The sequence below is a fragment of the Enhydra lutris genome, unplaced genomic scaffold, assembly GCF_002288905.1.
Source record: "Enhydra lutris kenyoni isolate GAN:26980312 unplaced genomic scaffold, ASM228890v2 scaffoldscaffold6, whole genome shotgun sequence".
NCBI lineage: Eukaryota > Metazoa > Chordata > Mammalia > Carnivora > Mustelidae > Enhydra > Enhydra lutris.
The window spans coordinates 18,823,922-18,894,571 of NW_019154090.1; the positions used below are offsets into that span (position 1 = coordinate 18,823,922).

A 70,650-nucleotide genomic window follows, 5' to 3' on the forward strand; every position below is an offset into this window, starting at 1 on the left:
TCTGCATATTTTTCAAGTCCTAGAGTCATGGTTTGAGGACAGCCTTTGGGAAACACTGTCTTGTGAGACAGGCTCGCAGGCCAGCTCTCGGCTCGAGCCACGTGCTCAGGCTCAGCGCCTGACCATCCCTGGCTTCCAGGCACCTGGAGATGGGCCCGTGGGTCCCTACGGGTTTCTCAGCAGAGGATGAGTAACTATTCTCATCTGATGGGTGATGGCAGGGATGAGAAGGGCCTTGAGCCTGGCTGGGAGTGTTTAATGGCACTGTGAGCAGCAGAGAGATAAGGAAGGTGTTCTCATTTTATAAAAGGCGCTTTGAAATCTAATTAGAATATGAAAGTTGAGAAGTTGGTCTATTTTTAAACAAAGCATGGGTTCAGCAGAAACATCAATATGGGAGCTGTGAGCTGCCTGTTGGCCTTCACCGGGGCGAGCCAGGAGCTCCCTTCAGGATGAGTTCTTGATGAGGAGACAAGTGGAAGGAGAAGGAGGGGATCTGTTAGGGACAGATGGGGCTCTATGGATGTGGGGAACAGTTAGGGGAAGACATAGGGAAGGTCATGGACTCTCCAGACCCTCACAATGTCCTGACGGGTACCTAAAGGCAAAGAGCGGGGCAGGGCGGTGGGGCGGGGGGGGGGTTGCTGCCATGCGGGCTGCATGTGGCGTCCTTGGCTAGAGGCCAGTACACCCTATTTTGACAGTCGAGGAGAGCTGTGGGGGTGATTTAGTGAAAAAGAGCCCGAGTTTTTGGAGCCAGATCCGAAACTGAAGCTCAGTCCTGTTCACTTTCTCCCTGTGTGATTTGCCAAGTCTTGCAAACTTTCTAAGCCTCAGTTTCCCCATCTGAAAATGGTGATAATAATACTTTGAGAATGATGAAAGGGAATTAGAATAGCCATTGCCACTAACCTGCGCTGAACATGTATTATTCTGGTTGGTCTTTGCAACCATCTTAGGAAATTCTGGGCAGGAGAACATGCCTCATTCACCATAGTGTCTGGTACAGAGTAGGTGCTCAATGAATATTTTGTTTCCTTGCCCATCCTGGGGGGCGGGGGGCGGGCACTAAGGAGGCTGAGACTCCTCTCGGCCGGTACCTGCCCAGCAGACAGTGACGGCCTATCGCTGACATCTCCTGAGCCAGACAGAGCCTTCCAGAACCCTGGCAGGGTGTTTCTGACCCTGGGGTTGTCCACGGCAGAGCCGGCAGCTCCAGTCCTGCCTGCCTGCCTGAGCCACAGCACGCACAGAACCCTGAGACGCTCACGTGACAGCTCTGGTGCCACTTCCCAGGAACATCCCACGCAGATCTGCCTTCCTTGAAGAAAAGTAACGCAAAAGGCCATTTTTCACTTTTAAATAGCCTTCATTCTATGTCTTAATAAATGCACGTTTGTTGATTTGTGTAAGCATGATGTGGGAAGTCTGCAAATGGATGTAATCTGCACCGAGGGCACATGTAAGCACCAGTGAACACTTTTGAATAATGAATCCCTCCCGTAAGAGACGGACGCTATTCATAATAATTCCTTGCTTTTCTCATTTTGCCGCGTACAGTAGCGATTAATCAATTTGCAATGTTATGTCACCCGCAACAAATTGCTAGCACCAAGACAAATTTATTGCTTTATGATAAAAGAACTTGTTTAGGTAGAAATAAATTAAATTTGGGGGGCTGTTGTTTGGGGTGTGATGTTCACCTAGGTGACCCATGGAGAGTGGGCTGGTAAGATGAGGGTCCAGGTGATCCCGGCGATGACCTGGCACCCCAGAGAGGACCACAGGAGCCGCTCATGGACTGTGAGACAGCGCAGCTCAGATGGGAGACGGCACCATCCGGAGCTTGAGACGGTTCTCTGGAACGTGTGCCCCGGGTCTCCGCAGAAGGAAGTGTAATGTAGAGCTTTGCACGGAAAGTTTTGGATAGTTAGCAAGGCTCCAGGGAAACACACCCTCTTCTCCTTCTATGCTTCATCTGAATGATAAGATTTCAATTTACCTCGCATCGTGAGGGAAGGGAACCTACATTACAGGAGCTGGGGATGGGGTTCAGAGATCAGAGGGTGACACAGGTCCCTGTGCTTGTTTACCGAGGTGCACGGGGACACGAAAATACCAGAGGAAAAGCGGCCAAAACTGTTACCAAAATTGTGCTGTCATAAAAGTTGCATTCAGCAAATGATGTTTTTAACACACGTAACATTTAATTCTGTGTAATGGCTCTATTCACACAGGCACTGTCAAAAGCTTTAATTTAATACCCTTCATGGAATAAAGGCCGGGCTGAATGGGCTCCCGCCACGGCACGGGTGACTTGGAGAGATGCAATCTGTGTTCCCTGTATCATGTTCACAGAAAAGCAGCTCAGGGAAGGGAAGCATTTTGCTTGAGGACAGAGCGAGGGGGTGTGGAGAAGCATCTGACTTCCAGGATATCACACACGTTTGTCATTAATTTATACTCCATTAATTTGGAATCTGGAGTGGAATTAGGGACTGATGCGTTAATTCTGCTCTCCCCCAACTTTCTCTCTCTCTCTCTCTCTCTCTCTCGGGAGAGACTTTTTTCCTTAAGCAATTGGATAGTCTAACATGATTTGTGAAAAACAGGTTTCAATTAGGAAGGATGTCAGTTGCATTGCCCACGGAAGTGGATTGCTCTGCCCCAGCTCATCAAAATCCATTCCTTTCTGCTCTCAAAGTAGGCACTGGGACCACCCTTCCAGAATACCTTGACACACCCCTTCCACCTGTCAGGGAAAGCACCCCCGTGACTTTCTTGGGCCACAGTCTCTGTCATCTCATCTCCTTTCAACCTTGAGGGAGGGAGCACGGAGGCCTCCTGCTCTCAGAAGCTCCTGCAGCCTCCTGCAGTATCTGAGCAGCCACTTGGCTGGCCCCCAACCCCAGTGCTGACATCCAGAGCCCTATGAACAACAGGGGACAGAGAACTCAAGTCCTCTGCTGGGACCCTTTCCACTGTCTGGGGACTGGAGGGGTCGCCATTACCTGGCAGCCTTGGGGGGTTGCTGGACTCACCTGGCGCTGGCTTCTTGGTCTTCCATTATGCCTGCTTGCTGGGCTCCAGGGGCCCAGGTCCTGGCTGGAGCAGGAGCAGCCCTCATGAGCCTGGCCGGGCCTGCCCGCTCCCTGGACAGCTCCCCAGCCGGGGGTCGTGCGGGGGCTTCCGCGTCTGTGGGGCTGAGTTGCCCCTGCTCACGCTGCCTGCTTGCTGGCTAATTCTGATTATTTCTCTTTCTCCTTGCTCTCTTGGGCGCCTTTATTCCTGACCGTGCATTTTCTCTGGGCTCAGGATTTAAAAAAAAAAAAAAAAAAAAACAAAACCCACACTGCTAATATCCTCGTCAGCCTTTTCCTGAATCATGGCTGTGCGGCTCTGGGGAGCCATGGGCCAGTGCCTTCTGGCCGGCAGACTCTGTCCCTGGGCCTTCCTGTCCTTGGGGTCCCAAAGCCCCCTCTTTGGGTCTCCTCATCCCCTGAAGGGTTGCCCAGATGCCCAGATGCTCTGAGGAATGCCCAGCCGGCAAGGCAGACAGGGCCAAGAGCTGAGAATCAAGCTGAGCTTTTCCATCTCACAGGTGACTTCTCTCAAATGCTATTTAGAAAAATTTGTTAAAGTGTTGTCCTCCGTGTTAGCTCGTTTGCTGTGATTAGCCCTGTTTCACAGAGGCCTGAGCGATTTGCTCCTCTGGGTCAGGACTCCAGTCCCCGCATGCGTAACGCAGGTACAGAGGAATAATCATCCCCACTGGACAGATGGGGTGACTGAGTCTCGTGTTCAGAAGGGCACATAGCCAGGAGGGGCAGTGCTCGAAGTGGGATTCAGGCACCATGGCATCCAGGCCAGCGTCCAGCCCCGGGCGGGGGTCTGTCCTAATGTGTAGCACGTGAAAAGCCAGGTCAGTCTAGGCTGGGGAAACACGTGCTAGAAATCACTTAGAAGCCCCGGGCAGGGGAGTCCAGGCAGCCGGGGAGGAATAGCCTGCTGATCTCTGTCTCCTCACATGCACGCGGGGCTGGGTGGGAAGCCCGTGTTGACACTGCTGAGGAGGAGGCTGGTTAACTGCCTCAGCTCATCACGCTGTGTGGCCTGGGTGGTGTCCCCATTTCGATCCACTCTGGGAACAACAGATCCAATATGAATCTGGCTGGGAATAGAAATTTCCACAAATTCTGGCTCAAGTCTGTCCCATTAGAGATTCAGGAAGAAGGTCGCAGTCAGTAAATGTCCCCTCCCGCAGACAGCCCTCCCTGGCTCTTCAGGACAGAGTAGACCCTCCCTCCTGGATTCTGAAGCACGTACTCGTGGCCACCTTCCTGTCGCTAAGGCCAGCGGTTCCCTTACCGTCCCTCACCACAGCTGGGCTGGGGCCATTAAACCTCTCGTCGAAGCCTAATACCTTCGTGCATCCGTCCACGTGCCGACAGCCCGGATGACCGGCCACGGTCACTGATACACAGTGAGAGGCCTCAGCCTCTCCCGGAGACACATCTCCACATGGGAATGCTGTCCCACGTGTCATGGTCAGACACAGTGTCGTGTGCCCGTGCACACACACCCTTGCGGACAAACCCAGGCCCACCCGGTGACCAAAAGTCTGCTCATGTCTGTGCTTGACACTTTCTCCAGGCCATCCAGCTCCCCTGCTCTGCTGTGCTGAGCTGGCTGGCCAACGGGAATTGGAATTGGGCCTGCTCGGGCCCGAAGTGTACTGGGTACCAAGCTTTAACACGGACAACTTTGGGGACACAAAGTCTATTCCCATGGGGCCTCTCTCTGTTCTCTTTCCCAGATAGACGGTCTCGGTTATCTCCAGGAGGCATCTACCCGCATCTGCTCCCTATCAGATCACACCCTTCCCGTGGGCCCCTAGGGGCCTGTCACCACCTCACCTTGCCGCCTCAGCACTTTCTCAATAACTCACCAAGGCCAGCTGTAGCTCACTCAGTGATTTTTTTTTTTTCCTCCCCCTTTGCCTCTGAAGCTGTTTTCCCTCTGGACAAATGCCTTCCTGTCCCCTGCCTGTCCCTTGGGCTGTTTGATCAATGGAATAGCCTGGGAGGAAGGGAAGGAGAAGCAGGGTGTCTGGTGCAGGCTGGTCTGTCCCCTGGGGCAAAGACACATCCTTTCCTGGGGGTGGGGGGTGAGATAGGCCCCGGGGCAGGACCTGGATCCTGGGTCTGATGTCTTGGGCTCCAGCCCCAGCCCTGGCCCTTCCCAGGTTTGTCACTTTGGGACATTCTCTTGGCCCCTACAGGCCTCAGTTTCTGTTTCTGTAATAGGAACCGGGCATAATCATTTGCACCTTACAGGGCTGGTGGGGGCATTAGACAAGGTTCAACACATGTATAAAGCTCTTGATAAATAAATGACAGAGTACTCTAAAAATGTAAGATTATTTTTTTAACCACGGCCTTCCCTCATCCTCATGGCCTCTAGGTCCCTCTGACAGTCGGGCTGGGGCAGGGTCTGGGCCTGTCATAAAAAGCAGGAGGCAGCTGGGTAGGTGGGGGGTGTCCTCATCTCCCTGTCACCCACCATTACTGCCTGTAAGCTCCGGGGGGATCACCCTCGTCCTGGAAACCAGGAGGGAGGGAGCCCACGGAGAAGAGACCCTACATGGATAAGGACCATGTCCGTGCGGGTCACCTTACACATATTATCTCATTAAATCCCAAAACCAGCTGACAAGGGTTATTACAATTGAGGAGCACGAGGCTCAGAACGATGACATGGGCCCCAAGTGACTGAGCGGAGACTTGAACTCTGGATTTCGGACTTCACAGGACGGGCTCCTCCCCAGCCTCCTGACTCCCTTCGGAACGTGGAAAGGGAACTGGAAAGCTGGCTTCCTTGTCCTCGGAGGCTTGTGCTCCACAAATCCATCCTGAAGCAGCGAGTCCCACTCCACGGAGTCACTCTGGCAAAGACCCAGTTCACGCAGCTGATTGGGAAATATGGCTCGTGTCTTAGGACCTTTGTATAAAGAGACTTGTTCGTGTCACAGCTTTGAAGCCACCTCTTCTAGGAGGCCCGCCTTCTCATCCGAAGACTGGTGACTTCTTCCATGAACTCACTGGGGCGGGGGGGGGGGTCCCGGGTAAGTTTCATTCTGTCTCTGGGCCTCAGTTTCCCCATCTATAAAGAAACATGATTTTCTAGGGGTGATGTCTCTGGGGAGCTTCCAGTGACCCAAAACTATGTTCCCCGTTGTAGAGCTCACGTTAGCTCAACAAAGTTGGTTTTTCTGTCTTACACATTCACTTACTAGAAAATCCTTACAGTGGTGAACCATGTTAATGGCATTGGGCTAAGGCATTTAGAAAATCCAAGAGGAAGTTCATGTCGGGGGTAGAAACCAGGCAGAAATGGCTGCCCCGGTCTGACTCTAGGAATGTCAGAAAAAGCGGAATTTTTGGCTTCTGACGCTGTGTCCTTGTCACTGATTTAAGTCCTGGTTCTCCCTCATTTAGAGAAAGCAGCTGGGTTCCTGGTCCTAGGGGAGGGGCCCACCTTTGTCTCTGTCTGAGGGGACTGAAAATCTTTGCAGGAGCCTTCCTTCTGCCAGAAATGCATGTCCTGGGGCGGGGAGCAGGGAGGCTCTCGTGTTGGCCTCTCGACTGTCAGAGAGTCTTCTGGAAGGAAGACACGGTCCCGGGAGTGTATTCTCCTGGCACTTTCTTTTGGGGGTGGGGGAAAGGCCTCCACATCCCGTGACGACCGCCACCAACAAATCAATATGTTGACAGAACGGCCCTCCTGCGTGGTGTCCGATTAAACACTGATCTCGGCGTGGGATTCAGGCTGACCCGTTCCGTTTGGCCAAATGCAAATGCATTAACCTTACCACTGGGTAATCTAATAAAAAGGATCAATGGTCTGATACGGTGCTTATGGAGTCATTTACTGCGAGCGACAGCAATGTAGCCAGGACCCAGACGGGCGGTTCGGGGGAAGCCAAGGGAGAAGGCTCGAGCTGGCTGTCCGGGGCTGACATCCCCAGGCGAGGCCCACTCTGCCCGGAGACGCCAGGCCCAGTGGGCGAGGGAGCGAGGAGAGGGTTACTCATTCATTACTGCCACGTTAATCACTTAGAGGTTCAATTAAGTATAAATCATTAGTGGTATTTCAAGTTATTTTATCCAGGCCCACACGCGGCACACTTGACTGGCGGTGGGGAGCTTTCTGTGTCGAGATTTAGCGTACGAGTGAACAAGGCAGTCATATGGGTTTTTCTGCTATGAAATTGATAAATGAAGCGGGCATTCGAGGTACAGCAGTAATTTCTGTGGTGCAACGAAGTGCTCGCTCCCTTGTCTCCTCCAGCGATGAGGGCATGGGCCCCTTTAATACGGCAGCTCTCCCCTGGGGGGCCCAGAGGCCAGGCTGCATGGAAGGCCTGGAGTTTATTTCCTTGCAGAACTTCCCAGAGCCAAGCCCTGCTTCATTACCAGGAATATACCTGGGGAGAGAGAAAAAAAAAAAAAAAAAAAAAAAAGAGGAGAAAGAGGAGGGAGGGGAAGGGTCCTTCACTCTCATTCTGGCTTGATTCTGTCATCGTTTCTTCAGAGTAGCAAGCAGGCGGGATGAGGAACAGGGAATCACCGTCTCAGCAGCTGGATCCCCTCTTCCCGAGGAAGCTCTTGTCCCCGGTGGCCGGCGTCCCTGTCTGGAAAGCATATTTTCTCCTAATCGGTTTTACAGCTCTTTTAAAGTAATATGTCAGATCATTTCCCCCATATACATAGTTAATGAAAGTAACCCTACAAATTCATTTTAAATAGATGGAAGTTGTTATAACCCTGATCCAGAATTTATTACGTTCATTACAATCTTGCTGAAGTAGGTAATGTAATGGACTATTACTTTTATTATCTTTTTAATCCCTCAAAATTATTAGGAACTGACTAATATTTGGCATCACCCTGTTAATGTTTAAACAGAAATTGATACTTTAATTCGTCTAATAAATGATGGGGGCACTCTGGGTGGAAACAGAAGCCTGATTGAGTTTATCTCGATCAGTCCTAAAGACTTTTAAGTGGGACTCAGGGGTCTGAATGCAATTATTTCCAGGCAGGGTATCTTCGGCAAGTACTCAGGAAGGACAGAATAGACAGAAGAGAGGAGATGGAGATAGTGACATAGAGACCCAGCCGGCGACAAAAAAAAAAAAAAGAAAGACAGGAAAGCGAGAGGGAAGGAATTTTCAGTCATACGTCTAAGCTGCAATTCTAATTCACAGAAAGCTCCGCTTGGGCTGCTACCACCCTAGCGGGCTCTATGTCTTTTCCATCCGGCCTTCGTCCTCCCCTCCTTCCCAGATTAAAAGGATTCCCCCCCCGCCCCCCCCAACCATTCCTGTGTTAGTAATCAGCTTTATGGCTAAGAATTCTCAAGTGCTCTAGAATCCGTGCGTTGCTGTGACAAATGATTGGGTCACGTTCTCCTAGTGAGGAGTAGAGATCCTGCTTGCTCCTTGGAAAATAATGTTGGCTGCTCAATTTGCAAATTACCAGATCTCCCTGAAATGGGAGGGGGGCGGGAGGGGCATAGTGTTGTGTCTCTTCCAAAAACGCCAGGGCTGGGCTCTAGTTTGCCCTCTGTAGCCCCCTGACTGGTTCCTGCCCTGCCTGGACGGTGGCAGGTGGCATTTAGGAGAAATTGAGCTCTTGCACTTTCTAGTTTTCACCAGGCAAAAATGCAATGGTAGTCACTTGAATTAAAAAAAAAAAAAAAAATCTATGAATTCTAACAGGGAGAGAGGAACCAAGTGCTTCCCTGCCTGGCTTGATAAGAGCCGGAGGGAGGTACATTCGGGAGTAGAAACACTGGCATTTTGTGTCGCACCAAGGCAAGGGTGTGTTTTCTAACAAAGAAAGCTTCCAGTTAGCAAAGTCACTAATTAGCCCAGAGAAGCTCATTAGACTTTAAAGCTGCTTTACTGTATCATGCCTTTGCTCTCTCTAAATGCCCCGCGTTTCCAAAGCAAGAAGTGTATTGATTAAATTGACTCAGCATGAAATGGATCTCGTTTGTGCTGACCCACAGAGAGGTGGCCTCCCGGCTTTCCTGGCACATGGGCTGGCCAGGAGTCCAGTGAGCGGGGTCCCGGCTGGTGGACCGGGGACGGCATCCTGTTTGCCCGGTGGCCGGAGCTGCATGGAGGGACCGGTTGCCCATTGTCCGGTGAAAACCCGTTTTGATCAATGGAGGGGAAGCCTGCCCTTAACTAAGTTTGTTCCTGACGTCTTATAAATTGTGCTGGGTTGCTTTCGTCAACACCGAGTTGACAAGGACTCCACGTCGTTTGGGGCTTGATAAAGAGACGAAAAGGCAGCTTCTCAGCATGTTTATTTTTAATAGACATAAAAAAATGAAAAAAGGGGGCTTTCTCACTCCTCTGAACCCTTGTTGACAGAAAGATACTGCGTGTACCGAAGTGGAGATGTACAGTGGAGATCCTGGAGTGTGTGTGTGTGTGTGTGTGTGTGTGTGTGTGTTTGCCAAAATATCCTTGTAAACACAAGGACAACTTCAGGACTGAAAATGGGAAGCAGTGGGCTCCAGAAAGCTCCATCGTTTCCTTCCCCGGCATGAAGTGCCAGGGGTAGCATTCAGGCATCAACGTATTGGAGCTGCGGCAGCATTCTCTGTGTGTCCCAACACTCAGGATGCCTTTGTGGGTGAGACACACAACGGCAAATGCCATCACTTCCTACTGCGTGTCTTACACATGCAGCATTGTTGGCCGAAGCCACGACTTCTGAGACACCTCACTGGAAATCAACCCTTCTTCCTTTCTCTAAACCTTGTCTTCAGAGCAGTAACTCCTAGATGTATATGTGGCTTCTCTAGATGAGTACGGCGCTGAAATAATTTTCTGGAGACCATCAAAGCAAAAGGAATATACCTTTAAAAGCCAATTCAAAGATATTCGCCACAACCGTGACAAAGGGCTAACGTCCTTCATATAAAAAGAGCTCTTTTACATTGGTAAGAGAGATATCAAGGGTCCAGGAGAGAGAGGAGGAAAATGTGTGGGAAGGAATTTACCGAAGGAGCAGTTTAAATAGCTGATATTTATTGAACACTTAGTACTTACCGGGAATAATTTACATGGGATCTCTCACTCATTCTTTACAAAGATGCAATGAAGTATGTGTTATTATTCTCATCCCTACAGAAAAATGAAAAAAGCTTTGAAAAGTTAAATAGTCAGCCCCAAATCATACAGACTGTGAGCAGGGAGCTGGGATTCAAGGGCAGGTGGCTTGATCCAGCAAGGGCATCTAACTTCTCTTGCTGTACTGCCACAAATTCACAGATACAATCATGTGCTGAAGTTGGAAAACAAGTTCATGTTTACTAGTGAACGCGAATATGGTAACTGAAAATTTAAAAAATGTTACTACTACATGCTGGCGAGGTTGGATGGCAACAGACAATCTTAAGCAGGAATTGCGATTGGACAGTCTCTATCGAGAGTCTTAAAAACGCACAAGTCACTTGATCCAGAAGCGCCGTGACAAATAATTTATCCCAAGGAGATAGAAGTAGACACAAACCTATAGGCACGCATCTGCCCTAAAGCACAGGAAAACAGGCTAAAAGCCCCTCGTTAGGGAAGTGGTTAAGTGCGTTATGGACGGCCCATTGGATGAAATAGTGAAAACAATTAAAATGATGTTGTCAAAGGTTTGTGATACCATGTGATACCTCTCCGGAGGATGGGGATAAAGCAGGGTTATAAAGTTGCATGAATAATGTCGATTGTGTAGAATATGGAGAGGAATCAGAATGGAAGGAAATGTAAAATGTGAACCAGGGGGCATTCTCTCTGTAACGGGATTCTGTGTGGTCACAGCTTTTTGTTATAAAGTATTTTTGACGTTTTCTACAGTAAACCTGTTCAGCTTCTAATGGGGAGCGAGAAGGCATCCTTGACGACTTTTCAGTCAACTTCATAACTTTAAGTTCCCATCTAATGGGGATGAATCCCTGGTCCCCCGAGACCACATTAGCCCAAGACAGCAGGTTTATTGCTTCCTACATGGGCCCAAGACACCTAAAAGCAACCCGTGTGTCCTTCAGTTCTCTGAGCCTCCTCATTGTCTGTAACCTACCCAACTCCTGGGGTTATTGGGAGCACAAAATATGTGCAAAGGCCCTCAAACTGTGCCTGCGTGGTATGGGCGCTCAATACACATGAATAGTAGAAATAATAGTAAAGCAGTCATGATGTGGCTGTTGTTTTGTTAGTAAGAAGGAAGAGCCAAGCATCCATCCAGCAGGTACTGAGAAGTGAGCCTAGACTGGGTTGTCCTGAGATGGGGCTTAGAGCAATGAAGACTAACAGTGTCCTGGTGCTCCCCGGCTCCTGATGCTGTCCAGGTCTCTAGGCAGCCGCTACACGGGTAAAAGTGATGGTCTTCAAGTGCACCCTGACGTCTATGCAGATGCTCACTTAACCCCTACATCCCGGACACCCCCTTGGGGCCAAGCACAGTGTTACACCTTTTCCCACAAGGATTTTCTCCCTTGCAACTTTGAGAAGCAGGCTTCATTGGCATTTCAGTTTAAGGCTCAGAGATTAGAAGTCACTTTCGCGGGTCACAAAGCCAGTAGATGGCAAAGCTGGAATTTGAACCTATGTTGATTTGGCTCCAGAAATGTTGGAGAAGACAGGTAATAATGGCTGAGAACAGGGCTCTGGAATCAGAAAGATCTGAGCCTTTGACTCTCTGCGTGGCTTCAAGCGAGTAACAAAGGAGCCCGAACCTCAGTTTGCTCATCTGTAAGATGGAACAGTACTACAGCCCTCTTAGTCCAAGAAGCCAACGATTGTATGTTGTGTCATTGTTTTATGTCACACTAAGAAAAACAGAATCAACACGCCAATTAAACCATGATATAGAACTTTATTACCCCTTAGAATTTTAATTTCATACTTATGGAGAGTACCTTATTTAGACATAGATTGTTATCATAAGGCCTTTGTACATACATAAGAAGGAAAATACAAGAGAAATAATTTGTTTAAGGTATTCCTAAAACCTCTTCGTGCTCAGAGATGGGCTCAGGTTAGGCGAGGTCTGTGTGTTCCTGCCACATCGCAAGCATTAGTGGTGGGGTGACTTTAAAAAATGCTCCTTTATTTTCCTTGGACCTTTGAGCCACAGATACCCGTTCTGCAAATTCTGATGTGTGTTCCCAGACGTGACAAGGACATCAGGCTGCTGCCCAGCTGACAGAGACTGTAATGAGCATCTCCATTTCAGAGACATTAAAGTGAGAAAAAGGAAGTATGCCCGATAGAATCGATGAGATGTGGTAGCTACCTTACAGGGTTGTTGGGAGGACTGAATGAGGTTGTGCCTGGAAAGGTCTCAGACGCAAGGCGGGACTGCGGTTAGTCCTCCGTATCACCACGACCATCATTGTCGTTGCGATCCTCCCCTTTGACGTGTGAGGCAGAGAGATGCGGCTCAGGCTCTGGACTGAGCCCCCATTTCGGGGCTGATGCACTGCCCTGTGCTGGGGGCAAGTCTGCTCTATTTCCCTTCCCTTCTCTCTCTCTCTCTCTCCCTACCTGCTCCTGCCTTCTCCCCCTGCCTCCCCGTCCTCCCTCTACTTTTTCTCCTCTTCCTACTTCTCTCTGTCCCTCCTTCCTACCCCCTCCCTAGATCTTCTACAAATAAATGGCCCTGTCACTCCAGCCCTCTTGGAGGGGCAGAGTGAATAGAAGTGTCTTTTTGAAAAGCTTGTTCTGTCTGACATTCCCGACCAGCTCAGGAGTGGGGCTTCTTTACGCTCCCCTCTCTTCTGCTCTAAGATATGCTCCTTGGGTTAAAGATTTATAAGGCTTCCTCAGGGCCTGGAGTGCTCCATCCCATGGTGGAGGCTGCTGGGCTGTGGACTCTGGAGGCCGATGGCAATCTTGGAGGGGTGTGTCCGTCCTGCTTCTGGTGGCTGTAGGCCGACCAGCTTTGGGCCTGCCTGAAAAGAAACCATCTATTCTCATTTATGATTCTTTAAAAAAGAAGTTCACGGCTTTTATGATGAGCCTTATACATGCATTTAATGACATCAAAGGATTTGATTATTGCATTAAGAAGAGGTCTGAGAGCTCTCTGGTGTCCTTCGCTTTAAGTATATTTTAACTGCCTACAATGAAAGGGACAAGACCCAAAACGAGCTGTGGCAACATCTTCATAAATTCTGAGCTATAATTGACGCACCTTTGCCGGGACCAGGAACGGCCCAGGCAGGTGGACACAGGAAGACGAAGAGCAGAGTTTCCACTTTCTCCCGGGCCTGGGTGTGGAAGGGAAAGCCAGCATCCAAGCCAGGAATGAGCTCGGGACTCAGATCCATCATGGGTCTACCTTGTGCCCAGCGCTGTGCTAGGCTCATTGCACATATTACTGTGTCTAGCAGGTCCTGGCCATTAGCCCCATTTTCCAGATGAGGAAACTGAACCTCAGCAAAGGAAGGCCACGTGTCCCAAGTCTGCAAGTGTCAGAGCCATGATCTGAAGACAAGTCTTTCTGAATCAAAGTCTCCGCACTGCCCGCCGCTGGCTCCCGCTTGGGCAGTGGTTACTGGAGAAGGAGGAGGGGACTCATTGCCGAGGCCAGGGAAGTGCAGGCCTCCAGGGGCAAGCTGCTTCCTCCCACCCGCAGGGCCCCTAGCCCCTCGGACGGTGGTAGAAACAGAATCAGAACAGAAAAAGCCACTTGAAATGAACTGTGCCCAGACAGGCCGCCATGGTGGTGTGATTGATACTGGAGCATGTAGGTGTAATGAAACGGATGTCAGCTCCTCTGCACCTGTGATTTATTGAGGACAAATTTAAGATGAGAAAGGGCCCCATACCAGGAGCAGCACCCTCCCCTCCAAGGGAAAGGGGTCATCCATCACCAGCCATTGCAAGGGCCCATTGCGAGCGGCTCATCAGATGAGCCAATAGTCTCTTTGTTGGGGTTCCTAACAAGTGTTGGATCAGCAAAAGTCTATTTATGCTGGTGGACCTTTCAGGACTAATTTGTAGTGGGTCACTGATTCTGCTGGGGTATTATCTTCTTTACTACTTGGGCCAGTTGGGGAACGCGGCAAAGATAAATGGTTTTGGCTGCCGACTTGCTGCCGTAATCTACTGCTTCTGGACCAAAGATTAAGTTTTTTGTGTTTTACCAGAAAGGGCCCACCTTGCAGACGAGATGTGCTTTGATTTACCGACTTGTGTATGGGACGAGGAGTTGTGGAAGGGTTTGTGGCGAGGGTTTGGCAGGTGGCCGGGAGGCCTGGTATCCTCACTCTCTGCCACCCGAAGGCCCTGGACGGGGGGATAGGCAGCTGCTGGCGCCATGCACGGTGTGGCTCCTATAGGCCCCGGGAGGCTCTCCTCCTGCTCACGCGACCCTGAAGCCTTGCCCGTTTCCCAGGAGCTGGCTCTGGGTTCAGAGAGGCAGACGGTGCCCAAAACTTTATTATTTAAAACTATGATACTAAAATAAATAAATAAATACACAAATAAAATTAGTTATGGCCTTTCCTTATTATTTGGAAAATGGCATGTGATCCTTTAATACATTTTGGAAAAAATTGGAACCGATTTTTGGAAAAAATACAACCATGCGGAAGCCCACTGCACGGTGCTACGACTGTCAGTATTTTGGTTCACATGTTCATCTAGGATTTTTTTTTACCATGCACAAATGTATGCGTGCTATTTGACACAATTACAATCAGGCTGGTGTTACGCCGGGTTGTTGTTGTTGTTGTTGTGTGGTTTCACGTTCCGCTTTTTACAATGAACATTCTACCAGAAGCAAAAGCCTTTGCCCATCGCTTAATCATTTTAATAAGCCATCTCTCTTTTTTCTTTCTCGACTGAATTTGTTTGGAACGACTCTGTTGCCAGTGGTGTGTTCCTTTATTCAGCAAACATTTGTCCTACGTCTCCTCTGGGCCGGGGCCCAGGCAGGGTTCATGGAGCTGAACCAGACACGGTGCTCGTGCAGGGGAGGTGCTGGCCTTCATTCCCCAGGGATGTGCGGGTGCCCTGCGGGGAACTGCCTCACATGTACCTCTCACAATGGCCCAAACCCTCGATGGCATGTCACTCATGAGCCCTCCAGGGTCCTGGTCGAATCATAGTTTCAAAGAAGGAAACCAGGGCCTGCTTCCCCAGGAGAGGAGGCTGCTGATGGCTTCCGATATCCCCGCTTAGTTTTTCAGGGTGAACTGGGGACTGGGAGCCAAATCGTCCTGTGTGGGGACCAGCAGCCCAATCTTGGAAAACTGGAAGAAGAGCCCTGCAGCCCCCGTGGGCCCAGACACCCACAGAAACAGCCAGGGGGGGCAGTAAGATGTGACAGAAGGGTGTTGGCCCGGAACTCAGGAACGCAAGGGGACCGGAGTTTGAATCTCCTGCCCAGTGACCTTGAGCAAGTCACTTTTCCGAGTGATCTGAAAAGTGGGGCCTGTCCCCCTGAGCTCTGAGGCTTCTGTGCCTGTCACCACCTGGAAAGTCCCATGTGAACACTGGTGGTTGGGCTGGGCCCGCCCTGCCCCGGGCGTATGTTCCGGATAACGTGCTGACACACACAGATGGATGGGCTCTAATTGTTCCAACAACACGTGTGCACATCATAGGGTCTTTCCTGGGAGGCTTTGTCTCAGGGCCATAAATCACTGGACAACTGTCCCCACGGTTGGCTGGGACTTCCTTCCCCCGACTGGGCTGGCTGATGGAGGGAGGGGCTGAGCAGGGCACAGGGCTGCTTTTCACCCTTGGTGTTTTAAATTTCTAATTGGGAGTCTTCCTTACTCAGCGATTCAAGGCTCCCTTTGTAGTGGCCTCCTCTCTGCCCCAGGGCAGGCTCCCTCCCTTCCTCACCACCCTGTTCCCAGATTAACATTCTTTAAGTAAGCAGAGCATTTTCACTAGGCCACTGGTATACCAGCTTTCCTGGCATTTATCTTGATAACTTGCATGAGCATTGGTCAGCTGACCCAAGGCCTATGTCTCTACGTGGTGAGTTCTGTTTATGGGGGAGAAGTTTCTCTTGGTTCAAGACAGATGAGCTGTTGATGTCCCCAGACCTTCCCCAGCCTAGCAATCCTTATCTCATACCCATCTCCTTGCTCCCTCTCTCTGATCCTGCCAACCCTCCTAGAGTTAACATTCCTGAAAACCCCTCCTGCCCCAGGACATTTGCTCTTGCTGTCCTCTTGGCCCGAATGTCCCTTCCTGGGTGCTTTACATGGTCATCTCATTGTTCAAGTCTCAGCTCAAATGTGCTTTCCTGACCATTCTTCACCCCAGACCAAACCATGTCCCCCCATGTTAAACTCCCCGCTAGCATGCAAAGCACTCCTTTCAGACTTGTTAGGGTCTATGAAGATCTGTGTGTGTGATAGCATTTTAACAAGGTGACTGTCAGAGCCTCCAAGACAAAGATGACCACCTTTGTTCGGGCATCTTTCTCAGTGTCTGGCACGTTGTAGGCTCTCAACAAATGGATGAGTGGATGGATAGGTGAGCGGATGAATTGGAGAGTAAATGAGGGAACAAATGAATGGATGAGTGAGCGAATGAATGAATGATTTCTAGGGTTGTGTGCGAAGACCTGTTTTCCCTTCTTTGATGGCTAAGGGGCAAGGGAGGGTCCCCCGACCTTCTCATCTCCGGGGGGACCAATCCTCACTCAAAACCAATGTTTCTAAAACCCGTACTTGTGGGGCGCCTGGGTGGCTCAGTGGGCTAAAGCCTCTGCCTTCGGCTTAGGTCATGATCCTAGGGTCCTGGTATCGAGCCCCGCATCGGGCTCTCTACTCAGTGGGGAGCCTACTTCCTCCTCTCTCCCTCTGCCTGCCTGTCTGTCTACTTGAGATCTCTGCCTGTCAAATAAATAAAATCTTTAAAACCCGTACTTGTAGCTCTTCCCACAGGGCCCTGCTCCACCTTCTGTCCTTTCGCTCCTTTTTAACTGTTTGTTCCGAAAATGTCCAGACACACACAAAAGTAGAGAGAATCATAATAAAGCCTCGTGCCCTCCTTATGTCACCTCCTCTCTCACTGGAGTGTTTAAAACAAATCCCAGACCTCACCTCACTTCAGATGTAAATACTTTAGGAAGGTATTACTAATAAATAATGACTTAAACATTTTTTTAAAAGCATGACCACAATACTGTTTTCACATCTCAAAAATAATTTTTGAAACCCAGTTCCTTTTAGATCTACTCTTGGTTGATGTTCAAATATTCCCGACTATCTCAAAAATGTGTGTTTAACACTTAGGTTATTCAAATTAGGCCGTCAGCATTGCATTTGGTTGATATATCTCTTTAATTTTTTTTTAAAAACCTGTAATAGTCCCCCATCTTCTCCCCATGTTTGAAAAGTCACCTTTTCTTTCTTTCTTTCTTTCTTTCTTTCTTTCTTTCTTTCTTTCTTTTTCTTTCTTTCTTTCTTTTTTTTTTTTAATACCAAAATACCATTTGCTTCATGATGTTTCTGGGCCATTCATTCTGCAGACCATTCCCCTCACCCCCCCCACCCCGTTCCGGCTGAGGGCCTCCTTATGGTGTCCTCGACCATGCTCCTCTGTCCCCTGTGTTTCCTGGAAGCCAGGAGTCACATTCAATTTCGGCTAGAAGCCATGGGGGTGGCACTCTGCACTCCCGTTGCTTTGTGTCCTAACGATAGGTTCTGTAAAGATGCTAGGATTGATCGGCAGCTCCCCCTGCCTTCCTAATGAACTCCTGCTCCCGTCTCTGTTTCCAATGCTATATGAGCTTGCTTGGTAGAACATGTCAGTTGAGAACATTGATGACACCAAGCAGATGTAGGAGCATCACGATCTGGTGGCGAACACCCTGACTTACATAAGAGGCTTAACTTCCCTGCGTCTCAGTTTCCATGACTGTGATGGGGCCAACAGGAGTGGCTTTGAGAGCTACTACGTGGTGGCGGGGAACGTTTGGTTGTCGACACACAGCACTGAGTACTTGCAGTGTGCTAGTTCACTTAATGTTCCCGACAGTTCCATAGGTGTATGTGTCATTAGTGCCATTACACATATGGGGGAGGGGAGACACAGTGGTTGGGTAACTTGCTCAAGGACCAAGCAGCTCGTCAGTGGAAGAGCTGGGAGGCGAACCTGGGCAGCTGGGCTCCAGAGCCCACGCTCTTCAGTGTAGCGCTGGGTAACACCCAACAAGTCAGCAGGAGGTCCCCTTCTAGATGTTTGCCCAGTCATTGCATGGGATGGGTGTCTGTTGGTTCCCCTGCTAAGGTGTGTCTGGGGGGAGGGGTGGACTAAGGTAGCCCCCAGTGGCCAAAAGGTATCCACCCTTTGAACTTTACAAAGTCATAACTTCTGTCTTTTCTTTGCTTTGCAATGAGAACCAGCTGAACCCTGGCCTCAATCTCGAAGCAAAAGCAAATCTTGCTGGGCCGGGATTGGAACCCAGTTCTTCTGACTCCAAATTCAGGAGAGCCAGAAGTGATGCCAGCACGTTGGCCGTGACTGCAGCCCTCCCTTCCAGGTAAGGGAAGCGAGGCCTAGAAAGAGGAGTGGTCACTTGGGGAACTCACAGAGCCTTGCTATAGCCTGGGCTGGCTGTTCTCCCCGCAGACCTGGAGCTCCCCAGAGTGGTCTCCTGTCGGGCTTGTATCCACATCCAGACCCGGAGGGTGTCTGGTGAACTCTGGGCAGCAGGCCTGGTGGCTGGGGGGCTTTCTTGGCCTCTTGAGCTAGCTCGCAGTCTGGAGGTCCCATTTGTCCAGTTGCAAAGCCCAAGACAATAATTAAAGATGGCTTTGGGTTCCCTGGGCAGGATCTGGCGCCGACGCCTTGTGGCTCCATTGGCGCCTTGAGCCCTGGGCACTCGCTAATGGACTGAGGCTGATCCCGGGACTGATTGGCAGTCAGACTCCAGGTCCTCAGGGGAAACCTGGAAATTGTGGTCTCCAGCCTGGAGACACGTTCCCTTCTGGGAGCCGCGAGGGAGGCTGGGGGCTTCTGGTTGGCCCAAGGCAATGGGGTGAGGGGAAACAAACTGTGTGCCCCCCAACTGAAATGAGCCTTCCAGACTGTAAAAAAAAAAAAAATACTGTCAAAATACTGACTCCTCATTTCTTCTCTCTGCTGCCCCCCCCCCACCCCGCAATCCAGGGCTGGCTAGCTCATTATTCTCCACCCCTGTCAGTGTGGGAGTGGGCCCAGGAACAATGTTCAAAGATGTCCTCAGATACCATATCAGGGAGCAGGGTGCTCCCAGAACAAGCCAGGCTTCCTTCACTCCTGAGATAGAGGAGAGAAATTAACCCTTTGGGCCACCTCTGAGACCAACTCTGTCTCCTGGGCCCAGAGCACAGCACAGGCAGAGACAAAACATGCAGGGAACAGCCCAGGGAAGGGAGAGCATTAGGGGGGTGAGGCTAGAGGAGAATGCCTTAACAGCAACGCAAGAATTTCAGACTTTACCTGGTTGGCAATAGGGATCCATAGAAGGTTTCAGAGGGAGGGCAGAAGAGAGGAAACTGGAGTCAGCCCAGAGTCAGGGCTCTTTTGTGAGCACATCAGGGAGGGTGAAAGGCAGACACAAAACGGAAGCATCTGACCTTTTTCTAGGACACCCAATACTTATGTGCTTTGCTCATCACCCAAATTTTATTCATTTACCCAAAGAGTGCGAAAAAGGCGCTTTAGGAAACTGCTATAAATCCAGTGCAAGTCACCATGGTAACCTGATTAGCAGCTAAATTAAGTTCATGATTAAGAAGAAATAAATAAAAATAACTCTCCTCCTTGGCTGGGGCTACCCACTGGGCCACTTGCGGCTGAGCAGATGCCCAGGCTTTGGACAGCCTGGTCCTGGGCCCCCTGCAGAGATGCTGGGGCAGGGGTGGGAGGTATGCATTTACAGCAGAGAAGCAAGGACCAGTGTTTATACGGCCTGGGGGTTGATGAGGCCCCTGGTGGCCAGGCTGGGGAATGCAGATTGCTCTTCTGAAGGCCCAACTATTCTTTTCACAAGGGGCCTGTGACATCCAGTGGTGTCTTCTGGATGGCCTGGACCAGTCTTCATTTGTAAAAGCATCCCTTCCCTGTCCTGCTACCCCTCCAGTTCCAGGACCCTATATGCTGGGTGCTAGGACCCCAACACGGCTCAGACCTGATTTGGGTCCTGGAAAGGCCCAGTTTAGTAGAAGAAGCAGATTTAACAGATATTCTGGGCAGTCAGATCAATGCATTGATGGAAGTCCACTTAGGTGCTGTGGAAACAGGAGCCAGTCAGGGAAGGCTTCCTGGAGGAGGTGATATGTGAGAAAAAGGCAGATATGTGGTTGCTGGAGGTGAGCCTTCATGGCCTTTTGTTCGGAGCTGGCTGGCAGACTGTTGGTGTCCTATGGCCCACTTGGAATGTGTTGGCATTGGCCCTGATGAAACCTGCGTGGTCTTTTGGGGGCCTGTTCTGTTAACACATCACAGGAATCAATAGCAGGAGAGATGGATACAAAGAGAGGAAGGAGCCTCCCACTTACCCTTTCTAAGCCTCCTCCTGGCCAAAGTAGTCTAGAGCCAAACAGGCTTTGAATCTTCCTTCTGCCATTTGCTAGGCGTGGCCTCTAGCAAGTGATTTAGTTTTGTTGAGGCTTAGCCTCCCCCTCAGTACAATGGGGGGTGAAAATGACAGTGGTTCCTACCTTAAAAGCACAGGCCCTCACATGTAGAAAACACTATGATAGTTGCTGCTCTAACTTCACTCCCTGGGGAAGTCTGCCATGACTGGGTGGAAGAGGGAGCACCTGGGGGGTCATGGAAATGGCCTGCTTAGGTCTCTTTCAAGGGAAACAGCTGTTGGGCACCCTCCCTGTGTGCTCGGGCTGAGCCTACATTTCCTTCCAGGGGCTCTCAGCCAGTGATGGAGCCCGGGAATGCTAATGCTGGTCCATTCCTATAAGATGTGGGGCTCCCAAAGGGGGACTTTGGCCTGGGACTGCCCCACGAGCCTGGCCTCACAGTCTGAGATGCTCCCTTCCCCAGCTCCCTTCTTCTCTTTCTTCTACCTCCCACAGATGTCAGGCCTGGTCTTAGTCTGAAGGCTCTCCTGCCTCCTCCTTCTCCCACCACCTTGACCCTTCACAGGGGTCTCCCCCAGTTGTCTGCCAAATGTCATTTTGACATTGGCTTCTCAATAGACCCAAAATGACCCAGAGGGTCAGAGGAAGAGTGCCAGAGTTGGGTGGCAGTGGGAGTAGAAAGGACACACGGCAGCAGATCACATAGTTGCCTATGGGTGGGGGGTCAGGGCCTTTGCAGACTCCAGTCTCTGCTCATGTCTTATCCTCAAATGTTCTTGTGTGTGCACACATGTGTGTGTGTGTGTGTGTGTGTGTGTGTGTGGACAACTCCCTGCCCCATGCCTTCTTTCAACATTGCGTTGATTATAGTGTAGTGAAAAGTCGGTTTCCACCAGAAGAAGATGAGCTCCTCAGTCTGTACGCCGATCTTAGTCTCGCAGAAGGCCTCAGGCACAGCAGCTGCTCGGCCAAAACACCCGAGGGCCTGGAACTGGTATCTGATCTTCAGTTTTTCTTTGAACAAATTTTTGTTTTCATTTTCTGGTGTTCTGAATTGCTTCATTAGCTTATTTAAGATTTTTAGTTCTTTGTGTGACAGAGACATAGACACATAAACACATGCATAAATCTTCACACCACCCCGCACCCCGTCAGAAAAGAAACAACAGCCTTGCTTCATAGAGACCGCACCTGCCCGCAGACTTTTAGCCTGCCCCCTTCTCTCTGCTAAGCCCTGCTCCTTCCCCTTTCTAGAAAGGAGCTTGGAGTCTCTCAGCTCTGCTCTAGTGGATGAAGATTTTCTGGGCCCTCCCCCCTCCCCTCTCTCCTCCAGTTCCCAGCTTCTCCCCCATCTCTCCCTCCCTGCTCGGCAAGATCAGGGAAGCTGCAAACCCAACTCTTACATCAAAAAGGAACTTGAAAAATACTTGGAGCAAAAATTGCTAACTGTGCATCCTTGCTCTGTGCTGGCTCTGATATTAAATCAGGAAATGGCACTGAACAGCCGCTCCAAACACAGAAACAGGGGTTGTCAACACAGAAACCAAAAGCAATCTCTAACAGGCAGAGGTGAAAGGGACCTGGCATCAGGCTGGGACAGGGGGCCGAGGCCCGGGAAGGGATTCCTGAGCCCGGCTTGTCTCTGCCCGTTTCTCTAGCACCCATGATGCAGCCAGCCTCACCGTCTCTGGCACTGAGTGCAACTTGTCTCCACAGGGAATGAAAGAGAGTTAAGATGTTACCTAAATGCCTTTGGGATGCCCCTTTTCAATTCTGCAGATACTTACTGAGCACCTACTATGTGACCGACAGTGAACCAGAAAGATGCTTGTGCTTGTGGAAATGATCTTCTTGCCCTTAAGATAAAGGTTGGACTCTTTGGCGCAGCATTCAAGACCCTTTAAGCCTTGGCTCCAGCAGAGGCTTGAAGCTCTATCTCTAGCACCCTGGAAACAGCTCCCCAAGTGCCCAAGACAGTGTCCCTGCTCTATGCCTATGACCAGTCTTCCTGCATTTCTCTGACACATTTCTGCTCAGCCTTTAAAGCCTTAGTTAACTGTTACCTCTGCTTTGCAACTCTGATCAGCCAACTCCTCTCCCCACACCCTCCATAGAACCAAGGGCTGGGGATCCCCCAGCCTTTTGGAGACCTCTCCATCATTCCAGCTCTCCAGGTGGGAATGGGAAGGTGCAATGGGAAGGTCTGCAGTTCCCTGGAAGGGAAGAAAGAAGCCATGGCCTTCCCTGGGGCCTCATCTCCCAGGACTGGCTGTAGAATGGGCATAAATAGAACTGAAGCAACAATGAAACATCTTGATAAAATTCATGGTTGGTGTGGCTGGGGGGAAATAGCTTATCTTTACGTATTTCTGATGAGAAATTAAATAGATACCGCCTTTGTAGAGGCTAATTTGCCAGCATGAACATTGCAAATCGTATTCCTCTTTCAATCCAGCAATTTTACTTCTTGCTATCTCTTCTAGAGAAATACTTGCATACATGCAAAAAGGAACCGTTTGTTGCAGGATTGTTTGCAATTGTGAAATATCAGAAATAGCTTAAATATCCCTAAATACAAGACTGGGTTAAAAAAGAAAACCACTATAGAGCATTCACTGGACAAATTGCCACGCATTAGTTAAAAAGAAAGAAGATCTCTGTGTATTGACGCTGAAGTTGCTGAGTAAAAATAAAAAGCAAGCTGTAGCTCTAGACAGAGATGTTAAAACTACATTGTTGCATTTTTTACTATGAGAAAGTAGGTTTGTATGTCTTGAAGAATTCATTTTGAAAAGACGAAAGTAAGAAAGAGACTGAGTGACCAGAGCCGCTCCTAGATGAAATGAGCTTGGGCTCCGGAACAGCTAAACAGCCTTTTCTCTCCATCAGCCCCAGGCGGTGGGTCCCAGCAGTGGGATGGTGCTACCTCTGGTACCCAGAATCTTGTTCTCCAAGCTGTGATGAACATGTGGCGGGAAGCTAGACCCCTGAGGCTCTGAAGAACTTCCAGATAGAGGAAGAGAGAAGAGGGGAGGCCAGGAGGATGGAGTCACTCAGGTCATCCAGATGTCCTCTGAGTTGGTCCTTGGTCTGAGGAGGAAGGAGTAAGGACTGGTAGGAATGATGGTTAATCAGGGGAGAGGAGAGGGCCAGAGGGGATGCAGGAAAGGCCTGAGGGTTCTGAGATGTCATACCGCAAGGGAACCCTCCCATATGACTTCAATGTGTGGGATTTCCCTAGAGTGACTGGGACCTTGCCTTGGCTCTTGGACTCTTCTTCCCACTCTGTTCCCAGGTAGGTCCCTCTAAGGCCTGGGAAGAGCCACAGATGACTTGTTCTAGGCAGCAAGATGGCTTGTGCAAAGGCCTTGTGGAAGAACATTGCTTGAGCCGTGGAAGAACTTACAGAAGGCAGTGTGCTTGATGCGCTGTGAGGGGAATGCAATGAGAGATGAGGTGGGAGATGTTGGCAGGAGCAGGTCATTCGGGGAATGAAGGCCATGCTAAGAATTTTGGTTCTTTGAAAGAATTTGTAGTAAGCTGGTGGGCAGGGGATGAAGGTAGAATGATCAGATTCATACAACCTGAAAACTGACTTCATGACCCTGTGAACAACAAGAAAGTCTGAGGCAAGGCCTCTGTAGTCATCTAAGTGAAAACTAAAGGTAAAGACAATGGATGGAGAACCTGAGATCTTGAGGTGGAGGAATGGATGGATAGGTGATGGTTGGGCTGTGGGAGGTGAAGGCCTCAGCCTTGAGGGGCAATGATGAGGTTTCAGAGTCTTTAATGCTGGCCCTGGGGTTCTGGGCAAGTAGTGGTGGGAAGGGAGCTCTGAGTGGTAGTAAACTTCTCACCAGCATCGAGTCATATTTCTCTCTCTCTCTCGATACTTAAGGGATGGATGAATAGGGGCTGAAGTTCAAACAGCCTGAAGGTCAAACTCAGACAGAGAGAGGCAGAAGAAAGGGTCAAGGACAAGGTTAGAGGTCAGGCTGAGGCCAAGGGTAAAGGACCAGGTAAGAGGGCTCTGCAAAATGTCTCTCCTTTGGCTTGCATCTTGCCTTGATTTGTCTCCCACCCTGAACCTCCAACCCCGCAAAGTCAGGGAAGAGGACCGAGAAGGACAAGAAGCCCAAGGATGCTTGACTGCCTTTGACAAGAAGGCATGTTCATCCCTGTGCTTCTCTCTGAGCCCTCAGCAGAGGCCTGGTACTGACCAGAGGCTCTCTGCTGGGACTGGAATAGAACCACTGAGTCTGTGGAGAGTTGGAAATCCTGACCCAGAGAGCAGATGGGACACTGTGCTGACGCCTGGGTCCCCAGGATACACCTAGTCCTGATAGAGACCACGGGCTTCATAGGATTCAGAGTCCTGGACTCAGGGCCAGAAGCTCCAGCTTATTGCTGTTGGGTATCCCAAAAAATCACTTTACCTTTCAGAGCTTCCTTTGTGTAGGTGAGGCGAATCCTGTCCCCCTGCAAGTGCAGTAGTGAGGACAGAACAGGTTGATCAAACTTAGGACACTGCTATATATCTGTACTCACCTACCTACCTGCCTGTCTACACATCTCTGCAAAGTAAGGATAACAATAGCTGCCACCTTGTAGAGTTGTGAGAATTGAAGAGAAAATGGAAGGAAAAGGGCTTTGCAAGTCCCCATACAAACGGGAATGAATATTATGATCAAATCCCTCATCTCTGTTGGGGGCAGTACTGCCCAGTGGGTATCTAACACAGAGCTGTTCACTAGGAATAAAATGTAAGCCATATCTGTAATTTAAAAACTTCTAGTATCTCTGTTAAAACAAAATAAAAAAAGAAGCAGGTGAACAAGTTTTTTTTTGTGACTATTTTTTTTAATTTTATTTTTTTATAAACATATAATATATTTTTATCCCCAGGGGTACAGGTCTGTGAATCGCCAGGTTTACACACTTCACAGCACTCACCATAGCACATACCCTCCCCAATGTCCATAACCCCACCCCCCCTCTCCCAACCCCCCTCCCCCCATCAACCCTCAGTTTGTTTTGTGAGATTAAGAGTCACTTATGGTTTGTCTCCCTCCCAATCCCATCTTGTTTCATTTACTCTTCTTCTATCCCCTTAACCCCCCATGTTGCATCTCCTCTCCCTCATATCAGGGAGATCATATGATAGTTGTCTTTCTCCGATTGACTTATTTCACTAAGCATGATACCCTCTAGTTCCATCCACGTCGTCGCAAATGGCAAGATTTCATTTCTTTTGATGGCTGCATAGTATTCCATTGTGTATATATACCACATCTTCTTTATCCATTCGTCTGTTGATGGACATCTAGGTTCTTTCCATAGTTTGGCTATTGTAGACATTGCTGCTATAAACATTCGGGTGCACGTGCCCCTTCGGATCACTACGTTTGTATCTTTAGGGTAAATACCCAATATTAAATTCTCTTTCCCAAGTGTGTGTGTGTGGGGGGTGGGGGTTAAGGGTGTCTCTGGTTTCCAGGAGAGGGAGTGGGGAAAGGGCTTGGCAGAGTGGGGTAACTCTGACTCCCTCCTGAGAACCACTGAGTCCTTTGGGTGTTCAAGTCCACCAGGAACCAGAAGCCCAAGAAGACCTTTCTGGAAGGACTGGGTTGGAATCTGATGGGCATTGTGTGGAGACAGCGACAGTGGCAATGACAGCTGCCTTTGGGAAAAAGGAGGAGGAAGGAGAAAAGTCTTCTGCCTCTTCTTGGAAGCCCTGGGCTTTGGGAAGCTCAGGGGGAATGAGAGCAACAGAATGTCCTTCCACTGGGCCTAGGAGGAGACAGAGAACTCAGGGCTCCTTGGAGGAGACAGGTGATCCGACTTCTGGGTGTTGCAGAGCAGAAGGCTAGCTCCTCCCTGGCAGAGCTCATCCTTGAGAGGGTTGGGAATACTGGCCTCTTTGGAAACCCGGGATAGTACATCCCACCCAGTGCTTGCTTAGGCCAGGAGCTTCCGGCTCTTCGATTCCAAGCATTGCATTTGCCCTGCATCCGCACTCAAAGCACACACACACACACACACACACACACACACACAGCCACCTCCAGCACGCCTCCTGCTGCACTTACGCACGCACAGAGAAGCAGACTCGCTCTCCAAATACCTGCAGTCCTCAGGAAACCACGGGTGTACGGTGCATCTTGGGGTTGTGCGGGGCTGCGGGTGGCCGGGAGCGCCGCACTGGGCTCGGGGCTCACGGGCGAGCGCGCCGCGGGGCTGCTCTGGGGTTAGCGGGTGGCTTGAACGGCAGCCGGCGGGATCCGCGCAGCGAACCTCGAACCTGGCGGCTGGCGGTGGGTAGTGCTCCCTTGAGGATTAACTTCTTCGTGCGCCCGCACCCCGAACGCCCCAAGGTTCCGTGGCGCACAGCCTCCTCGCTCATCAAAAGGAGCTGAGGAAATCCAAGGTGGTGCGCCCAGGACGCATCGCCTCTGGCCCAACTTGGTGTGGGTTAGGGAGAGGAGGTCGCGTATGCGTGAAAACTTCAGAGTAGAGTTTTGGGAGCAAGAGACGACAAACCTCTGTAGAGGGCTCTGACCATCAACCGCAATCCTAGGCTCCAATTCGAAAGGGGCTTGGGGCTCCGCGCACTACCCTCGGCCTCTTTCCCTTTGCTTCTCCTCGACTGTCCACTTCCACCATCACCCCTCCTTCCCCTACCCGCCAGCTAGGTTTTTAGGCAAGGAGTGCAGCCTCCAGGAACTGCCGGAGACCCACTGACCGGAAGCCCCGCACGCTGATCCCCAGAGCCCCAGGAGCAGAGAGGCAGTAGCGGCGGCTGCTGCTGCTGCAGGGAGCAGGAGACTTTAGGGTTTGGGGCGAGGAGACACCGCAGCAGAGCGCAGCAGGAGCCGGCGCGGGGGAGGCTAGGCGGAGAAGTGAGGTCCGCTGCTTTGCCGTGGCCTTCGCTTGGGAGCAACCCGCGTGCCTCATTGACTCACCCAGTTCCAACATTTTTGGGAGGTGGTTGGGGGTGGGTTGGGAGGGGAGGGACTGGCTAGGCTGGGAGAGTAGCAAAAAACCGGGTTTGGGGGGAAGGTGGACCTAGGGATGGACGGAGATAACGCAATCTGAGCCCAGGGAACGGGACTGACCACAACCGAGACGGAGGCACAGGGACAAAGAGGAGCGCGCCTGCCCAGACAAAGCCCGAGTTCTAGAGACCCTGAGACGGCGGCAGCGGGACGCCCCAGGAGAGGGGGACGTTTGTAACCTCAGAGCCAGGCGGAAGGAACCCCTAGGGCCTCCATAGGCCACACTGCGGGTGATTCGGGTTTCTGTTTCCGACAGCGAAGGTCAAGCGGACCCGTGGGGGCCCACTGGCCCGGCGGCCTCTCCGTGCACGCGGAAGTCCACAGCTTTAGGTGTGCCCTCTGAGCTATCGGGTGTCTTTATCGCCCCGAAGGAGGGTGCCGCCGGCTGGGGGTCAGTGCTTTTGTACAGCCCTGGCCGCTTCAGCCCGGGGCACGGACCCCGGACGCCCTCGAAACGTCCCCGCGCTGAGACCGCGGTGCGAGTGCGCTCTCGCCGCCGTCTGCGAACACGACCCGGGCAGGGCGGGTGCTTGTCCGCACTTCCAGGCTTCGGGCAGAGGTGGGGCAGCGGCCGGGCCCAGACCCAGCCGGGAGACCGCCGAATGGTTTCTGCGGAGAGCACGCTCCTCGCAAGGGGTTGAAGACAGGTTCTTCCAACATTACAGCTACTGATCCAAACCTCTCAATCCAAGTTTTAGTTAAAATATATTCATTTTATTAAAGATGGGCGGCTCAAGACCACACCCCACTCCTGCTCCACCGAGGGAGCAGAAGAATAGAGTTTTCCGATTAGCCAGAGGCAAATTATTTTACCTTCTAATACTAAAATACTATTTTACCTTCTAATACATACGTATATATATATTTATATATATGTATATCTAGCTGTCTCCGCACTGCTGTAGCCCACTTGACCCCTGCGCGCGGCGTCAGTCGTGCTGGTTCTGCACAGGCAGCGGCCGGGACACACTCACCCACTGCACGCTTCTCCTGCCTTTCTCCGCGCGCGCAAAGCGGAAGAGCAGAAGGGGACGTGGGAGGCGGGTCGGGTCTCCGGGTATAGCGAATTTGCGATTTTTCCAGTTTCTGCCCCCCAGCCGGGGTCTCAGGAAGAGACTCTTATTTCGGGTCATCCTGAACCCGAGTCAGGAGGGTGTGCAGCGCCACAGCCCTGCCTGGATGCCTAGTGGGTGCTGTGGGTTCCCCGTCTGCGCTCGGGGGAGGTTTCTCATCGGACAGCCCTGGGCCCCCTCGCTGTGGCGTTTCCGCGTTCAGCCACGGGCCTAACTCGGTCCAGGACCGTCCCGCGCAGGAGCTGCCTAGGGGCATCCCAGTCTCCTTCCCAGCGCTTCCCCCAATCCGCGCCGAGCCGGGGCGCGGAGTTTCACGCGCCGCGATCAGCGCCGAACTCACAGCTGAGTCCCAGGACGGGACCCGAGGACCTGTGCGTGGCTCAAGGGGAACCTGTCCTGGGCCGCGGGGTAAACACAGCCTCGGTTCTGGGCAGGCCTGGATTGGACCAGATAGGAAGATCGAGCTGGGTCCCAGGCGTCGCTCAAGCCTTCCGGCCGAGGGCCGAGCTGTGCGGCGCGCCTTTGCGCACAGTGGCCACTTGGGGTCGCACTTTATGCCTGTTTGAGACGCGCGGCCCGGGGACGCCGAGATCTGCTAAATCGTTACAAAACGTTCAAACAAAAACAGGGTCGGTTCCCCAGCAGCCGAGAGCCACCAGGAGCACGGTCCTGAGCTGGCCTCAGCCCCAAGCCTCGGGAGCTCAGGGTTCCGTGCGTCTGGCTGGGGAATGGAATCCAGAGCCTTTCGGCCCATTCTCCACCCGCTCCCTTCATCCTGTGCTTTTTGGGTGGGGTGCGCGCGGGGAGCGGCTGGGCAAGGGGAGTCGTCTCCGAACTCGGCCACCGCACCCGCCAGGAGGCGACCGGCCCCTGCTTGGCCCGAGGAGGGTCCCCTGAGGCTAAGAGTTGGATTTGAACACAACTCTTGGAGCCGCAAACCCACCCCCAACACACAAACACGCGCAGACCTGCAGAAACACAGGCAGGCACGGCACACACTCCTCCGGCCCGCAGCCGCGCGGCCCACGGAGCGTCTCCCACTGCGCGGGGGACGCTGGGGAACAAAGGGCCCGAGAGGTGTCGTCCCGGCGCTCCTTCTGAGCCTCCTTGGGGGTGACACAGGCTGGGGGTGGGGGACCGAAGGGTAAAGAGCTAGGAGAGCTCGCTGAGGGGTGGAAGGAGCGGCCCGGCCGAAAGCGGGGGGCGCGCGCCCCGAAGGCGAGCGGGCGGGGCCCGGGGCTCCGCGGGGAGGGTGTGGGGGGCTGGGCCCGGCCCGCCGTCCCACTGGGCTCCAGCCCTCCGCCAGGCCTCCGCGGCTCTCTGCCGGCTCGGGCCGCCAGTCAGCTGACGCGGGGGGCGGAGGAGCTGTCAGGCGCGCCCCGCCCTGCGCCGCCGGGCCGCGGGGGCCGAGCAGCCATTGGCCAGAGCGCTGGGCCGCCCGGGCCCCCGCGCCCCGGTGACATCAGGAAGGCGATAAAAGGCAGCGGCGGCGCCGGATCCAGCACAGCTGACCGCCGGGCTGCGAGCGGCTGCGATCGAGAGAGCCCAAGAGCAGGAGAGCTAGAGAGCGAGCGGCGGGCGCTTGCCCGGCGCCTCCCCTCCGCCCGGCCGCGCGCCCCTCTCGCCTCTCCACCCCTCCCGACTCGGCCCGGCCCCGGCGCGGCCACAGCCCCGAGCTCTGGGGCGGCGCGGGCAGCCTCGGGACTCTCCGGCGCGCCGCCGCGTCCCCAGACAAAGGCTTGGCCGGCGGCCCCGGCCCGCTGCGCCCTCGGCTCCCCGCCTCCCGGGCTCGCCTCTCTTCGCCCCCGCTCTCGGCTCGGCGCGCCCCGGCCGGCCGCAAAGTTTCCCGGGCGGCAGCGGCGGCGGCGCCTCGCGTTAGCGATGGCCGCGGAGCTGAGCATGGGGCCCGAGCTGCCCACCAGCCCGCTGGCCATGGAGTACGTCAACGACTTCGACCTGCTCAAGTTCGACGTGAAGAAGGAGCCGCTGGGGCGCGCGGAGCGCCCGGGCCGGCCCTGCACGCGCCTGCAGCCAGCCGGCTCGGTGTCATCCACACCGCTCAGCACGCCGTGTAGCTCGGTGCCCTCGTCGCCCAGCTTCAGCCCCACCGAGCAGAAGACTCACCTCGAGGACCTGTACTGGATGGCGAGCAACTACCAGCAGATGAACCCGGAGGCACTCAACCTGACACCCGAGGACGCGGTGGAGGCGCTCATCGGCTCGCACCCAGTGCCCCAGCCGTTGCAGAGCTTCGACGGCTTCCGCGGCGCGCACCACCACCACCACCACCACCACCCACATCCGCACCACGCATACCCGGGAGCCGGCGTGCCCCACGACGAGCTGGGCCCGCACGCGCACCCGCACCATCACCACCATCATCAAGCGTCGCCGCCGCCGTCTAGCGCAGCCAGCCCAGCGCAGCAGCTGCCCACCAGCCACCCTGGGCCGGGGCCGCACGCGGCCGCCGCGGCGACGGCGGCTGGCGGTAGCGGCAGCGTGGAGGACCGCTTCTCCGACGACCAGCTCGTGTCCATGTCGGTGCGCGAGCTGAACCGCCACCTGCGGGGCTTCACCAAGGACGAGGTGATCCGCCTGAAGCAGAAGCGGCGGACCCTGAAGAACCGGGGCTACGCCCAGTCGTGCAGGTATAAACGCGTCCAGCAGAAACACCACCTGGAGAACGAGAAGACGCAGCTCATTCAGCAGGTGGAGCAGCTTAAGCAGGAGGTGTCCCGGCTGGCCCGCGAAAGAGACGCCTACAAGGTCAAGTGCGAGAAACTCGCCAACTCCGGCTTCAGGGAGGCGGGCTCCACCAGCGACAGCCCCTCCTCTCCCGAGTTCTTTCTGTGAGTCGTGGCCGGTCCCGGCCCCCGCCCTTGCCCCGGCCCGGACTCCCCGCCCCGTGTCCCCAGACCCGGACTCCCCCGGATCCTGTCCCTGCCACGGCCCCAGCCTTGACCTGTTTGACTTGAGGGAGAGGGAGGAAGGGCGCGCGGGACGCGGGCGACAGGAGGGCGCGCGGGCAGGCAGGGGACCTTGGCCAAGGCGAGAGCGGCGCGCGTTAGCGCCGCCTCTTAGACTCGAGCAGAGCCAGAGCCAGACGAGGGGGTGGGAAGTCCCGGAGCAACTTTTCTCCAGGCTGGAGGGCGGCAAGGCATAGTCCCGAGGAGTTGCCAAGGCCGTCTGGAGACTCCTGGCTTTCTGAACTTTGCGCGTTAAGCCGGGGCCGCTGCCTCGCGGCCCGGAGCGCAGTCCAACCCAGGAAGAGAGCAGCGAGGAGAGGAGAGGAGAGGGACCCTGGCGTCCCGGCAGGCGCGAGGCAAGGCTGAGCGAAGGAAGGAAGGAAGGAAGGACAGAAGGACCTGTCCGTCCAAGGTCCGGAGAACACTGGCTCTCAGCCCAGAGACGCGGGCCTCAGTTAGGACGTTCTGCGCGCAATTCTCATCAATTTTATTGCCTGCTCGATTATATAGAAAAAATACGAAAATCTGCATTAAAAATATTAATCCTGCATGCTGGACATGTATGGTAATAATTTCTATTTTGTACCATTTTCTTGTTTAACTTTAGCATGTTGTTGATCATGGATCATAACCCCCTTGTTTCTTTGAGTGAGAAGGGATGGCAGTGCAGAAACTCCAGCGGCTGCTTGCCGGGGTTCAGTCCCGGCTGTCGGCTTGTAAATACCCGCCCCGCCAAACCGCTTAGAGAACGTGGCAGCAAGCTGAGTGTCTTCGTTTGGGTTTATTATTATGGCATTATTTTTTTGAAAGTAAATAAAAAAAAAAGTTCTGGGCATTTTGCATCAGAAAACAACTTTGTCTTGGGGCACCCTTGGAAGTTGCATGTTTTCTCCCCTTTCCTGTCTCCATTTGGTCCTCTTGTCCCTTCCGCTTCAGTTTTCAATTTTGTTAGTGTTGAGAGAAAGAGGACTGGGGTCCCAGCTCCTGAGTACCAGGGCAGGGCAGCTGTCCAGTTCTGCACCCCACAGCAGCAGGACTGTCTTCGCTCCCACCTGGTCTTTTGGCTAAATTGACATCCTTCACTAGAAAGGAAAGGAAAATAGATATTATTTGCTTTTTAATGCCATCGGAATCACCCCAGGGTCCCTTCAAAAGCCTCCAGGCCCCTGCTAATTGCTATGGCTGCCGAGCTTTTAGGACGAGTGGGCTTGGCCAGCCCGGACACTGCCCAGGGGTGACCTAAACTTGTGTTGAACCAACTGCCACACTCAGAAAGTACCGGAAACCCAGACATTGGCAAGTAATTTTGCAACTTTCAAGCGCGTCCTTTAGACCAACACATTATGTGTGTTTTTTTTTCCCCTGCTTTTGAGACAGCAGGTGAATTATTGGTGGTGTCCTCCCCAACCCCCTTCAGTTGTATAGTAGCTATAGGGAAAATCTGGGTGTTTTTCTTTATTACTTTTTTTTCCTGCAGGTCAGTAAAAGGATTTAAGTTGCACTGACAAAAATACCAAAATGAAAGCGTATTTTTTAGTTCCCATTTGAAATTGCTGGCGCTGCTGGCCGGATGCATTTTTGAGTTTGTATTAGTTGATAAATTAACAGTAATAACAAGATTGTATGAACCGCATGGTGCTTGCAGTTTTAAATATTGTGGATATTTGTCCTGCATCAGAAACGAGCTTCGGTTTTTACGGATTCAACTGTGTTGAAATCAAATTTGCTGCAACAGAAATTTGTTTTTATTTCATGTAAAATAAGGGATCAATTTCAAACCCTGCTTATGATATGAAAATATTAAAACCTAGTCTATTGTAGTTTTATTCAGACTGGTTTCTGTTTTTTGGTTATTAAAATGGTTTCCTATTTTGCTTATTAAAACCATGGAAATGGTGTTTATTTGGATGAGTCCGTGTTCGCCTGACTTTGACTTTCTTCTCTTGCCTTTTTAAGAGTCGCATCAATCTGGGGACACTCTTACCCTCCCCCCCAACCCATGGAGAAACAGACCATGTCTGGGCAAATCTCTCCCTTGCTTGTGTGTATGGACGTGAGGCTCAAATATGTTTCTGCTTCTCACTCTAGGTAGACATCTCTAGGTAGATCTGGTTTGTGAGCTGAGAGGGCATACACTTTTGGGGGGCATTCAGGCTTGGGGATCAGGACCAGCCTGCTAGCCTGATGGCTCTGTGGTAGAGATTGGCCAATCCCTAGAAGCTGGAGCTTCCTGATGGGGAAGTGAGGTCTTTTCGGCAATCAGACTCAGTTGGTCCTGTCACTCTGGCCCTTCTGTAGGGGCTGCGAGGCTCTCAACTTTCTCCTGCCTGGTGCATCTTCCTGCCCAGAGTGAGAGTGCCTGCCTGCACTGAGTGGAGGCCTATGCCCTCTTTCCCAGGGCTTGCAGAAGCAAATGGAATCCAGCACCAGATCTTGGGGCAGAAGGTCCTTCAGACTGGAAGCGCTTCCTTGTGGACCTGTGTGTTGCAGGTGGTGTGCTCTGGGCACACATGGAGCCCTCAGACCCACAGAAGGGCACTGAGTGGCTGGACCAGGATTTCAGTGACTCTCCAGATTGGGGGCCAGACAGGGTTTGGGGCATTATTCTGGTACAGTGACTCTGCCTGTAGACTGGGAGCTGGGCCCAGCTCCTTTCCTTTTCCAGACTCTTAGAAGAGTCAAGATCTCCCACCTAGGTCCCCCCAACTGCCCCCTCAGCCTTCTTGGAATCCTGTCTATAAGTCCGAGTTGGCCTCAAATATTTCTGAGGGTCAGGGTGGGATCCCCCCCCCCCGCCAATCTCTCCCAAATCCAGAAGGTTCCTCAGTTCCTTTGGCCATGGCTGGGTCCAAGGGGCTTCTGTTCTCCTCGGGCCCAATATCTGCAGTCCCAGAGACTCAGCCTTCCAGCCCTGGGGTTCTCTGGCCCAGAGTTCCTAACATGGAACTTTGGGACCTGAATGGGACGGTGTAAGGAACTCAGGCTGCAGAGCCCCAGCTCAGAGCTAGAGCCAGGAAGAGCCGGGGAGAAGGAAGCACAGGCTAAAACTAGCAGGGAGTAGCTTTTGGCCCAGGATCGCTGGAATCCTGGGGGTGATGGTCAGGGTCTGGTAAAGACAGACCAGGGAAAAATCCCAAATGTAAGGATGCAAATACTACCCACAGTGATTTACATTTAATGGTGCTTAGGTGTTATTTAGTAGAAATCAGAGGTTCTAGCTCGAATTAAATTCCAAGGCCCAGTTCATTTCCCTCACCCAGAGATGTACCTGGCACGGAAGGCTCTGGCTGTGATCAGGGCGGAGGATGGTGGCTGAGTCTGGCTCTACCCGAGTGTGCACGGATGCCGGGGCAAGAGGCTGTGATTAGGTGGGTAGTTGTGTGTACAGGTGCACACACACAAACTTGATAAGAGCACATCCACAAGTACAAGGGTATCCCCTGTGGAGCGAAAGAGATCTCTCTAGGCCAGGCTGAGCGCTGGAAGAGCTCCCTGATGCATGGATCTGGAGACCAAGAGGGATCACCTTGATTCCTTGTCGTGGAGGTTTGACGCCCCTTGGAATAACACCAAGCGGCATCTCCCACCTCTGGAGTCACCTGGACTCTGCTTGAACAGCTTCTAGGCTGGGGAGGGTCGAAAACTTCAAGGCACTGGTTTTCCTTCTCCAGATGCCAGAAACACAGACACCAGCCCAGCGTTTGGTGGGTCGGCCGTTTCATTGTGACCCATTACATCTCTGAGGTGACCACCCCGCCACAAAGTCCTACTGACACACTGACACCCAGATACACAGACACCCACACACACCCGGCACCCACACCGGTGTCCTGGCAGGTGCCCCGTGTCCCAGCACCAACCCACTATCTGAGCGCCGGTGGGCCCAGGACACTCGCGGGCTTGAGCCGGGCAGAGCCGGCAGCGCAGCGCAGCGCAGCGCAGCGGAGGCCGAGACTTTGAGAGACTCTGGGGCAGAGGAGCCCCGGCCACATCTCAGCCCGCAGCTCGCTGTCTCGACCCGCCTCCACCGCGCAGAGCGGGCGCCCGCGCGCTCAGGAAGAATAGCTAACTGGGTCCCGAGGCCGTGGGGCCGTTGGCAGCCCCGCGGCTCCCTGCAGTCCCCCGGCTCCTGTTCGATTCCCCCCGCTCCCCGCGGCTCGCGGGGCCCTTGCGATCCTCCGCGACCCCGGGGGCAAAATCCTCCCAGCGCCAGGAATCTTCCACGCCCGCACCGGGGGCCACGCAGCCAGCCTGGCGCCTGCACTGGAGGACGCATACCGAGTCAGACACACAGACCCCGCGACGCACGTGGGGGGGGGGGGCACACAAGGGCCCCGTGAAGGTGGCTCGCTCCAGGCTGAGTCCCTGCCTGGGGCGGCCCGGGTCAGGTCCCGGCCGGAGCGAACTGCCTAAACGCCCCGGGCCCTGGAACCAGGGTTGGCCCGGTGTGCGGAAGGCTGTGCCCACGGGATCGGTCGCCACCACCGTCCGCGAGGGGTCGGGGATGGAGCTCAGCGCGGCATCCCGGGAGCCCGAGGTTCCGACCCGCGAGGCAGGGGTGGAGGCGTCGGTCCCGCTCAGCGGCCTCCCGCGTCCTTACTCTTTGCCATTTCCCTTTCCTTCAGCCCTTCCTAGGTAAACTCTTCACTTCGGAAAACTTTTCCCCTACGTTTTCCCTTCCAGTCCCTTCTGCTTTTCCTCCGGGCGCAGCCTGGCGAGGAAGGGCTCTGGCTGCGGACTCGGAAGTGTCCGGTAAGTGCGAGGAGGCGCCGGGGCCCGGAGATGGGGTCTGGCGGCCCCGAGCCTCCGCGCAGCTCCCGGCCGAGCCAGGGGCTCTGGGCTCTTGCCCTGACGGCTCCGACTCCCCAGCCTTCCCTTCCAGCCGACCCGCCGGCAGCAGGACTGGTGTGGACCGACCTCCAGCAGGGTCCCCGCTGGCGCTGACTAAAGAGCAGGCCAACCTGGCTGTCGGTGGCAGGAGCTGGGCAAGCTGGGGCCGGGCAAGCTGGGGCCGGGCCTTAGATCCAGACCCCTCTTTTGGTCACAGCCGGGCTTCCTTCGGTCCAGGGTCTCTGCACATTTTTGTGGCAGGATCAACCCAGGTCCCTGTCCGAGGGGCCCACCTCCATCCCACGCACAATCTAACTGTCCTCTCTGGCTCAGAGTGGGAGCTGCCAGAACCCAGCAGTATGGTCATTTGGCTTTTTCTGTGACTAGAACTACAGCTTCTGCCAGGCCAGGCAGCACCCCCCGCCACCCCTCAGCCACTCACCCCTACCCCTCAAGTTCTTTCTCCATGGGCCCAGGGGAAACGGCTGGGTTTAGAGATTCCAGTGGGTCCCTTACGTGCTTACAGATGCAAACCCTGCTTCTGAGCCCCAGCTTTCAGCAAGGAAAGGCCAGAACCAGCCTCTTGCATAATGCTTCCCTATACAGCCAGCTATCCGAGGGCCTGGCCTTTCCTCCCCGATCGTGGTGTTTGGATTTGTTATGTAAGGAGGGGAGGATTAGAGGTTTACTCTGCCCCTCCTCCCCCCACCAAAATAAAAGTCCGCAAAGGGTGCCTTTTGCAGACCACATCTTTTCCATCAGCAGCCCTCCTAAAAGGAGGCAGTCTGGTTAGAAGAGCTGCTCCCTAGCTTGGGCCCAGCAGAGGACCCTCCAGAGACAAGCCAGCTTGCAGTGCGGGGAGAGTCCCCGGTCCAGGCTGGACCTCTGGGGTGGGAGAAGCCCTCATAAGGCTACCCGAGCTGGGCTTACCTGGCTCTGGGGACTAGCTTGCCACTGGGGAAGGCCGTTGCTGCTGCCTTTGCTGCTGTTGGAGTTTCGTCCTTTCTGCAGTTTCTGTTCCTGAGAGCAGGCTTCCAGGCCATAGAGAGCACCTCTTCCAGCTGGGGGGCACACATTCCTGGGTCTTGCACGCCTACCTGCCTCATGTCCTACTGGTTGTTTCCATGCATCTTCCTCATATCTGAATGCCCTTCCCCATCGTGCTACACATATTATCTTAAAAGATGCGTTTAGATAAGAGAATCAGAGCTAACTGTTCTCACTTGCGAGAAATTAAATGTCGGAGATAGGTTGCGGCTCCAATTTGGAAAACCACCTAAATTATTAATAAGGGTTTGCTCCAAAGCAAAATTCCACGTTAGTTGCCCTTCTGCATTCTTTGCATGTGAGGTTGTTTTCCTGTAAGATAGCAGCTGCTTGTTAAACATTCCTTTTTATTTGTATCAAAAGGGGATGCTGTCCTCAGGCTGGTAGAGCAGCAACCGAGTCGATGGGAGAAGGCCCGATACTTCCTGGAAGAAGCCAGGTTCAGTGTGAGAAGGGGGCAGAAGTCCACAAATTCAGTGTCGCCGTGCCGTGCTTTCCTTTATAGAGCTCTGTGCATTTTACTAGGGTTTGTACTTCTTCCAGTAGATAGATGGGGGTGGGAAGCCTAGAGGGTGCTCATTTCTGAGCTGGAGAGAGCAAGGCAGGCATGGAGCCTGGCCTGTGACGCCCCCATCAGGAATCAGGAGCTCACTTTCAAGTCCCCCTCTTTCTTCTGATTTCACTTTCACTACCTTGACCCTGCAAGGGTCACCTGCACCTGTTTCCCGGGTGAGGTCCTGGGCCAGGACTGGTCTGGGCATTCAGCTCTGCTTTTCCTGAGTGGGCAGCAAAGTGCTGCACTTCCCAATGCATAGGCTTGGCCTCTGCCTTCCTTTGTGTCCTGGGAGCCAGAGCCTGGTACACCCGCCCCTTTCCTCCGACAAGGGGCATCCAGGTCACGGGGCACAACAGGTGTGGCCAAATCATGAGGTTAGTCCTGTTAATGGCATTTCGCTTAGCTCTCTGAAGTGTGGGTGATTGTTGTCCATGCAGATTGGAGATGGCTAAGTAGGCCCATTGTCACCCAGTGAAGGACCTGAAGCTCGAGTCCCCACCTATGTGATACCAAAATTTGTATTTTTGCCACCAGACCCCACAAGTTCACAATCTCTTCTCTGAAACAGCCTGGGAGCAAGGGGGTGGGTGTGTGGGGGTGGGGGAACGCTTAGGGGAAAATAGGGAGGGGTGGGAAATAGCCCTTTTGCAGGGGAGTTCCTTTTCTAATTCCCTTTGCATAACGTTTTCACTTTCTTGGGTGTGTAATTACTGTTCTCCATCCAAAAGGCTCCCTGCCCAGACATGGAGATGGGCAATGGGCTCTTGGAGAACCAGAACAAATACGACAAGGGGGTTGGAGGGAAACTTTAGCTCTGTCTCCCATTTTAATCTCTCATAGAGAAGCCAGCAGTTTGTGGTGGTCCTGGTGTGTGTGGGGGGGACATTGCTGGCTTGGGCATTGCTAGCTTGGGACACTGGTGCTTTTCAAAATTCATCAACAGACCCCTCACCTTTCCTGTGTTCTCGGTTGAACTTTCCAGTAAATGGATCATAATTAGCAGAGCAACTGTCTATAGGAGGAGCCTCTAGGTGAGGCAATTTGGATGGAATCATCCTTAGTTTAACCACAGCTGTTTCTGGTGTGGTATGGAAACATTGGACCTGCACAAGACGTGTTTACACTCTTAACGCAGGCACAGGCATCAACATGTATGCATCTCATGCTTATATGCCCAGAGGCAGGTGTGTAGGTGCACATGCTTAAGTCCGTGTGCACTTCTCTACTGTATATATGTAAACGCTCTCACGCCGTGGCCATAAAATGTGCACAATGTTGCATATACCCACATGGATTTATGCTGACATTGAACCACAGTGATCCTGCCTGTATAACACTCACATGGGTCCATGCACATCTTCATACGCCCACATGCACCGACATACGTGCATTGCATATTGAACACTGGCCTTCGCACTCATTTGCACACAAGCACCATGTAACGAGTGAAATGTGGCACTGGTGGGGTTAATAGAGGCCCAGGCTCCCATAAATATTTATATGAAGCACTCAGGATCTCAAAGCGAGAGAGAAGAGCTCTCCCCACACGCCCCTGTAAATCACGCAGCTGCTTCGAGTTACCAGTCAGATTGAGGCTGCGCGATCGGACTTGCTCCGGGGCCGATGCTCACATACACGCTGGTGCACACGGCCCTCTCTGGGCCTCCAGTAGACATCCCAGCAAACGTGCTCAGGTTGGTCTCCACTCCCAGGATCCTTTTGCGAGCTTGGAAAGGAAGCATTTCCAGGCTGCTGCCGCCGCAGATGCAGAGTTGAAGGGGGAACAAACCGCTGTCCTTATCTGAGACTTGGCATCTCCAGGGAAGACAGAAGTTATCCTGGAGAGACGGCACGTGAGGGCCTAGTGAGCAGGTGGGTGCAAGAGTGAGGTGGAGGGTCCCAGGCCAATCCAGGCTCCAGCTTCTGGAGCTGCTCTGGCCCACCAAAACTTTGGGTCCCAGGAGCCCACTGTCCCACTTCTCTACAGCAGCTGCAGTCCTGTGTTCGGTGTATCCTCTGCTTCCAGGCCTGCCACCCAAGACTATTCATTCAATCACTGAACAAATATTTGCTGTGTGTCTTCCATATGCCAGGCATTGTGTTGGCAATATAATAATGAGCAAAGCCAGAAATCCTCCCAGTAAAAGAATCCTCATGGAGTTTACCATCTAGTAAGACAGGACAAGTGAGCAGTTAGGTATTAAACTAATCAGTGCACAGTTTTGAAAGGAGAAAGCAGAACTGGACCTCTGAGAGCATCTATACTACAAAGAAGTTGACATAGACTGGGGAAAGAGTAATCAGGGAGGTTTCCTGGAGGAGGTGATATTTGAACAAAGCTATGAAGCCTGATAGACAACACCCAAGTCAAATGGGCCAGGAAAGAACCTTCTGGGTCTAAATTTCTTTCTGGAATAGGGTGATTATTCTCCTCAGGATACATGCTTGAGTTATTCCCTCTACCTGAACCATCTTCCCCCAGATAAAGCTGTGGCAGTCTCTCTCACCCCCTTTACCTCCTTGCTCAGATCTATCTCTCCTTCTTGATGAAGCTTATCCTAACCCCTCTACCTGATCTGACAACCTGCTCCTTTCCTCTTTCCTGGGCCTTCCAGACCGGCCTTATTCTGTTCTGTTTTTCCTCTTCTTCTCTCCCCTCTTCCCGCACCTCCCCCATAATGCTAATCACCTTGGAACACTGGATTATTTATGCATCTATTGCTTACTTTCTGCCTTTTCCTGCCAGCACATAAGCTCTGTGAGGTCCATGTCGGATGGCTGTTTGGTTCACTAATGTTCCCAAGCACCATGAGTGGTGCCTGGCATTGGTGAGGCAGTAATTGACTTAATAAATATACAATGAGTAAAATGTATTTAAAGAAGAAAGGAGTCAGGTCACCAGGGTGGCTTGGTGGGTTAAAGCCTCTGCCTTCCACTCAGGTCATGATCCCAGGGTCCTGGGATTGAGCCCCACATGGGGCTCTCTGCTCAGCAGGGAGCCTGCTTCCTCCTTTCTCTCTCTCTGCCTGCCTCTCTGCCCACTTGTGATCTCTATCTGTCAAATAAATAAATAAAATCTTAAAAAAAAGTTATTTAAAGAGGAAAGGGGTGGTTTCTATGAAAGCATGGCTTTGAAGGCATATCTATCTATCATTTATCTATCGTCTGTCTTATCTATCTCTACCCACCTATGAACTATTATCTGTATCAATCTAGTTTTTTGATACTACTTAAAATAAATACTGCTATTTTTTTTTTTTTTAAGATTGTTTGCATGTCATCCACCAAAATCTTGTATCCCTCAGTGGTGCACTTTGGGACACATTCTGGTACCTGTGGGGAGAGACACTGACATCTGGTATGAGAGGCAGGTTGGAAGGGGCACAGCGGGGTGGGACAGGAGGGAGGGAAGTCTGGGAGGGGGCCTGACCGGATCTCAGCCTCATTGTTTCCCCCTAGATTTTTGGTGGGTCTTTGAAGAGAAAAAGGCAGGGGTGGGTGGATCAGAGATGGGTCTTGGTGGGCTTCAGACGGCAGGGAACAAACCAGCTTCCCTCCTGTTTCTGATCACCTTTCCTTCCCCAATTTATCCACCATATCTAATCTCCTGCAGAAGAAAGGACTCCTCTTCCCCCTTTTCCTGTTGCTTTCTGAGCTGAGAAGAAAGCCTCCTAAATACTTTGTCCCCCTGACAAGTTATTTTTAAAAAGAAATAATGTCTCTAAATCTAACATTTGTGATGATTTTTTTTTTTTTTTTTTAAGAAAACACTCCACAAATCAGCAGCTTTCTTGTTTTAAGCAATCGCTAGGGTTTGGAGAGCAGGCTGCTTGGTAAACGCACTTGGTAAACATCCAGAAAAGATTGTATTCAGTGTCCTCAAGTCAAAATCAACCTTCCCCAAGCTCCTGCTTTGTGTTTCATTGATGCAGGAAGAGGCTTTCTAAAGGAGGAACGCAGATGAAGAGAGGTTGACACGGTTCCCGAGGACATTTCTTGTGCACAGTCGGGATTGGAAAATGGAAGCGCGTCTGTGAGCAGCCCTCTGACCCCCTTCCACTCCCTTGAGCTCTTCACAACTTTTGGTTCTTTAGCTCACACCGGAAGGAATCAGGCATCAGGACATTTTACAGATAGGTAAATAGAGTCAGGCAACTCTTGCTTCCGAGCAGAGCCGGGAGAATTTGTATCTCCAGTTGGCAGCTAATCCCACCGGCCTCTGAGCTCCTCGAAGTCCCTATTGTTCTACTTCTTGAGAAAGAAGCCGATCTCTCGGGGACAGATCTGCCTTCATATCCCCTCTGTGATGCACGCTTCTGGCTTTTTCCACCACCGCACCTTAGTTTGGAATGTCCCCACTTTGTTCTGGGATCGTTCCCAGAGTCTCATAAACTCGTCTTCCAGGCCCCACCCTCGACTGGCCCCTCTCAGGCTGCCAGGGTCCTCTTTCAAAAGTTTACCTCTGGTCTCATCACTGTCTTGTTTGCAAAATCGACAGCCCGCTAGTCTGTCTTTGCCCCGGAAGAGAGCAATTGCCTCAAATTCCAATTCCACCTAAACCATGGCTTTGGCAGTCCAAGATGATGAGCCAGATTCTGAGGCGATTTGGGAAAGGTCAGAGGGCAGGAGCAAAGCACGGAGGCCCTTGGGAAGCATCTGTCTGGCCCTGAGATGAGAACCTCAAATGGAACCCCTATTTGCCTGCCTGCCCAGCTTCTGTCTCTTCGGGGTCACCCAAGTGACCTCTCCCTGGGTTTTATACTTTTCTATAGTAGGGAAGTCACACATCGGTTGGATTACAGACATCACATATCTAAAAGACTTTCCTTTTGCTTGAGGTCTCCAAAAAGGTTGGCTCTGTGGCGTTCTCTTGGGTGGCCCTCCTTCCTGGCTCTGGTTGCCCGAGGGAGGAGAGTGTACCCGAAAACCAAGAAAGGTCCAGAGAGCCCTGCTCTCAAAAAGTAGCAACATTTGTTTGAATGTGATGAAATTGTTGATTTGTAGTGGATTCATTCCACAGACTACAGACCTGCAAGTCTGAAGTCGGTTCTTGGGACTCCATCAGGGCATATTGTAAAAGTGTTGGTTTGCGGGGAGCAAAAGCACTTGGTGAGTATTAGGACCCAGAATGGGATCACTGAGAACATACAACGTCCGACTCCTGTTTCCATCTTTGAGAGGGACACCAGGGGCTCTGGCCTCAGAGGTCCTTATTTGACAAACACTTTCCATGTGCCTGATAGTTAAGCATTTTTCAGCTAGTTATTCGTGTAACCCATATGCTAACTCTATGAGCCAGGGGGATAGTGCTATCCCTGTTTGCTGGAGGAGGAAACAGAATCACACAGAGAGGTTAAACAACTTGCCCAAGATGCACAGCTAGTAAGTGGCAGTGCTGGGATTCGAGAGCAGGTGGTCTAATCCAGAGTCTGTGCTTTTGACTCTTCTATTCTTATTTTTTTCTTTTTTAAAAGATTTTATTTATTTATTTGACAGAGAGAGAGATCACAAGAGGCAGAGAGGCAGGCAGAGAGACAGGGAGAAGCAGGCTCCCTGTTGAGCAGAGAGCCTGATGTGGGGCTCGATCCCAGGACCCTGAGACCAGGACCTGAGCCGAAGGCAGAGGCTTAACCCACTGAACCACCCAGGTGCCCCATTGACTCTTATATTCTTGAGCCTGGGGGTTGGATGATGGGTGAGACAGAATTTGCAACTGGCTGAAAAATGCTTCTGGGATTTTATTCAGTGAAGACTCGATTCTGAGAGGATAGTACCCACCCCACACCTTCAGACCACCCTGCACCAACCTTCTGAGCCACCTGGGCTCCACTGGGGACATTGCTTTCTTTTTTAAAAAATTCTTTTTATTGAGGTAAAAGGAACACATAACATTATATTACTTTCAGGTGTACAACATAATGATTTGGTATTTGTATATATTACAAAATGATCTTATTTTATTATTAACATTATTATTAACATCTGTCACCATACAGAGTTATAAATTTTTTTCTTGGGATGAGAAGAGATGTTGCTTTTAAATGAATTTTTCTGAGGTATTGGCAACTAGTCCTGCTCAGAAACCATCTATGGCTCCCTAGCATGTCCAGGGCCCTCTCCAAGTTCTTTGGCCTGGCCTTTAGGGCCCTGTGCCACGAGCCCTTGACCCTCCATCCTTCACTCAACATCCTGTGCTCTGGTCACAGAGACCCCAGTCCTGCCTTGGGTTCCCTAGCCTTCCTACCTTGGCCTGAGCTGTTGCCCTGTGAAGTTCTCTGCCCCCATTGTCCACTCCTCTCTACATCACCTCCTTTTCAGACACTTCTAGGCCACCAGTGCCAAAAGAAAAACACTCTTGTTTCTGAAATCCTCATTGGGGCCAGAGTGGGGGCCTGGAAGCAATTCAGGCTGTGGAGCCAGGTGGACCTGGGGGTAGACCTTGCCCCTCTTTTTCCCAATGAGGGTGGGGGAGGACTTGAGAAATTCACTTTGCCTCTTGGAGCCTCTGTTGCCTCTTGCTGAAATGGCGAGTATGTTGCCCCCCCTTCTTCTGGCTGCAGGAGGGATGTGTGGGGACACAGTCTGTCTGTGATATCAGATGGGTGCTGGGGTGCAGTGAGTGCTGGCTGCTGGGATGATGGCGGGCAGGGCTGGGCCAGTGATTGTCACCCCAGGAAGATGCAAGCTCAGGAGAGGGCTGGGAAGGAGGTGGGACTTCAGGAAATGCTCCCAGAAGCAACTTGGAAGGATAGACTTAGCCGCAAGCCCAGACTCCCGCATTGCAGCTGGGAGACTGTCAGGCAGGTCCAACCGGTTCCTCTGGCCAGGATCTCGGCTGAATTCACACTGAAATTGATTGGCAGGGAAGGCCCTGGAAGGCAGCGTGCAAACCCCAGCAGGAGCTCCTGGGAAGTGGGATTTACAGCTGTGAAAGTACTGTGGGAAAGAAGCTGGAGTTTCAGCCCTGAGTGCGAATATTCTCACCCCCACCGGCTCTTTCCAGATGCTCAGAGCCCAGGGAGCCTTGAATGACGGGGCTTGCCAACATTTCCTGGCATGGTCACAATGCAAACTTGCCACCCACCTAGGGAACCACTTTTTTGAGAGAACATCTTGAGTTTAGGCCGAGGGCTTGGGTCCCTAACTAGGTGACAACACAGTTGGGTTTTTGGAAGCAGGGTTTGCATGAGTCCGTATGGGATCACTGTGTCTTGGTACATGCGTGTGCTCCTGGGCTCATGGAAGAGTGTGTGTGCCCACGTGTGCCCAGCCACAGAAACACAACGTGCCTCTGGGGTGCAGGTGGGGGACCTACAGTATTAGAGAGTTTGCTTCCTTCTCAAGGTGTCAGATTTTATGTCAGCTGAATGGAGCTATACTCACGTCAGAGTTAAAATCTCCTTCGTGCCTGTAGAGAGTTTGATGCAGTTTTCCTGAGGCATCGTAGGTGCCTGACAAACAGTGATAGCTTTTTCATTGTGTCATAATCTAGTGACACTGTCGGTAGGAGCTCAGACTCTGAAATTAGAATTCGAGATCTAGCACACACGAGCTGTGTGATTTGGGGCAAGTTCGTGACATGCTCCCTGGTTTGGTTTCTTCATCTGTAAAATGGGCTGATCGTGTTGGTAGCTGCCTCACAGGGTGTGTCATACAGTGCTTGGAACCGAGTCTGGGAGATGCGCAGTGCCTGTGTGTTCGCTTGTGCCCGCCGTGACCACCACCATCGTCGTCATAGTCATCTTCGCGATCGTGGACATTACCTTGTTGGCCGTTGTCAGTAGCTACTTATTCCTCCAGAGGAGAGTTTGCTGGTCGGGAGACTTCTATGGCATTTCATGCTCAGACCTTTCAGAAAGTCTCCAGACATCATCTGGGGTAGCACACTCCAAACTGGAGTCCTGCCCCACTGCTCCCCCCACCCCCCACCTTGGCCCTTCTGCCCATGGAGCACTACCCATTGTGGCCTGTCCCTCTCAAGGCACTGTGGGTGGAGGGTGGGCGACTGGCCCTCCACCCCACAGTCTGCCTGCTGGTGATGACAGCTGGCTCCTTCCCAGCCCAGAGGGATTCAAGAGCCTGGCTGGCTCAGCCTCCTGGGCTCCGAACAGCTGACCGCTGTCCACTCTTGCCTTCTTGTAAAGATTCTCCAATCCAGGCCTCAGGAGGCCAGGGGCCAGCCTGCTGCCTCTGACCCAGGCAGGGGGTCTCACTGGGGCTGAGGCGGGTCTTCACCCTGTCACCTGGCAAGGGCCCAGTTTCTCAGACAGTTCTGGCCCAGAGCTCTGACTCCACCACCTGGCTGAGGAGGCAACCGGGGGTCCAGGCGACCTTTCTGGGCCCCGCTTCCTTCGTTTGCAGCGTGGGTGCTGTTCTATCGATCTGGCAAAGTGGCAAAAGAGGAAACGCATGGGAACTGGTGAGTACAGCAGCCTGCTCAGGCTGGGGGCTGTCAGCAAACACAGCCTTGATCTAGCTTCCCCGCCAGCACTCTCTGGGCCTGGAACAGGTCCAAGGGGACAGGACATGGATAGGGCTTGAAGAGGGCAGAGGGGCTCAGACTTGCTCCCCAGCTGGGCCTTCTGATTCCCTGGGGGTGGAGAGGAAGAGGATGAGTGGGGACCGTCCTCTCCGTGGAGTCCCTGCACTTGCTCTGTGTGTGTGTGTGTGTGTGTGTGTGTGTGCATGAGGCCACTGCCTCTCTACCTACTGGAAACAGGTTATGGAGCCAGAAGTCAGGGGCTGCTCACGGATCCCTTCCTGATGTCCCCAAGGAGCCTGAATATGGGCCACTGCCCAGCAGCTGGGAGTGGAACGTGGGTGTAAATTAATGAAAACATGTTCATCTTCAGGCACGAGTCGCTCATTCACTCAACGAACAGTTGGGAGCTCTGTGTGCTCCCCACTTCTGTATCCCCAACCTCACTCCCCTGCATCCATAACCATGAGCGAATGGGAGGCTGTGCCTCCAGGAAGCAGTTCATGAAAAGACTGAGGGGTGTGCCCAAGTCCTCCTGCTAAGTGGCTGAACTAGGATTTGAACTGAGGTCTGGCTGTCCCCAAGGCTTTGCCTCCTTGCTTCAAAGTCTGCCTTTTGGAACTCTAGCCTCTTGAGAAGGCAATCAGAGGCTTATGGGAATTTGTGGTGCAGGGTACAAGGTGGACACTGCAGGAGGGGGGCAGATGGTACTGAATGGAGGCCAGAGGAGGGCAAGTACTGGTGGGTGGACCAAGAGAGCTTAGGAAAGGGAAGAGGCAGAGATTAGGTTGGTCATGCACCAGGACAGACAGAGCTGGAGGAAGGGGCCCTGGGAGGGGTGGGGTAGGGAATTAGCCTGGGTGAAATCTCGAAGGGGCGGTGGAAGAAGTTTCCAGAACAGCAAGTGGATTAGTGAGGTATCCTATTTGGCTGCACACTGAGGAGCAGGAAGACGGCTAGGATTGGAAAGAGGAGGCTGCATGTAGGTCCTAAGGGGCTTGAAGGTGTCGACGAGGAGTTTGGGTTTTACCGGCCACTGTGTTGCTGCTGGGCCATGGGGTGACCATCATGTGCATGGCCCAGCCTGTGGACATGACTACTTGAACGGGGCGTGGACACATGATTCAAACTGGGCCAAAAAGCATTTACTTCCCAGGAAATTAGAAGTTGATCCTGGGTTGCCAGTCAGAACATGGTGGGAGCTCGAATCAGGGGGAAGGGTGAGGACAGGGAGCTGGGGCGGTCTCACCTGGGCCTTGTGCATGAGGCTCTCTGCAGAGAGGGTGGGATGAATGCTGAAAAGGTTTCAGATGGCTTACTGTGGCTGGGTATAATTGGGTCAGCCAAACCAGACTACAAATTAGTTAAAAAAAAAAAGAAAAAAAGGAGGCAGAAAGTAAAGGCAGGATAGAAGAGTGAGATGGAACAGAAGTGATGTTATGGTTTCCATGTTATATGGAGTCATGTTGTGATGGGTCCCTGAATTGACTCTGGGCTTCCTGGCGACCAATGGGAAGAAGGAAAAAAGATCACCTTTGAAATCTATAGTGCTCCTCAAGGAAACAGACAAATCCACTGCTTGGGAGACATGTAGGCATTGCTGGTTCTAGGGCAGGAGAGAAATTTCCCTGGTGGATGGCCCAGTATCTGGAGAGATTTTGGTCAGGGAGGAGGTAAGTGGAGGCAGAATCCTGCTGTGGGAGTCAGAGACTTGATTCTACTGCCCACTTCATTGTGACCCTAGGTGGTTGCTTAGGCTGTCTGAGACTTCGTTTCTCCCACTACAACTTGGGGCACCTGCTTAGAGGGCTCTGAAGGTGGCTTGGCATAGGTGATGGAAGTCTCAGACACACCGTTGTCAGTCCAAAGGCCTAGCCTGCCTCTCTCCCTCCCTCCATCCGTCCCTCCCTCTGAAAGCAGTCTCCCTTCAATTACCCTTTTTATTGCTCTCCTGCCCTCTCCCTGCCATAGGCTAGCTCCTCCCCGGGTCCACCCCTGCCCCTGGGCCAGGGCACAGCTAAGTGTCTGCTGGCATGGTGTCTCCTGGAGTCAGCAGGGCCCAGCCTGTGTCCACAATGGAACAGAATTCAGAGTCAGGACCCTGCTCCCCCCACTCCCAGCCTCCATTCTCCTGCGACCTCTTCTGTGCCCAGCTCCGGGGCGGGGGGTGAGAACCATGCCCCCAGCACAGCTAGGCCCCCCTCATGTGCTCCTTACCTCTTCCTAGCACAAATCCCAGGAATAGAGAAATAGTTCTATGCAATAAGTTGTGTTAATATCCATTTCCTGGTGAGGACATGTGTGTCATAAGGCATAGTCTGTTTTGTCCTCCACTGTTGTGCTGGGCCACAGGGCCTGCTACAGAGTCAGTGCTTGAAATATATTGGCTGAATGAATGAATGAATGGAATGAATGAATTCAACAAAACCTTGTCATGGTGGGTTCTGTGAGGTCCTGTAAGGCCAGGACCCTATTTTAGAGTTAAGAACACTGTAACTCATCTCACCTTTCTGCCTCTTTACCAGGTCACTTTCGACTCATTCTTCAGGCCTCCCTCAGGAAAGTCACGCCACAGCTGCAGACTGGACTGAGCAACCCCCCACCCTTTGTCATTACCCCCACCTCTTCAAGGTCTGGTCAGATTCCTGTCCCCACACTCCTGGGGACTGGTTATTTGGTTTCATGACCCTCTTGAGTCCATCAGTTATGGGATTTTCAGGGCCCAGAGCAAAATGGAGACAAGGGGCCTCTTGTTGAATGATAATTGAGAAGTTTATGATGGCAACACAGCATAAAAGTGAACATTGCCCTTTCTAGCTGTGGGGTCTACACAGGTGACTACCCAGGTCACATGCCTGGGAAGCTGGCCCCGATTCTGTGACAGCAAGGACAGGGTAGGGTAGTTTCCTGCTCCTTCCTCCTGCCCTGGGCCTAACCCAGTGCCTGGTCTTCATTAGCATCTCACTGAAACATCTGATGAACGAATGAATGAGAGCAGATTGTACAAGTAGAAGTTACCTAGCCTTTCTGAGCTCCTGTCTACAACATGGGGATATCTTGCATTCCTCCCAGACAGGCAGTGGAGACCCTCCACTTTAGGGTCGTGGGATCATGGGGTGCTTGTCCTAGAACCAGTCAGAGGCAGGTGGTCAGAGCACAGCGGCCAGCTCTGTGTGGGGCCGGAGCAACCCAGCCTGATAAGACCAGTGGACTCTGCTCTCTCCAGGCAGCCAGCCCTCTTCTGATGACGTCCTCCTACCTGGCTGGAGGCCAGGGGCTGGGGAGAGGCTAGGACCTCTCTTCTGTAGAAACCCCTTTTATTGGGTATCTCCCGCATATCAGGTACGGCCCAGCGCATTTTTCGTGCATGATCTTTTACCCTCATTTGGCAGATGGAGAAATCAAAGGTCAGAGCGTAAACATGGCTTGTCCAAGGCTGCCACTCAGTTGGCAAAGGGGCAGAGGCAGCCACGAATGCCAGAGCTGTCATCTCTTAGACCAGTGCTCACTGAGAACAAAAAGTTTACCTCATGAGGGTTGTTCACAGAATCCCACATGCGTGTGTGAACGTGGGCTTGTTCCAGAGTACAGGCCTTGGGCAACATTTGTGTCTCCGCTCCAGAGGCTGCTGACCTTCCCCGAGGCCCGAACAGGGACTGTTCTGCAGGTCTGCCTACCCCCGAGGCTCGAGGCGGTGCCGGTTGTTGACCTGCTCTGGTCAGTGTCAACCCAGCGGCCTCTGAGTCCCCGGTTTCCCTGTGTACCAGCTTCCTACACAGATCTGATTATGTATTTACTTCTGTGTCTTCATTTTTTTTTATGATTAGAGAAATACTGGTTTTTAAGCTTAAAACTGTACCAAGACTTTGGGATACCTGTATAAGCTTGTTTTAAAAGATTAAGAAAAGGCAAAATGTAGACAGAAAAAAAAAAAGGGCCAGAGGTCCTGATATCCTTCATTCCCACTACAGATCAGTCATGAATTTCTACACCCCCACCCCAAACACAGACATACACACACACACACACACACACACACAGACACACATAGACACACAAACACACAGAGAGACACACACACAGACACAGATGCCCACACAGACACACATAGACAGGCACACACAGACACCCAGATACATACAAGCACACACACATCTGTGTCTGTAACACAGATACACACACATGTACACACACACACACACCCTTTCACAGACTCCAGACTGTCCGCTTTGAGAACTGGGATGTGAATGTTTTATGTGGGGGTCCCTTGTGACTGGGTCTGACTTACCCCTCCACCCCTCACCCCACTCCCAGAGTCTTATACCTGCTCATGTCTGCCTTGTGCCTTAAAAGCATTTGCTTTTGGAAACTTGGCAAGACACTTTTTTTAAAAAAAGCAAATGGGTCCAACCTATACCCTGTGTTATGAAACTCCCTCTTTCCTTTTGCTTAACAACATGTTTTGGACATCTTGTCTGCACAAAGTCTGACCTCACCCTTTTTGCATGGTGTTCCGAAGAGTTGCAGTTTGAAACTTGTTCTTTATCATCAAGCAGCAGGGGGAAGGTCTCTGGAACAGAATGTGTTAAACAGCAGACTTCGAAGAAGGGTCCTGCTTGGGGCATCTCACTGTGGTCAGGTTCCCCGAAGCAGCGGCGGCTGGGGACCGGGGGTGGGGGTGGTCTATGCACCATCTTGCAAGGCCCTTGGAATGCCTTCCAGATGAGAAGATCTGAGGCTCAGCCAGACAGCATTGTCTTGATGGACACAGGGGACACTGCCCTTTTAGACCTGGAGTTGCTGCCCAAAGCTGGCCAGATGTGGGGCCTGAGAACCTTTGCCGGGATGCTTTTGACCCTGGGGCTGGCAGCTTGTCCATTGCCAGTCTGCCTATGTCCAGCCTTTCAGAGCGCCTGGAGGAGGGCCTTTTCCTCTTCGTGGGGGGCAGAATAATCCCTACCATGGCCATGTCCAAATCTCCAGAACCTGCAAACAGGTTATCTTATGATGGAAGAAAGGACTTTGCAGATATGATTAGGGTTAATGACCTTGAGATGGGGAGATCGCCTTGCATTACCTGGGTGGGGCAGATGCCATCGCAGTGGTTCTTAAAGGTGGAGAAGCTTTCTCCGCCCTGAGCAGAGGGAGATTTGAGTGGGGAAGCAGGCTTGGGGAGAGGAGGCCGGGGGTGTGAACCAGGGATGCAGGCGGCCTCTAGAAGCTGCAAAAGCTAAGGAGATCAGATTCTCTCCTAGGCCTCCTGCAGGCACCTTGACTTTCGTGTCAAACTTCAATCTATCGAGCTATAATTAAAACGGTAATATTCTCCATTTATTCACCCACAGGTTCCTTCCTTGGTCATCTCTCTCTCTCTCTCTCTCTCTCTCTCACACACACACACACACACACACACACACACACACACACAGTGTTACTCAAGTTGAGTGCTGATGCGTCCAGGCATGGCTGTAAGCAATTATTGGAGCAATGATCGTATTATTACTACCAATACTGATGTAGCAAACATGTCGATCACCCCTACCATGTGTCCTCTGCTAAGTGCTTTACATTTATGAATTCCTTCAGTTCTCATGACAACTTGAGGAGGCAGGCTATGCTTTGTTTGCCCATTTCACAGATGGGAACACCAAGACACAGATAGGTTCATAACTTGCCCAGTGTCACACAGCCAAGAAGAGGTGGAGATGGGCTTCAAACCCAGGCTCTCTGGCTCACGTTTATAGGCTCACACTTAAACATACCCGTGCGCGTGCACACAGGCACACACGTCCCCTCGCATTCTCACTCGAAGTCACACACTTCACCCTGCTCTGACCAGCGTGTGCTTTCCTTTCTCCTATCACCCGCCAAGGGGCAGGAGGCAGACAGAACGGAGTCTGGAAACTCCGTCTACAAGGGGGATTTTCGTGGATTGTCTTCATGTCCAAGTGACAAACAATGTATCGATAAGAACCAAAGTTGCTAATTCCACCCCCGCAGACCCGAATTTCGCATCTCCTTTTTGAAACTTCACTCCTTTCAACCGGATGATGGGTTCAATGTGTAATTAAATGTGAGTCAATATGTCTGGCATGGCAGAATTCCTCCGACCTGTCGGGTCTCCGGAGAGAGCTCTCAGAAGCTGCGCTCTGCTTGGCCTTCCTCAGCCATGGGGTCTGGAAACACAGCCCCTGCCTCCGTGGTGTCCTCCTCTCGATTCTCCCCTCCCCCAGGCCACAGGGCTGGGCCAGCTGAAAGAGCCCGTGGACTGAAGAGATAATTGGTGTTTTCAGGCAGCCAGCGGCTGGGGTGGGGGTGGGGGGGTCACTGCTCCACTCCTTACCTGCCTCTGGGGCAGGGCTGGGTTCCCTGGAACCTGTCGGGCTGGTTTGGAGGTTGTTATTACCCGGGCTCCCTGGGAAGGGATGGAGAGCTGAAGGGGGGGCAGGGGTGGACAGGAATGAGGGATGGGGAGCATCGGGCTGGAGATTGGGGCTGGGGATGGAGAGGGGGAAGGTGGGAGGGGAGCACCGGGGAGAAGAATGGGGCTGGGAATGGGGAGGATGGAGATGAAGAGGAGGAGGGCTGAGGCTCTGCCTGGGCTCACTCCTGACCTGGCCTGGCTTCCCCAGTTCCCATCCTCTCCCTGAACTTCAGTCCCAGGAGAAGGATTAAATCTGGTTCTCTGGCTCAGCACAGTATATACTGTGTATATACTCAGTATATACTGAGTGGGGGTGGAAGCCTCTTTGAGAGTCCCCCAAATTCTCACCTGAGAGCTCACCTGGTGGGGGTTCGAGGCCATCTCTGTTTCCTGAGGCTCCCCACTCAATCCAGTGAGGGGGGTTGGGAGCTCTGAGGCTGATGTGCCTTGTGAGAAGGGGGCGAGAGGGCCATGGGGTCCACTCGCGGGGGCCCTGAGCAGTGATGGGGCTGTCTACACAGCCTGGGTCCTGGGTAATCAGGTTGGATACAGTTGCCCTTCTTCTTGCCCTCAGCCATTTTGCACCTAATTAACAAAATAATTAAGGCCCAAGTTATTTTTCTACTATTAATCTCCATGTCCAGTCTCACTACCAGGCCCCCAATGCCTTCTTCTGAGCATTTCCTTCTTTCTCTTCCCGATTCCCCCCTTCCCTGCCCTCCTTTCCTCCTCTCTCCCTCCTCTCCTTCCCCTTTTCTTTCTCCCTCCCTCCCTTCTCTCCTTCCCCCTTTTTTCCCTACTTTTCCCCCTCCCCCTTCCTTCCCCTTCCCTCCTTCCCCCTCCTGTCCTTCCTTCCCTCTCCCTTCCTTTCTTCCCCCTCTCTTCCCTCCTTCCTCCCCCCTTCCCTTATCCTTCCCCACTTCTCTTTCCTTCCCCCTTCCTTCTCTCCTTCCTTCCTTTCTTCTCCCCCCTCCCTTTTCCTTCCCTTCCATCCTCCCTCCTCCCTCCTCCCTCCTCCTACTTCTTCCCTCCTCCTCCTTTCCCACTTTCCTTCCTTCCTTCTTCCTCCCTTCCTCTTTTCCTCCTCTTTTCTTTCCCCTCCCTTCTTCCCTCTCTTCCCTCCTTCTTTCTCTCTTTCTTCCTCTCTCTCTTCATCCCTTCCTTCTTTCTCCCTCTCTTCCCTCCTTCCAATAAGCATCACAACACAACCAGCCCTGGGGTTTGGGCTGGGATCCTCCCAGAGCTCATAGCTCTTGGGGGGCTGCACTCTGTCCTCTGTCTGAGCGACTCCCTGCAGGGATCTCAGAGGAGGTGATGTTTGATCTGAGGTTTGATGACTAAGCAGTTAGGGGGAGGTAGTGGTGGGGCTGAAGCCAGCTGAGAGAATGCCCCCTGCATTCCCACTCTGTGCCTGTCACTCTGCATTCCCTTTCTCAGTGAATTCTCATGAAAACAGTATGAGGTAGACCTTGGGGCTCCAACATTACCATGAAGGAAATCAGTGTTCAGAGAGGTCAGGTCACTTGTCCAGGGTCACACAGCTGGACCCAGGGGCAGAGGTGGGATTCAGACTCAGGCCAGTCTGTCACAATGCCATGTTCAATCCACTGGAGAGCTCCCTCCATCTGGAAGGGGATTCTAGGCTGAGAAGTGATGTGGGAGTTTGGAGACTCATCAGTGGCTATGAATGGTGGCGGCTTGCCCGATGTCATGGTGGAGCGGGACTGGAGGGGCCCTTATAGGGCATGGCAAAGGCCAGGTGGGACAGCCATGAGAGTCAGGCTAGGGAATCGGGAAGGAGACACTGAAGAACTTTACTGGGGCAGCAGCAGGGGTGGTGCTGGGAACACTCGGGACTCCAGAGCCTGCCTGGCGGGTTGGAACCCTGGGCAGACTGCTCACTGCTATGTGACCCTAGGCAAGTCCACTAACCCCCAGGACTCCCTCATGTGGCAATGGTACTCCCTACTTGGTGGGGTTATTCAGGGCACTGAACGAGAAGAGTGTTCAGCACAGAACCTGGCACAAATTAAATTGAAAATTATTCACGTTTTCTTTCAGAAAGCTAAGGACTGGGGCTGGTATGGGGGATTGTCAGGAAGTCCCTGGAAGGGTGGTTTCAATTTCCAGAAGAGACATAGGGAGGCTGAGGGTGCCTGGGGGGTGGTGCGGAGAGTGGGTCCGGCAGGCTCGGGGAGCCCCCTCCTCACAGTGCCCTCTGTTCTTGCCCAGGAACTCCTGAGGGATGGGGGTGGGGCTACAGAGGGGAGACAGAGATCAGAGATGCCAAAGGTCACCCGTGGGGCTCCAGCTCCTCCCAGGGAGACAGAGCCAGGAAGCCAGGAGAGGGCAGAGGGCAGAGGGCAATCCAAGCGTCTCACCACCTGCCGTGCTGGGGGAAGGGCAGGGCTGGGCTTGGGGCAGCCTGGATTTTCCTGCTGTTTCTCTGTGAGTACAAAATTGGTCTGGTCCAAGCACCCCCCCTCCCCCGCAGTTGATTGAGTTTTCCTGTCTCGATTGTCCAGCTGAAGAGGTGAAAATATCTCAAGGTCTAGAAGACGTCCTACAGGGCTCTGGGGAGTATGTCCCTGGCTTTCTGGGAGGCTTTAAGGTCTATACCCTAGAGGAGTGGCTTTGGTTATTTTGTGAAGGGATGGACCACTTTCTTAGGCATAGAGATCACACCCCTGAGACATCTTTGCCCAGCACTTACCCCCCACTCCCCAGGCACAGCCGGTACTCTGCAGGGGCCCGTGATGCTTGGGGGAGTCCCACAAATATAGTTGTATTTCTTTAAACTCAGATGAAAAAGAGGTAAATCTAATTCAGCCTGGATTGCATTTTTCTCCATAGCAACACCGTCTTAAATGATCATTTTAAATATATTTTTATGGCATTAGGAGCCCATTCAAGCAAAAGTTCCTAGGTCACAAGAAAGACATGACGCAACTTGGTCTTGGTGCCGTCTCCTCCCCCTACAGGACAAAGTCCTGGGGGACAAAGAACACAAGTTCTCTGGACTCGCAGGGAACTGGGTTTAACCATGATTCTAGCACTTGCCAGCTTTGGGCCCCGGGATAAGTCTCTTAGCTTCGCCGAGCCTCAGTTTCCTCTTCTGTAAAATGACATGATGAATGAGCCAAGGGCTTTTAGCTAGGTTACCTCTGAGCACATTAAAAGCATCCAGCTTATCAAAGCCATCCCCACCCCCCCAAAAAGGCATCAGCCTGCTATTCAAAATCATTCTTTTAATATATTTTTGCTGGTCCCTAATCATTCAGCTGCTGCGTGTTCCTCCACCTTTGCAGACTCTGGTCCCTATGCCACCCATGTCTGTACCCCCATCATCCTGCTCCCCGGTCCTGGGGACCTCCAGTGGAGGTCAGCTCTCTGCTCCTCGATTTCTGCTCCCTGTGGAGGCTCTGCCCTAAGATTTGTTCCCTTTCCTACCTCTGTGCTCCAATGGGTCCCCCTTGGACCCGACACCCCCTGCCCATCCTCCACAGATCTGCATTCAAATTCAGCCCCAGAGTTGTCTGCGTTCACTTTTCTCCAACAACCTCCAGAAACGGAGGTCAGGCAACCTCTCATTTGAAATGTTGACAAGCTCAGCTACCTAATAAAATAAAAGCCTGTTTTTTCTCTTATTGCTGCCAAAGACATCATGAATGATTGATTGATTGATTTAAAGAAATTAAAACATGTCACATATTTTATAAGCAACTTAACCACCCATGCTGGAGTTTGGGTACCTGACATAAAGATTCTGGCTTTAAATGTGGAAATAAATATTTTTGAATACCGAAATCAAGATAAAATAGGAAAAGATGAATGGTGAGCAAAAATAATTTCTTTTTTTCTGAGATGACACTAAAAACTTCTGGAGCTCTATATTTCCCATAGTTGGATCCATGGCTTAAATTAGGGGAAAAACACATAAACTAAGAATAAAAAAAGAGTAACCATTGGCACAAAGATACTAGATCAGTGAGTTGAAAAAACCCTTTCCTCATTCCCGTCTGCTCTCAGGCACCCAGAACCTCCTGGACCCTGGCCCATTGCTCCAGACTTGGCTTCCCAAGGCTCCCTTCACACCTACTTGCCCGGTAGACCCATTATGCTCCATCCCCAAGGTATGCCTTCCCACTTCAACTGTGTCGTTCCTTCTGCTTAAGAAGCAGAATGTTCTTAATGTTCCTCTTGAATGTAAGTCCCAGCAAGGAAGAAATCTTATCTCCTTCACTGATAGATCCCAAGCTTCCAGAAGAGTGCCAGGCACACAACAGACACCTATTAAATATTTGAGGAATGAAGGGTCAGCTCAGAAAACTCCTACCTATACTTCAAAACCTCAGTCAAATGTTTTTGCTCTTGGTGTTGCCCCTGTCCCCCTGGGAGCTGTGCTCCCATACTGCTTTGCATTGTCTTCTCTTAGAGCAGTTTGCATATCAGCAGGCCAAGGAGCTCCTGGGGCTTTGCAGGAGGTAGACCTGGGTTCTTGCCTTTGAGATATCACTAACTCACTCAACAAAGATTTACTGAACATCTGCCTCTTGAGTACCAATCCCTGGGAATTAAATGGTGAGCAAAGGCAGACTGGCGTCTGCTTGTAGAATTTCCTAGAGGCATGGCCCTTAGCCTGTCCTCAGCTGTGACGCAAGTTCTACCCCCTTCCTCAGTGGGGCATGGGACAGATTCAACTAGAAGTCACAGCCAGGCACTCAGTGCCTGCTGGGTGCTTGTAGATTTTGCCCAGGGCCCAGCTCCCTCACTGAACTCTGAGCTCCTTCTTGGGGTAGGGGAGGTTCCCATTTACTCTCTCTTCCCTGGGCACAGAAAAGGTGGACAACAAACCAAGGATGATTGAGTTACGTGCGCGCGCGCATGTGCGCGCGCACACACACACGGTCAGACCCAACCTGACCTGACCACATGGGCTCTTCCAAGACTCAGAACACTGTCCTCTACCTCTGACTGGGCCTGTGCTTGGGACAAGCCAGGGTGCCAGAAATCCAGGATTCCCAGGTCTGGGAGGGCTCTGGGTTGTCCTGGGCTAGGGTGTGCCCAATCTCTGACCTGAGGTGGCTGTGACCCAAGATACGGTCCACTTTGACCCAATTTCTCAGAATCCCTGGGGACAGCCCATCCCACCCCCACTCCGGGCCCTCTGTGTGGCCATTCATACTCCAATGCCTGACATGTGGCCAGAGGGCCAGGCACCCGCCCCCTTGAGCAAACAGCAGTGCACGTGAACAGCGTTTGGCCTCAAGTCTGGATGTGGCCAGCTGATCACTCAGGACTCTTACCCCCATATTTAGGGGGTGGAGGGGCAGACAGGGTGCCTGGATTTGTGGGTTCTTGCCCCAATCCCTCCCTTAAAGCCAAATCTGGTGCATATCTCTTCTTGTCTCTAGGCCTCAGTTTCTCAATCTGTACCAGGGTCTGGCTGGTTGGTAGGAGCAAGGCTTGGAGTCTTTTTAGTCTCTTAATTTCTCTATCATGTTCTTCGGTTTGGGATGGAGAAGAACATGTGGGCATTTCAGCTTCAGGTTCTGCACACATTTCTTGTGCCCCTGCTATGTGCCAGGCTTAGCAGTCTCTGGGGTCATCCCCAAACTCCTTTTGTCTTGTGTTCTAATCTGACCAACCAGCTGTCTTCCTCATGTCCCTCCAGAATTTCTCACGCTCTTGGGGACCTCCCAGGTTATGTGTCTCTCACTGCAAAGAAGTAGCATCTGAAGCTGGCAGGGAGTGAGAATTCCTGCTCCAAAAGAGAGCAAGAGAGTCTGATTTCTTAATGGGGGCTCAGGACTCTAAGAACAGTTAAGTAAAGTGGAAGCTTCATGGTGGTGACAGCCTAGGAAGACAGACGGTGTTACTTCTGCCATATTCTATTGGTCCAAGCGGTCACAGATCCCTGTTTCAAGGGGCGTAGCACAGACTCCACACCTCAGTGAGAGTACTGTCGGAGAAATTAGAGCCATGCTTTCAAACCATGATACTATTGTGGATTTGGGGGATTAGGTCCATGGGCAGACGCTGAGCTGGATGATCAAGTAGGTCTCCCATGCAACTTCGCATCAGAGAAACATTTTGAAATCTCTCAGGCAGAGGAGGAAAGAGGCCTGTACCTGGACAGGCCCGAGTTCAAATCCTGATGTTGTCACTGAACGTCCTGAGTCTCAGTTTTCTCAGCTGTAAAATGGAAGGATGTATTATCCCTTCCTTAGGCTGGGGCAGCAGGGGGGATGTGGGAGCTGACGGAGTAGGGTCTAAGGTTTGGGCAGCAACCAAGAGCAGCTACTCTTTGGTATCATAGATGCTTTTGTATGGAAATGACAGTAAGCAAAATGCTGCACAAGGTTCCCAAAGCTTCCCGCCATCTGCCGCCATCCACCGCCATCCACTGCCATCAGCGAGTAGGGGTGAATTCAACTGATGTTCTTGGGCCAGTCACTCTGCAAGGATCTGGAGATACACGGATGAACACAACAGAGCTGTCAGGTCTTGGGAGATCCACACTGGGGGGACAGGGCAGATGGAGGAGCGACAGGGGGCGGTGGGGGTTGTGGTGTGTGACAAGAGCTCCCATGGCTTGGTGCTCTGTGGGTCCTGCTCCTTGGCGGAGTTTCCTTTGGTCCTGTCTTAGTCCACATGCCGATTAGCAATTCAGTTCTAGTCCGACAGCTTCCTGAAGTCACAGGAACGACCAAAGATGGGAAAAGCCCATTTGATAAGAACCCCTGCGAATAAGGCCCAGTTGTGGGTGTTGGCTGGCTTCTTAGCTACCTAAAGCTTCTTAGTTCTGTGCCAAGTGTTGTCTGTGCAGCTCTTAACCAGTAGTTTTTGGGGTAGGTGCCTGTGTTGATCCCCTTTACAAATGGACACTGAGACTCACAGAAGCCATGTGGTGGCTTGTCCAGGGCCGCATGGTGTCAGAGTGGCCGAAACACTAATGTCACTCCTGAGTGCATGAATGGAACTGAAGTGTCCTGAGAGTGGCAGAGACACCTGTGTTCTGTGCAGATAGGAACCCCTCCCTGCCCCCCCTCCCCGGGGTTGATTCTTACTGAATTCCACTAGAGACCCTCCAGGGGAGGGAAAGGGAAAGACCTCAAAGTCATGGCGGTGGGGCACTCTCCTTGCTACGGGACACAGAGGCCGACCAGAAGAGGTAGATTACTCTCTCAAATCTCCAAGGGGCTTTTGTGGGCCAAAGAGAGCTCTATGCTCCCTGAGAAGCCAAACTTGACCAGCTATTAGCTAGCCATCTGGAGCTGTCTGAGAACCAGTCTGGTTCCCCTGTGAAGTGGTGAGCTTCTTGTCACTGGGGATGTTCAAGTTGTGTGAGGTTGGAAGTGCTGCAGAGAGCAGGTTCGTGGCAGCTGAGTAGTTGGGTGGGCTTTCTGCCTCTAGCTTGGCATTGAGCTGGTGCTCACACCAGGGGGTCATCCAGGTTCAGGATCGGGGCTCTCTTGGTTGCTCGGTAAGAATCATTGTTTGGCTCCAGGGAGCCCCTTGTTTGCTAAGGAGGTAGGAAGTAGTTTCATGATGAGCAAGGCTCTTATGTACATTATTTCATTTGAACCTCGTCTCAATGCTAATCATTGTGGGTATCATAGGGGATTATGATAGTTGAGCAAACTGAAGCACAGAGAGGTTAAGCAAATGGTTCAAAGCCACACAGTTACTGGTAGAGCTGGGATTTGAACCCAGGCCTCTGGCTCTGCTCATTGTTGTCATTGCCTGAGGACCTGGCAAGAGCAGGATGGACCCTTGGCATCTCTGGCCCATTCTGCTGATAAGGAAAGTTGTTCCATTGATAGGACCCCTGAAGCACTGCTGGGCTGGGGGACCCTCAGCAAGACACAGTTTTGACCCGCCCAGTGGTTGGTGCTGGACCCAGGAATTCGGCCCCAATCCAAACAGGGCAGCAGGGAAGAGGTGAGCACGGTGCAGGAAAAGGGCTAGAGGTGTTGGGGGAGAGCCCCAGACAAGGATGTGACTGGTGGGTGCTCGTCCAGGACTTTCCAGAGTGATCCTCAGCCCGCTGCTGGGGGGACCTGCCTGGTACACCCCCTTTCCTGGCTGCCTTCATTCCTGTCATTAAGTCATGGGACAAGCCTGGGGTACTCTGTGAACCCAGAAGAGGGGCACCTCGCCCAGTGGAGACAGAGGTCCAGAAAAGATCCCTGAAGGAAGAGAAATGTAAACAGAGGCCTCAAGGGAGGTTGGGGCAAGTGCGGGGTGTGACAGGAACGGGGGAGGTGGGCAGGGACGCTGTGAGAGGTGAGGCAGATCCCAGACCACACAGAGACTTGGAGGCCACAGGGAGCAATTTGCATTTTGTCCCTGGGGACCAGCCAAGGGCTTGGTGGCAGGGGCCAGTCAGAGAGGGCCTGGGGGCTGGGAGAGTGTCTGTGGAGGTCTGGCATGGGGGTGGGGGGCTGCCGGGTGAGCCCCCAGGGTGGAGGATGGGGAGAGGCTCTGTTGAAAATTTCCTGGGTCCCTTTCAAGGAACTTCCTCCTGCCGCCTGGTCCCCCATCTCCAGGAGCCCATAAAACCAGTACTGTGGGTAATTATAGGCTGTGAGAGGCCCAGGGCAGGGAGGCTGGGGACGTGAGGGGGGCGGGTGGGGTGCTGGCCAACAGGAGCTGTCACGCCGGCCTGGCTGTCAAGGAGAGAGGTGCAGACACCGAGGCCCCCATAAAGTTACTCCCGGGACGGTCGTTTTTTATGGGCATTCTGGGTGGGGGCATGACATCACTAGGAGCCTGCTGGGGGCTCCCCCGGCCCTTTTCGTTCTCCGGGGCCTATCTCTGTGGTTGCCGATGTACATTCTTGGGAACGCGGTTGCCTTCCTCTGGAATGCTTGGACCCAGCTGGTTTCGCAGCCACTGGCTGCGCCGGTCCTCTTTCAAGCAAAACCAGCCAACCCGTGGGTCCTACTTCCAAGTCCTCCCTGGCAGACTGAGTGAGCCGCCTCGAGTTCCCTGTAGGCTGCAACTTCCAGCTTCTTTTAAAGAATCCGCTTCTTTGAAAACACATCCATTTGAGAAGAATCATCAATGTGGATGGAGAAGCAAGATGACGAAAACCAGAGACAAGAGAACAGAGGGATATGGGCATGAGGGGCTCCCTGCTCTGTGCCTTACCACCACAGCATCTGAGCCTCAGTGGTCCCATCTGTAAAATGGGGATACTACCAGTCACCCAGCAGGGTGGGTATGGACGGGGATGAAGTTTTCCATAATCCTTCACCAGTATTTCCCCCAAGTCCATTCTTCCTTACAGCCCTTGATTCAAAGATTTAAAAAGCCTTCCCAGGTCTGCCTATTTCCCACATGACATTTATGGGGACAGATGATCTTAAGGAAGGTGGAAGTGGAGCCCAGACAGGCAGAGGGTCTTGTGAAAGCCATGCTGTCTAATTAAGCTCTGTTTGTGGTTCTTTTGTGAAGCATGATCATTTGTTAGCTCGGGTTAAAAGACACCATAAAACCCATATACAACCCAACTGAAAATTTAGAAAACGAGGGGGAAAAAAGAACCCTTCTCATCAGGCTACCAGCCTAGCATCACAAATGCAGTGACTTTTACGTTAACCTATACTATTTACTGCTGGTCTTGACGCTAGACGGGAATCGTGAACGCCGTTTTCCTACTTAACTGACTAAAGTCACCTTTGCCTGCCACTCCAGCCTTATGGGTTATCGTATTAATGGATACCTACTACTTCACAAAATTGATGTTGAATTTTACCTCCTTTTTTTTTTTTGAAAGATTTTTATTTATTTATTTGACAGACAGAGATCACAAGTAGGCAGAGAGGCAGGCAGAGAGAGAGGAGGAAGCAGGCTGCCTGCTGAGCAGAGAGCCCGATGCGAAGCTCGATCCCAGGACCCTGGGATCATGACCTGAGCTGAAGGCAGAGGCTTTAACCCACTGAGCCACCCAGGCGCCCCTGAATTTTACTTTCCATTTCCCCCTATTCTAAATAACGCTTTCATGAACACATTTTTTTTTCCCCCCACGGAGTGTTTCTCTTTATGGGTCTCATTTCCTTAGGATAAATTCCCAGAAGCGGAATCAGTGGGTCTCAGGGTAGGAACATTTTTGTGGTTTGTGATACATATTTTCCAATTTACTTTCCATAAAGCCTGTTCTAATTTACTTTGCCTCCAGTGAAGTTTGCCCGGTTAGCAATTTCGGGGCAACCTCACCAGCATTAGGTGTTGGTGTTTATAATTTTGTTTGCTATGGGATACACTGTTACTCCTTTTTATTTTATCTCATTCACGTTTCTTTCTGGATAAAAGATGTACATATATATATATCAGATGTATTAATGGATTTGCATTCTCTTTTAAATATTATCTGACATTTTTGCTGGATTGAAAAAGATGAGTCTCTTGCTACAACATGCAAGAATGCCATTCCTAGGGGGACCGGTGAAAGGCAAGTGTATTCTCTTCCCTGTCCGACAGTAAGAGTTGTAATAAACTGGGGCTGTGGCCAAAGTTGAAGTAAACAAATGGTTACAGCAGATAACAGAAGCACAAACCTGACCCTGATTAATGAAGTTGCTAATGTGGCTTCCTGGGGAGGATGTCAGCCAAGGGCTTCCCCTGTGACTTACATTAGGTCCTAGTGACAGCATAAGTGGTTTGGGGACTTGGGGAGGTGACAGGATGCTTGTGGGGCTGGGGGTGCTGGGCTTTGGAGTGGGTGGGTGGAATCTGGTTTCTACAGAGAGCAGAAAAGGACTGATGTGGCAGAACTTCGCAGGGAGAGGAGTTTGCACGGGGTGGTGAGCAGACACCAGTGGGGAGGATCTGAGGCAGGGTCCTGTGGTGCTTGGATTGGCCATCCCAGACTGAGTCCCATAACCCCGCCCAGAACTGAGCACCCATGCTGGGACAGACCCAGGTTCACTGTGGACCGAGGGACATCAAGGAACCTGGGCAACACATCCTGCCCTCTTTGCTTTCCGGCTGGGTCTGGCCCCCCAGCTGGTGTCCCGCTGGTGTCCTCCCTGTCCAGCAGTGTGCTCTGTCTCTCTGCTCAGGCTCCCAGGTTGCCCTTGGACAGCCTTTCCTCCTCTTGGTTCGAACGAAGGCTTCTCAGATTGCTGTCCTCAGAGCTCCTGTGCGATCAATGCATAAGGAGCAAAACGTGTCTGGGTTCCCCTGTCTTGTGTCGTCCCACACATGCTCACCTTGGTCAAACTCATGCCCGTTCATCCTTGCAGTGCCAATGCTAGCTCCCCTTCCCCCAGGAAGCCTGCTTGACCTCCCCAGCTATCTAATGACCCCCTCTTTTGTCCTCCTTTTTGGAAACTTTTATTGCTGTTCTTGTCATACCAGACCTCTGATTGCCTGGTCATAGGTTGACACTCCTCCCCAGGGGCTGCCAGAAACTGTGGCCACATCCAGGTCTCCTTCCTCCATCCCCAGGTCCTGCCAGGGCTTCTGGGACCTTCACTGCAAGAGTGATCGATAAACACTCTGTCATTTACAAGACACTCTCCCCACGTGTTCTGACGTCTGGTAGGAACATTGTAAATGCAGCCGGGCTGAGTGTCGTTATGGGCATTTCACAGAAGCCAGTAACAAATAAGACCAGCTGACTTACCAAGCATCTCCGTGTGCCAAGACAACGCTCAGCATTTTACAGGTAGTTTCCTGTGTCATGGTTCTGGCAACAAGAGGTGGTAGGTACGCCCATTGTCCCCACTTACCTGGGAGGAGGCTGGGGCTTGCTGAGGTCAGTAACTTGCTAAGATCACACTGCTACGACGGGACAGAGCCTGAATCTGAATCCAGTTCTGCGTGTTCCCGAAGCTTCCACTCTGCTAGGCTACACCTCCAAATGGCATCATCTTCCTTGTCTCCATGTCTGGACCTCAAATTCCAAAGGGAAAGAGCAGTGTCTTATTTGTCCCTGGACCTCCAGCATCTAGCACAGGGCTGGGCACAGGTAGACGTCCATAGTGCTGAGGAACTGGATGGACAGACAGGAAGGATGGACGGTTGCAAGTCTTCCCCAGTTCTGTTGCAAGTGGGGAGTTTCTGATTTAGGGCAGTGCAGTCAGGAGAAGGGAGTTGGGTTTAACTTGGGACTGGTCCCATACCTGAGTGGTTCTGGTCGTAAAACACGAGGGTGTGTCCTCATGGGGACATGGTGAGCCGTGTGCCTACCAGGACATCGGACATGTCTTGCCAAATGCCGAAGGCAAAATGAAATGTCCTGGGAGAGCAAATGGCCACCTCCCTCCCGGGCCAGGCAAGCAGGATCCTTCTGCTCCGTCTACACACGCGCTCCTCTCCTTGAGATGCCCTTGGGAGATAATGTGTCCTGCGTGTGTCCCAGAGTGTGGGGAGAAGCTAGCGTGAGTGTGATGGGTGCCGTCTGGGTGGGGTGGGCTCCCTCCCTTTCCAGGCAGCAGACACTGGAGGGAAGAAGGAGCGCCCATCCTGGGCCTGCACTGTCACACGGGGCCGCCGCTGTCTCTCTACCCAGCCCTGGCAGGGCCTGAGTGCCAGGCCAGCAGACTGTGGCCCACCAAGTTCGGAGCTGGAATGAGTTGTTCTGTTCCAAACCCTGCTTGGGGCCCACTGGCTGGACATGCCGCCTAGTTCCCGATCTGTATCTGAGGTCCAAGTATAAAACACAAGGCCCCCCGTTTGCGTATATAACCTGTCGGGGTCCCAAGCTTCACCCATGTGACCTTCTTTGGGTTCTGAGGTGGCAAATAATAGATACGAGAATGGTTAAAATCTATGGAGCGTCTGCTTTGGGTTAACTGCGAATCTCATTCCAGCTATTGGTATTTCAAAGTAGTTAACAGCATGGATGTTGGAGTCAGCAAGACTTGGGCTCAGATTCTGACCCTTGGACTAATAAGAGTACAGCTCTGGGTAGGTCACATCACCTGTCAGAGTCACGGTCTCTGAACCTCACAGGTGGCTGGGGAGGTTGACGGGGAGCCCACATACACGTGCATGCTGTCGGAGAGACAGGGAGACAGAGAGAGAGAGAGAGAGAGAGAGAGAGAGAGAGACAGAAGGGGGCGGGGGATGCGGAGTGGGGAGGCATGAAGGGCCACAGGGAAGGAAGGTTAGCCTGTCAGGCCCTCACTCTCTGCTGCTAAGGGTTCATTCTTGGGGTCTGCTCAGGACTGCAGAGTAAGACCCTACCCTGGGAGGACAGTGGCCAAACCAACCTGCTCTCTGTCCTGTCTGGCTTGTACCAGAGGTAAGAGCCAGGATTCTCTGAGCAAGAAGGAGAGGCAGGCCCTGGGAGGGGGGCGGTCAGAAGAGGGGGACTGGGGCTAGGGATGCATCCTACAGCCTGACTTCCTGGGGCTCAAGACTGGAGGGGGCTGGTAGGTCTGCCCTTCCTCCTTGGGTCTGGACTCAGCTTTGCCTGGCTTCTCCCTGGTTCTCTATGCTGTTTCCCCTAACAGTGACAATGACTCCTTCTCCCAACTGTATTCTGAAGGCCATGGGTGTCTCTAATCCTCTCCTCTGATGTCCTAGGGAATTTTCTTGTTGAGAAAAATGTTTGTTGAGTGAATGAATGAAATGCGAGAAAATGCAAGAATGTTTCTGGTTGCCTGGGGGAGTAGAGATTGTTTGAAACAGGCTTATTCCACAACACATGGGGCAGGGTATGTAGCCATGCTGGGTAGAGTGGGCGTGAGTGTGTGTTTACACGTGGGTGTGAAAGGTGCGGGGAAACAGGCAGCCACTCCCCTAGAGCCACTCACTGTCCTGAGAGCCTGAGGTTTCCAAGGCAGGATCTGTCTCCACTCACCCATCCGGCTGCTGGGGGGTGGGATGAAGTTGGGGAGGCTGCATGTCCATCGGGGGCTCTTGTTTTCCTGGGAGGGGCACCAGCCTTCACTGGGGGATTTGTACCAGCAGCTAAGCAGATAATTGCTTGTCAGATTGATTGAAGGCTTTTCAAAATGTCTTTTCCTTGAAATGTCCTCCCATCCCCCCAATGAGCAGATTATTTGAGTTGGAACATTTCCCCCTCAGCTTTTTCCCTCCTTTCTCAAAGTAGTAATTACTGCCCAAGTAGCCCTCCATGGCGTTTCCTGTCATCTGGAGGCTGAAGCCAGCGGCTGTTTCCTCTGCTGGGTGAATGAGCCAATTAGGGAAACACCCTACCCCCAGACTCAGCCCTGATGGCTCCTGGTGGCCTGGACGGGGCCACACAAAGACCTGGCTGTCCCCAGTGGGGATGGTGGATGGGAAGGAACAGGCTAACTCACCAACGGAGATACAACCCCTTCCAGATCCCAGAGCTTTCCTTATGCTTTGTGTCCTTTTACTTTTGTGTGTGTGTGTGTGTGTGTGTGTGTGTGTGTGTGTGGACACACTCCTGCATATATGCAGACCTGTGTGTGGACATGTGGGTCCCTTTGGACCCACCAACAACCCCAAATCACTGCAGTGATTTTCCCAGGGGAGCTCAGCCTTGTCTGCAAAGGGTCTCCCCTTTTAAGTGGGTCGATGGCCGGCAACATGGATAGATAACGCAAAAATGCAAGTACAGTGAAATGTTGATCACCAAATTTAGGTGGCTGGTTTATGAGTGTTCATGGTGCAATTCTTCCAACTTTTCCATATTTCTAAATATTTCCAAACAATTCACAATAAAATATGGGTAAAAAGTTTGCAAGGCTGCTCCACCCACCCACCACACCCACACTTGGGATTTTTAAGGACCAAGAGCTTGCATTTTGCTTTCACGCTGTTCTTCTTCCTCTTCCTCCTCTTTCTTGCCATTGTTTCCTCCTTCCCCCAAGACTTACTTCTCAGATGCAGCGGGCAAAACCGAGCAGGACGCAGTTCCAGATGAGATTAACGGTGGAGGCTCATGAGTCAAGATAGGTTGGATCAATTTCAAGCTCTGCCAGTCTGTGACCTTGGGCAAATGACCTGACCACTGTGTGCCTCACTTTGGCCATCTGTAAAATGAGGCTAATAACAGAACTTTTATAAGGTTGCAGTGAGCACTGAATCAAAGAAGGCATGTGTTTAGCACGAAGGTATGACCATGATCAGGGCTTAACAAATGTTTAGTAAACAAATAGCAAAAATAGATCTTATAGGCAGATACATAGCACCGAGGTTCATGGGAGGGAACATGGCAAAAAGATGACTGTGGCAGAGAATTGTGTATTTAGGAGACCCTAAGGGGTTCACTTGGCTGGAGTATAACATGAATGGGCAGAGTGTGGAAGGACAGTGGTGGAGGGAGGCTGGAGTTGGGGGAGGGTGTCGGACCACTTTGCTTTGATGATAACAGCATGGACCCTGGGATCAGATAGCGTGGTTCGAATCCCAGCCCTGCCACTTACTAACTGTATAACTTTGGGCAAATAACTCACATCTCCATGCCTTACTTTCTTTATCTGTTAAACATGGGGGTCCACTGCTGTTCTTAGCTGAGGGGGCTGGAGTCACTGAGTTAGTAACTACAGAGCACCTAGACCAGTGCCTAGCTGCCCGGCCCGTGGGAATGTGTGATGAACGTGTTTCCTAGGATTATAATTCTTACACGTGTGGCCATGGACCGCACGCAGTCGTGCACTTGTGGCTGTCTCACACGTTCCCGGTGCCCATGGGTATAGGTGCATCTTCAGCCACATGATGGCTATGTGTCCATATGGAGTGTGTGGTGGGCCCCGGACCCAGGGAGTCCCACGGGGCAGTGAACCCATGGGAGATGGCACATTTGTCCTGGGCAGAGGACCTCCTGTGAGAGTCCCAGGGGGCCTAGCCACAGTGGAAGGAGTCATTATCCTTTCCCTACTTGTAAATACCTCCAGTGGCCATTCATTCATTCATTCCTTCACTCAGCCAAGAGATGTTTCTGGAGCACCCAGTGCGCACTGGGCCCTCTGCACTTGTTGTTGGCTTTGTCTGTCTTGCTCTCCCACACTCGTTCTCTTGGACTTTTAGACTCCAGTCCAATGTCACTCTGTCTGTGAAGACTTCTGGACAGCTGCAGGTCATGTGTACCTAGGTTTTGAGCCCTGTGGTGAGACCAGGGACTCCTGCCTCTTGGCTCTTGAATCCCTGGAACCAGGCACAGCTTCAACATATGTGTTTTGAATGAATGAATGAATGAATGAATGAACGAATGGTTGGATGAATGAATGAATGGTTTAGTGTGAAGACACCACAGGGGGTCTGAATCCTGCTGACCCATTCAATGAAGAGCCTGGGAATTGGTTCATCAACTTCTTAATCCCTGCCCTCTTTTCCACCAGGTCCCTGCCTGGAAGGTGGCAGAGGCTGGAGGGGGCTGCTTCGTAGGAGCCATGGGAGCCGCGGCATGGTGGTGGGGGTTGGAGGGCGTGGCGGGGGGTGGCGGGTGGGTGATGAGTTCCTCAAGGCTGCTGGATGTGTTGGGAAAGCAGGGCAGGAAAGTTGTTCGCGTCCTTCAGATAACGGGGACATTGCGACCTTGGGCTCAGCCCAAGGTCCTTCCCTGGAGGCCCCTGTGGCCCTGGCACTCCAGGCCCTGATACCCAGGGGAGGCCAAGGGAGCCACCTTGACTGTGGCCGCGTGGACACTGAGCCACACTTTATCTGTTTGCGCCATACGCCCGCTGGCAGTGGTGGGTACAGAGCGCTGCGTGGGGGGGGGGCTCACAGGAAGCCGAGCGAGTTTCCTGCTGGGGGCGGGGGTCAGGGGTGGCTGGAATTTGGCAGCTAGGGAAACGTGGAGCTTCCTGTGGCCCTCCTTGGAGCTGAGTAGAGCTGGCAGCCTGTAGATGCCAAAGCTGTGATTTTCATGGCCAGTTCCTCCTGCAAGACACACGGTGGGGCTGGATTTCACAGTTTATGTGAGCACAGATGTGTTGTGTGTGTGTGTGTGTGCGTCCGCATGTGTGCTGTAGTGTATGCACATGGGCACACATGCATAGTGGGTGCACGTGCACAAGTGTGTGTATAGTGTGTGCACACATGTATAGCGTGTTGTGCATGCGCACATATATGTGTATGTGTGCGCATTGCGGTGAGGCAAGAATTCCCGGTCTGTGTGTCTAGATAGACCTGTGTGTGTGCCCAGTTCAGATGTGAGTGCTCTTGGCACACGTGTGAATCCGGAATTTGTATGTGTCCATGTGTGTGCTTACATATACATCCTGTTTGGCTGATAAATGTAACACTTACACTCAAATACATGAGACATTTTTATCTCCATTAAATAAGATTCCCAGTCCCACCCAGCCGGGGTTATTAATCAGAGGTGGGCAACTGATAGGATTGGCAACGGGATTGTCTATGGGCGAGGAGCAAGCAGAGATTCCCCTCTGCCTGGGAGGCGCCCAGTTCTGGGAGCCCAGCCCCACCTGCTACCAGCCAGCCGGCGAACTCAAACAGCATCAGTGGGGGCTCCAAGACCTTTGGGTTGAAAAAGGAGGTCCTTGCCTCGAATGGCCACAGATACGTCTCTGAACCCATGGCTGTGGGAACTGAGAGGAAGGGCCACTGATACAAGGCCTCATGGGGGAGGGGGAGTTTGAGTAGAATCTTTGCCTTCACAGCATTTAAGAAAGTTTGTTATTT

General features: G+C 52.3%; 1 protein-coding gene across 3 annotated transcripts; it reads left to right on the forward strand.

The window, feature by feature from the left end:
- Positions 1-30,271: 30,271 nt before the first annotated feature.
- LOC111141491 (MAF bZIP transcription factor B) lies at positions 30,272-33,545 on the forward strand. Of its 3 annotated transcripts, none has more exons than XM_022494088.1 (2): positions 30,272-31,143; positions 31,246-33,545. In XM_022494088.1, the coding sequence occupies exons 1-2, from the start codon at positions 30,635-30,637 to the stop codon at positions 31,604-31,606; spliced, it is 870 nt and encodes a 289-aa protein (XP_022349796.1). In that variant the 5' UTR covers positions 30,272-30,634; the 3' UTR covers positions 31,607-33,545. The 3 variants fall into 3 exon arrangements, with proteins under 3 accessions (XP_022349796.1, XP_022349798.1, XP_022349795.1); XM_022494090.1 differs by having other exon boundaries at positions 30,272-30,724; positions 31,259-33,545; XM_022494087.1 differs by having other exon boundaries at positions 30,272-33,545.
- Positions 33,546-70,650: the final 37,105 nt, after the last annotated feature.

Coding starts and splice junctions, on each gene's coding strand:
- LOC111141491 (XM_022494087.1), top strand. CDS start 30,635: ATGGCCGCGGAGCTGAGCATGGGGCCCGAGCTGCCCACCAGCCCGCTG.